This window comes from Arvicanthis niloticus, chromosome 1 (assembly GCF_011762505.2).
Source record: "Arvicanthis niloticus isolate mArvNil1 chromosome 1, mArvNil1.pat.X, whole genome shotgun sequence".
In the NCBI taxonomy this organism is placed as follows: domain Eukaryota; kingdom Metazoa; phylum Chordata; class Mammalia; order Rodentia; family Muridae; genus Arvicanthis; species Arvicanthis niloticus.
Genome location: NC_047658.1, coordinates 109,098,404 through 109,167,999, shown reverse-complemented (window position 1 = coordinate 109,167,999; position 69,596 = coordinate 109,098,404). Strand labels below are relative to the sequence as shown.

General features: G+C 49.8%; 3 protein-coding genes and 1 long non-coding RNA gene across 6 annotated transcripts in view; 2 read left to right on the top strand and 2 right to left on the bottom strand.

The window, feature by feature from the left end:
- Positions 1–5,562: 5,562 nt before the first annotated feature.
- Positions 5,563–6,628, top strand: Ins (insulin). Its single transcript, XM_076922063.1, has 3 exons — positions 5,563–5,646; positions 5,757–5,957; positions 6,431–6,628. The coding sequence occupies exons 2-3, from the start codon at positions 5,771–5,773 to the stop codon at positions 6,574–6,576; spliced, it is 333 nt and encodes a 110-aa protein (XP_076778178.1). The 5' UTR covers positions 5,563–5,646; positions 5,757–5,770; the 3' UTR covers positions 6,577–6,628.
- A 10,008-nt stretch (positions 6,629–16,636) lies between these two features.
- Positions 16,637–26,264, bottom strand: LOC143441406 (uncharacterized). The gene is made up of 5 exons (XM_076929624.1): positions 25,755–26,264; positions 24,449–24,805; positions 19,868–19,926; positions 18,987–19,237; positions 16,637–18,267 (listed from the first exon to the last, which is right to left on the bottom strand). Exons 1-5 carry the CDS (start codon positions 26,262–26,264, stop codon positions 18,221–18,223), a joined length of 1,224 nt encoding a protein of 407 aa, XP_076785739.1. The 3' UTR covers positions 16,637–18,220.
- Positions 24,385–32,542, top strand: Igf2 (insulin like growth factor 2). Of its 3 annotated transcripts, none has more exons than XM_076913809.1 (4): positions 24,385–24,534; positions 29,667–29,829; positions 31,016–31,164; positions 31,394–32,542. In XM_076913809.1, exons 2-4 carry the CDS (start codon positions 29,673–29,675, stop codon positions 31,628–31,630), a joined length of 543 nt encoding a protein of 180 aa, XP_076769924.1. In that variant the 5' UTR covers positions 24,385–24,534; positions 29,667–29,672; the 3' UTR covers positions 31,631–32,542. The 3 variants fall into 3 exon arrangements, with proteins under 3 accessions (XP_076769924.1, XP_034367664.1, XP_034367675.1); XM_034511773.2 differs by lacking the exon at positions 24,385–24,534 and adding an exon at positions 26,365–27,069; XM_034511784.2 differs by lacking the exon at positions 24,385–24,534 and adding an exon at positions 27,934–28,047.
- A 32,139-nt stretch (positions 32,543–64,681) lies between these two features.
- LOC143437079 (uncharacterized) overlaps positions 64,682–69,596 on the bottom strand; it is a 12,868-nt gene continuing 7,953 nt past the window's right edge. The window contains exons 3-5 of the long non-coding RNA XR_013106763.1: positions 65,551–65,663; positions 65,108–65,225; positions 64,682–64,864 (exon numbers count right to left, since the gene is read on the bottom strand). This is a non-coding gene — a long non-coding RNA (uncharacterized LOC143437079). The remainder of the gene's footprint in view (positions 64,865–65,107; positions 65,226–65,550; positions 65,664–69,596) is intronic.

Genomic DNA, 69,596 nt, shown 5'->3' with positions numbered 1-69,596 from the left:
TAAGTGTGGGGCCCCAAGACTTGGTTGCTCCCAGGTTATTTTCCATTGCTAAATAAAAATGCTGACGCCAATTGCTGGGCAGGAGAGACATAAGCGGGATTTAGTTTTCCCAGGCTTGGGTTTAGAGGAGAACCATAATAGGCTGAGGAACAGGAGAAATAAGTTGCCAAGAGTTAGGAGTCAAGAACACATGGCCCTGAGGACTGCCTAATTGGAGTTAAGAGCAACCCAGATGAAACTGGGTTATCAGTAGGTAGAAACCCTGGGTTGTGTTCCTGAAGCATGCCTTAGGCCTCAGTGAGAGCCTTGGCAAAGCTTTAAGACTCAGTAGGAACACAGGGAAGGCCTTAGATCCCAGTGAGAGCCTGTAGTATGTTTAGGGCTCCAGTCAGAACTTAAAGAAGCCCTTAAGCATGGATGTGAACCTGGTTACAGAGTGAGAACATTTGAAAGGCCTAGAGACCCAGTGAAAATAGTCAAAGGCCTGTGAAATTTTGGGAAAATTTTTAGACATCAGTGAGACCCTGGTTACACTTTAGGCCTCTTGAGATCCTGGGTAATGTTTCAGTGAGAATCTCTGGGCAAGGCTTTAAGACCCAGTGAGAAGATGACAAAGGCCTTACACCCCACTGACAACCTGGGGAGATTTTAGGTCCAAGTGTGAACCTGCAGAAGGTTTTAGGTCTCAGTGAGAACCTGGAAAAGACTGTATGTTTCATTGAGATGTTGATGAGTACTTAAAACCCAGTGAGAACCTGGGAAAGGCCTTAGGCCTTAGTGATAACCTGGGAAGTCCTTAGGTCCTGGAGAAAGCCCTAGACCCCAGCAAGTATCAGGAGAAGGCCTTCAGCCCCAGTGAGATTGGAGATTTTAGGTCCAGAGATTTTAGGTCTTAGGACTCACTGAAGACCTAGTGAAAGTGTTAGGCCCCAGTGGGGACGTAGTATAGCCATTAGGCCATAGTGAAAACCTGGGGATAGCCTTAGAGCACAGTAAGTACCAGCAGAAATTCTTGGGTTCCACTTAGAAACTAAGAAGACCTTAGGACCCACTGAGAATATAGCATAGACCTTAAGTACAATGATTCCTAACATAAGATCTTAGTCTTCTGTGACACCTTGGATAATTCCTCGATATCTATGAGATCCTGGAGAAATTCACAGCCTCCACTGTAAACTTTGAAGGGTTAGAGGCCCCTGTTAGACACTAAGGAAGGCCTGGGTCCCAGAGAGACACTGGGAAGACCTTAAGCCTTAAGATCTTAAGATCTTGAGTCCAGTGAGACCCTGGGAAATTCTTATTCTTGCCTGAAACCCTAGGAAGCTCTTAATCAAACCACAAGTAAGACCTTAGGTCCAAATAATATCATAGGGAAAGCATAAGGCAAGTTTAGCTGGAGACAGCTTTAGAACCCACTGTGACTTCAGGGAAGACCTGGGATCTCAATGAGAATCTGAGAAAGACTTCAAGTTCCTGTCAGTCCCTGAAAAAAAGCCTCAAGGCCCAATGATAAACTAGGAAAGGCAAACTCAGTAATAAACTAGCAAAAGCTTTACAACCCAATGAGAACCTGGGAAGACGTTAAGACTCAGTGACGTCATTACTTACTCTGACAGGCCTCAGACCAGAGAGAACCTGCAAAGGTCTTAGGCCCTAGTGAAAACTTGGGAAGACTTTGGGCCCTAGTACAAATCTGGGAAGGCCTTAGGCCCAGTAAGTACATGAGGAAGGCCCAATTAGAACCTGGCAAAAGCATTAACCCCCAGTGAAAACCTGAGGAAAGCCTGCTACCCCAGTAAATACCAGGATAGGGCCTTAGGTCCCAGTAGGAACCTGAGAACATCTTAGATAACCAGCAAGAATATGGGGAAAGCCTTAAATGGATTGATACCTGGTATAAGACCCTACTCCTCAGTGATAGTTTAGGTAAGTCCAAGGTCTCACAGAAATTCTCAGCCCCCATTATGACTCTTGTAGGACTGTAGGGTCCTGGGAGAACTTAGGTAAGGCCTGTGCCCCAGTGAGACATTGGGAAGGCCCTTTGCCATAGAGACCTTAAAGAAACCTTTGGTCTTAGTGAGACCCTGCTAAGACCTATTTAGACCTTGGTGATACCTATTGGCCACAGTGAGACCCTGAGGGAAGCCTTTGGCTACGGCAAGGCTTTAAGAAAAGCCATTGACTTCAATAAGTTCTTGGGGAAACCCTTAAGTCCCATGAGACCTTGCTAAGGCCTGGGCCCAGTAAGTTTCTGTGGAAGGTGGTAGGTTGAAACTTTGAAGATGTCCTTAGGCTCCCATTTAGTCCTTGAAAGAACTTAGGGCCTGGTAAGTCCATCTGTAGGATTCAGGCCCGTGTGAGACCCTTAGGAAAGTTTTAGGCTCTTAAGAAGTACTTCCATCTGTGCGTAGCATTATGTCTTAGCTTGTAATAGTGTCTGGTACTAAGCCTGATGATCTGTGCCTGCCTCTAGGTCTCATTTTATAGAAAGAGGGCCTCATGCCCTGTGGATTGCCATTTGACTTCCACATTTGGAAGGAAACAAACTAATCAATTAATTAAAAAATAGACATAAAAGAAGAAGAGCAGAGACTTCAGGCAAGTCTGTGAGCTTTCCTGAAGCCATGGGAACCTTAGGCTGTAAAATCTAGTGAGGTGATGGTGAAGGCTTCTAGTCCACAGATACTCTGGAGAAAGTCTTCTCCACTATAATGAGACATTTGTATAGTGTTTGGGCATTGCTAAGATTCTGGAAAATTCTCATGCTGCACTGAGACCTTAGAAAAGGTTGTGAAGCTATTGAAGACCCTGAAAGGGGTGGGTGCATCTTTAGGACAGTGTAGAAGGGCCTCAGACCTCAAAAACTCTTAGCAAATCCCTGAGCCCCACCAAGACCTGGAGGAGAGCCTGGGACCATTTTAAAATTTGAGTAAGGTCTTCAATCCCATATGATCCTGAGGAAGACTGGCCTTTCCTGAGACCCAAGGGAAGTTCTTAGCCCCACTGAAGTGCCAAGGCTTTAGGTCCTTTAGGGCTCAGGGGAAGTCTGTGAATCACAACAAGATACTGGTGAGAATTTGGAGAGAGCCATGAACCTACTGAGTGCCTAGAGAAAGCATGGGCATCATTAAGAATCTGGGACCCTGGGACAGAGAGTAAGACCATCTAAAAACCTAGAGAATACAGGGGACTGTGCTGAGACCCTTCTTGAAGCAGTACACTACACAGATACCTCTGGTTCTCTGTTCCTTTGAGACTTTGGGAGAAACTGTGAACCTCACAGCAACCATGAGGAAGGTTTTAGGTTCGCTGAGCCCTGTGGTATGATGGCTTAAGTGTGAGACTTCCTCCACAGGCTTGTATGTTTGAACACTTGGTCTCCAGCATGTAGTGCTATTCTGGGAGATTATGAAACCTTTCCGACATGGAGCCTAGCTGGTTGATACATAAAGAGCCACAGAGTGAGTGTTAAGGTTACAGGCCAGCCAGCCCTGCTTCCGATCTGACTCTGCTTCCTGGCCAGCACCTCTGCAAGCTTCTGCTGCTTCAGTCAGACCAACTTCAGCCACCATGACTTCCATTCCATGATGAGCCATGTGCTGAAATAAAACCTCTCCTTCTCAAAGTTGCTTCTTTGGGGGGATTCGTTCACAGGAATATAAAAGGCACTAACTTAGGCAGAAAGAGTTAAGTCCTTTTAAGATCTTGGGAAATCAGTGAGGCCCACTGAGGTCCTATAGCCCTAAGCTCCCTTGGGATCCTCGGGAATGCCATGACATTGGATGAAAGCCAGGGAGGCAGTGTGAGCCCTGCTGAGTTCCCAAGCAGACTGGGTTTCACTAACATCTGGAGAAAACCTAAGTCCCTTTAGCACCCTGGGGGAAACTGTAAGAATTTGAAATAATGCAGGTCCATGATGCATACTGAGACTCTGAGGAAGACTGTAAGTTCCAAAAATGCATAGAGAAAGTCTTAACCCCACTGAGAAACTGGAGCTGTCTCTGGGTGCCCTTGCTTTTAAGTGTACTCTAAAACCTCCAGGAGACTCTGGGGAATGCATTTGTTCAGCTGAGACTCTAGGGAGAGCCCGGAGCCACAATGAAATTCTCATGGGGGAGAAAAATAAGGGTTGGGGTTGCTGCTGAGCCATGTGAAGCCTCAAGGAAGGCCTTGAGCTACAGGGAGACCCCGAAATAGACTGTGGGCCCTGCTGCAACCTTGGGGTGGGGTAAGCCGGTTGCAGAGTTGGCATATCCATGAACTCCTTTAAGAGACAAGCTATGTGTCATTCCTCACAGAAACCCTGGAGAGTCTTGAGCTCCCATGATGATCCTGTGGAGTTTTGCTCAGGTTTGTCCCTGTGTGTCACTGAGACCTCAGAAAGAATTTAAATATCACAGAAAAAAAAAAAAAAAAAAAAAACGAAGACCTTAGGCCTTTTTAAGGTTTCAACGACAGTCAGAAGTGGTGGTATATAGCTGAACTTGGGAGACTGAGGCAAAAAGACTGAGTTTAAGACCAACCTAGCTACACTACAAGGCTTCTTTCTCAAAAGAAAAAACTCCTAACAAGGTTAGAGCCCCAGTGAGACCCTAAGCAAAGCCCTCTGGTCCTAAGGACACCCCTCCACACTTGCCCTGAGTTCCTGCCTGAGTTCCTTACCTGCTCTTCTCTTGCATTCATGTATCTTCTACTACAATGGGTCCACTATAGCGTCCCAGGTACCCAGAGTGTGAATGGCTGCAGCACTTTCTGGAGATAAGGAGCAGGGAGCAAAGGGCCCACAGTTCGAGTATAGTGGCTGTAAGCCCTGCATAGCGTAGAGTTCTAGCTCATGCAATGACACCAAGGGGTTTTGCTGGTTGTCTGGGGAACAGGGCAGTACCAAATAAGAACAAAAAGAGTCAAGGACCCTCCCCCCCCCCCCAACCATTCAAAGTGGAGGCTGGAAAAAGTTTTTTAGCTGGGGTAGAGCATGCACTAAGAGATGGAGACAGCCGGTTCTGAGCTCTGAAGCAAGTACCACTTGTGGGGACTTGGTGGCCTTCAGGTGCATATCATACTTTACTGGATACTGCCCAGCTGACCCCTGAGTGGGCTATGGGTTTGTGGAAAGAACCATTAAGTGCCTTGATGACTGAGTTCTGCTTTTCTTGTACCTCTGAGGGTGAGCTGGGGTCTCAGCTGAGGTAAGGACCCAGCTATCAATGGAACTGTGAAACAGTCTAGGGGACAAAGATACTAGGTCCCCAACAACTGCAGCTTCCTGGGGAATGAGGTGGAAAACTGCCCAGCCAAGGACAAAGTAGGCCTTGCCCTCTTTGGGACAATGTCCCCTGCTGTGAACTGGTTCATCAGGCCATCCAGGCCCCTTGTTAAGACTCTAATTACCCTAGGGCTAGGTAGAGGTGCTGACGTCCACTGAGCGCTTTCTGCAGACCAAGCACCAGCCAAGTGTTTGGAAACTGCAGCTTTAGCCCCTCTGACCATCTGCCGACCCACCCCACCTGGAGCCCTTAATGGGCCCAACAGCAAACTCCAGGGGGCAGAGAGGAGGTGCTCTGGACTATAAAGCTAGTGGGGACTCAGTAACTCCCAGCTAAGTAACTAAGTAACCAGCTACAATCAGAGACCATCAACAAGCGGGTATGTACTCTCCTGGGTGGGCCTGGCTCCCCAGCCAAGGACTTGAGGGAAGATGTGGGCTCCTCTCTTACAAGGATCTTTTGCTAACTTCAACCCTGCCTATCTTCCAGGTCATTGTTCTAACATGGCCCTGTGGATGCGTTTCCTGCCCCTGCTGGCTCTGCTCTTCCTCTGGGAGCCCTACCCCACCCAGGCCTTTGTCAAACAGCACCTTTGTGGTTCTCACCTGGTGGAAGCTCTCTACCTGGTGTGTGGGGAGCGTGGGTTCTTCTACACACCCATGTCCCGCCGTGAAGTGGAAGACCCACAAGGTGAGCTCTGCCCCTGAATTCTGTTCCCAATGCTAACCACCCTGGTTTTCTTCACCCTTGAGACCTTGTAAATTGTGTCCCAGGTGTGGAGGGTCCCAGGGTGAACAGGGAGTGGGGACAGATTTCTGTGGGCAGCTAGGCATATGTAAACATGGCAGCTGCCAGGAATGAGTAAGAATCTTGCATTAAGGCTCCTAGGTGGCAGTAACTTGGGGCATGTGGCTAGACCCCAGGTTAGGTACCTATTTGGGGCCCCCATAGAGCACTGCCCTGACTGAGGATATGCAGGCTTTGGAGACCCATGTGTCCATCCATGACCAGTGACTTGTGTCATATGCATGCAACCCCTGCCACCTGTGCTGACTTAGGGGATAAGGTGGGGTTACTCAGCTACTCCTGACTAGATTGTCCTATGTGTCTTTGCTTCTGTGCTGCTGATGCTCTGGCCTGCTCTGACATGACCTCCCTGGCAGTGGCACAACTGGAGCTGGATGGAGGCCCGGGGACAAGTGACCTTCAGACCCTGGCACTGGAGGTGGCCCGGCAGAAGCGCGGCATTGTGGATCAGTGCTGCACCAGCATCTGCTCCCTCTACCAGTTGGAAAACTACTGCAATTAGGCCCACCACTACCCAGCCTACCCCTCTGCAGTGAATAAAACCTTTGAATGAGCACTACAAGTTGTGTGTATGTGCATGTGCATATGTGGGGAGGAGGAACATAAGTGGGGCTGGCTGGGGTGGCCACAGCTTATTCTATCTGCCTAACCACAGTAGCCTCTAAAGGGTCTACCCAAGACTTCTTTGGTGCTTTCTGCAACCCCAGTTTTCTCCTGACTCCCTGGGCACCTCCCACAAGTTATTCTCCTTCTATGGAACATAGACAGTTTCTTCCCAAAGGTAGCCAACACCTTCAGATAGCCTATAACCCCCACCCTGAGTTGTCTGGGAAGACCATGCCCCCCACCCCTGATGCTTCTAGCTGGATAGAGAAGAGCTAGAGGTCTTTCAAAGGCATGAGGATGGCATCTAGGAGCTGATAATTCATTGCTCTATAGCCCTGAATCCTCAAGGGCCCCAGAGAACTTTTATAAGAAAGAGGACCAACAATGGCTCCCACCTAGCCTTTCTGAATTTTTTTCCCAGAGCTATTTTAGGAGGAGTATCCCTGAATGTGTGAAAACTGGGCTTGAGACCTTGAACCAGAAGGCCATGGAAGGCATTCTCAAAGGGCTTATCCCATCTCTGGGAAGACAGAGAACAACCACAACAGCTCTCAGACTATCCAAGTGACCCTTAGTGCTCTGAACAGGACAGGCATTACACGTGGGTGGAATGACATACTGAAGGATTCCCATAAGCACTGGGCAGGAGCCAGAACTCCACTTCTCAGGAATGGCCAGTTGTGAGTTCCAAGCAATGTGGGCCATGAGAGAGGCCTAGGGCTGGGGTCTTCTATCACTTCTCAGCCACTCCTTCCAGCTAGGTAGGGTCTCTCATCAGATTTCTTGAACCTAACTGCTTGGTAGTCGCCTAGAAATAGTCTCAGTTTTAAGGAAAAGCCACATAACATCTAGATCTTTGGGGAATCTCAACAGAGTGTCTCTCTTCCGCACTCCGAGCCCAGGTTGTGTGCCACCTGTCTGGCAGATGAAAGCTTAGGAACCTAGGCTGATCCTGACCACCCCAAGGACTGACTGACCTGCCTGCCACCCAAGCCAAACCAATCAGTGTCTTCCTAAAAGGGTGTCAGGCTTCTGAACTAGGCATAGACCTTATTGCTGGTACTTGGTGGATGGGACACCTCATCCAGCAATGCTAGGAACCCCTTCCCAGTCACCCCTTCTCTGTGACAATACCACAGACCCACACAGAGATATGTCACAGGCCCTTAGCAAGCCCTGCCCCTGAAAAAGGAAGGCCAGAAGTGAGCATGAAGTTGGATGGATGGACACTGGACCCAAAAGGAGAAAGAAGGAGAATCCTGGGATCCTTTTATGGAACACCCCAGCAGTCAGTTAGCACAGCCTGAGGTGTGATGCCCTGCTGGGGTGGAGGTATGTGAATCTCTGCAGAGCAGGAGCAGAAGCGGGGGCTAGAAAGTGGGATGATGGGAGTCTGTTGAGCCTCCAGACAGCCACTGGCTGTGGCTGCCTGGGTCTTGGGTAGGTGAGCAGACAGGGCACCCCACTGTTCAAGTGCCACAAACTCTCTGGAGGGCATAAGAGTCATGGGTGGAGGGAACAAGAATCTTTGGGTTTGGGGGCCTTGTGAAGCAAGCCAAGTTTTTCAGGAAATGCAGTGGACCCATGCTATGGGGCTCTGGGAGCACAAAAGTCTGGTCCAGATATCCAGATTCCTATCTATGGCTTCACCCCTGCAGCCTTTGACTCAGGACTCAAGGGAGAGGCAAGTTGCCCTCAGGACCCTTAACCTGTCCAAGCTGAGGCACATCCCACATAGCTTCCTGAGGCCTCCTGCAAGTCTAGTTTAGGGCTCTCCTTCCTACTGGCCTTGAGGAGAGGAAGCAGAATACTAGAGACGGGCATGTGCTATCTCTCAATCCCTCCAAGAGTAGACAAGAAGCAGCCACTCAAACCAACCCAGTGCCCAAGGAGCAGAGGTCAAATCAGACTCAGTCTTTGATCAGCATCACCCTGGGTGCTAACCCCAGACATCCCAATCAGAGGACTTCAGATGTTCCTTTAAGCCCCAGGTTACCCCATGGAGGTCAGTCCTAGACCTGGCTCAGGTACTCTGGCTGGCCTTGCTGAGCCCTTCAGCACAGCCCTGCAACACAGGAGCTCCTTCCTGCCCTGGGAACCGGGGCTCCCATGTCCATGGGGCCTGCAGTGATAATCATGTTTATCCAGTTAGCTATGTTGTTGCTTTGGTATTTGAGCTAGGGCTGTGTTTTATGGGGACTTAATCCCTAACAACCCCCCAACCCTGCTGGGGCTCCTTGTTGCCTCTGCCTACCATCTGGAGGGCCAGGGTATTACTAAGGATAGCCAGTATACCTGTGTTGTATTCTTGCCTGGGTTGATGAGGCAGTTCAGGCAGTTCAGTGGGATGGAGAGACCCATACTAATACCACACATGGGGAGACTGAGGCCTGGAGCCAGGGCAGCCACTCTTCTGCTATGTTCAGTGCTATGCTATTCACAGTACAGGTTTCCAGACAGCTAATATGGTCTTTCAATGTAGCTGCCTTGAGGTTGGCTCCCCCAGATTGCATTGTCTCTGGATACAAATGAGCTGGCACCTCAGCCTAGCCCCAGGGACCGTATTTGTTTTCTCACATTATCAAAAATGTTTACTGCACTTATGTTCTCCTGGACTGAACAGGCCCTGAGTGATGTGAGAGGTGGAGTCAGGGATACTGAGGTCCATTTTTACCCTTTGAGATCTTTATATCCAGCAAGGTTCTGAACCAAGGAGTAGGACGCACTGCAGAACCAGGTAGCTCTTAAGTCAACCTACCCAGAAAAGCTGGCACTTGGCAGCATCGAGCACTAGTTTGTGGATCTCGAGCCTAGATGTGAATGAGGGAGATCCATGAGGAGCCTTCCCACAAACTCAGATTGGGTGACTCTGGGAACAGATAACTGTTTTGGAGTAAACATTTGAGAAACCTGGATAATATAGCCAGAAACGGCTAGTCATAGAAGTGTCCAGCAGAGGGCACCAAAACCTTGCTTTTGAAGTACTCCAAGTCTGAAGGGCCTACCATAGGTCCCTCTAGGGGCTGCACAGTGTCTCCCTCTGCTCCCCTGCAGTCACAGGAACAAAGAGTCATCTCAAGAAGCTGGATGCCCTAAATTATGGAGAGAACGAGGTTTGGGAAGGAGAGGCTGGATGTGCACCTTTGGGGTTTAGACGCCCACGAAGGAGGACGAACAAATAAATGTGCAGGTGTCTGCATTATTCCTTGAATGTCTCAGGTTAGAGTCATCTTCTACCTGTCTAGAATTACAGCTGCTTAGACGATAGTGTAGGATCCAGTCCATGTGACACCCCACACTATGGCTAAGCAAACAGGCCAGGGGGAGCAGACTGCCTGTTTCCAGCTGGGACCTTTGTGGTTCCCAGAGTCTTAGCAGACATAGAGACTGGGAGCCAGAGGAGCCAGTAATCCCTCTCTTTGCTTGGAGTTTTCTTAGGCACACAGGCTGGAAGACAAAACTCTCATTTTCACATGAAGTCGGGGCTACAGGGACCCCAGGGTGCAGGATGCTTCACACAGAGCCCATCTGGGACAGGGTCAGCCCTCTCCCATGTCTACCTTCCGCTCAGCGCTGAGAAGGGAAGGTCAGTTTTGAAAAGAATGCTGGGGGTGGTGTGGCCAGGGGTAGGAGAGCTGAGGAACAGCCTAGATACCGTGTCTCTTTTCTCTTCCCTCCTCCAACTATTGTTTCTGGCTGGGCCACAGAACAGCAAGGCAGATTCCTTCGAAAGTGAATCTGTGGAGGTGGCCCTGTGTGGTCCAGTCACGCTGTGCTGGCGCCAAGTTACCCAGTGGCTTTGAGCCAGTCCCCTTGGAGTCATTGGCTCACTGCCTGACCCCCAGGTAGCCTACCCACCACCACCACCACCACCTTGGTACAAATACCTCACCTATAACACCCTTCTGCTGCAGGTGGTCAGCAGAGCCCTGAGGCAGACCCCTGAATCTGGGCCTAGGCCAAGCTATAGGTTTACCAGCATGCCTCTCTCTCCAAGGAGGGCCTAAGTCAGGGCTCCTCAGACTGAAAGTTGTCATGGTGATGCATCACCCACTCAGTACTTCATCCATATGCTCAAAGTGACTAGATCCAGTTATCTAACCTCTGGGCTAAGGCCACTAACTCTGGTTGGCTGTGCCAGCCAAGTCCCAAAGGCCAAGTATGGCTCCCACCTGTAGACTAATGATGGATTCTTTACCATTTTGCCAACAACAGAAGTATGTCTTAAAGCTGCCAAACCTGGAGGTCCACAGACCCTCATGCTTCCCTGAGGCCTCATCCCTTGCAGTCCTGCGAAGCCTTTAGAAGCCTGCTGCTAACAACGAGCCACATTCCACCAGGACCTCCCTCTGGCTTTCCCAGCCCATCTGTGTTTGTGGACAACAGAGTGGAGTCCCTCAGCCCTGCCAGCTTGCGGCTGTTCACGCTGAGGCCCTGGCACTCCCCCTCTTCTCTTCAAAGGCTACCCTGGCTTAGAACTGAGTCTTGCTCCAGATGAGTCTCTGCTCTCCTGTCCAATCCCTAAGACCCACTGTGACCCCAACTGTGGAGGACCTGGAAGACTCCTCCTAGCTTCTATGGGCTCAGGTCCTGAGCATGGGTCAGCAACACCTGGTGACCCAGCAGTAGTCAGAATGGGCCTGAGGACCAGAGGTAAACTGAGGCACCCAAATCTGTGCCCTGGCAAATGCTGCCTGATCTTCCCCAGGCCTGACTTTTGAGCTCCAGTTGGCAGGACTAGGGAACTAGTAAAAGGTGAAGTGGAGCCGTGGTGCATGCCTTTAATCCCAGCACTTGGGAGGAAGGCAGAGGCAGGCGGATTTCTGACTTCGAGGCCAGCCTGGTCTACAGAGTGGAGTTCCAGGACAGCCAGGGCTACACAGAGAAACCCTGTCTCAAAAAAAAAAAACAAAAACAAAAAACAAAAAAAAACAAAAAACAAAAAAAAAACAGACAAACAAACAAAGGTGAAGTGCCTCAACCTGGGCCCAAATATTGAAAAGGAGATGGGAGGAGCTGGCTGAGTGGGAAAAAAGCCGACAGAGAAATAGGAAAGGAAGGATCCCCCATATCCCAGCTCTAGCTGCACAGTCAGACCTTAAAAGCAAGAAGGAAGTGAGTGGGGAGGCTTCCTGAAGTAGTGTTCATACTCTATAGTTTGTAGCCTTGAGGCAGGTTTATTATGGCCTCCTCATATGGCCAGGCACTGCTCTGGGCCTTGATTGGACTCATACTGAGTTCTTCACTAAGGCCTGGCATATGGGCTGACCATGGCATAAATAAGGGGTGGCTACAGCTACAAATTATACAAAAGACGTGTACTGAGAACTTAAGAAGTACCCTCAGCCTTCTTGAGTCAGTGAGCCTAAAGATTGAAAGCTAGTGAGTCGGGCTGGTAGAGGCTAATGTCTTGGTGAGAGTCTCTGGCTTTCATCTTCTGGAGATAGTCCTGGCTCTCACGTGCATATTGTGGAGAAGAGAAAATGGACACACTTCCTGTCTATGTCCCAACATAGCCATGGGTATATGAGTGGCACCATATTCTAAGGGACAGGATCCCCCAGAGATGGAGAATTGAGGCATCCACTCATTTTGAAGTGAATCGGGAAGAAAGGGTTTAGTCAAAAGTAAGCTCTTGAGAGAGACCAGCTATGCCATGTTTCAGTTGAGGATCCTTCTGGTCCTGAAGTTCATTGTGTATGTTGGGGCAAGAAGGTCTTTGCAGTTCTTTGAAGTCCTAGCTCAGTACTCAAGGCCCTCAGTACCCAGTACCCTAGCCAGAGTTCCACCCCAAATCCCAGAATCCCCTCTGGAATATAGTTTTGTTTGAACAGGCAGAAGAGTCTTTATGGACAGGTGGCCCACAACTATAAGTTTTTGGACTGTTCCAAATTCATTTCCACATGATTCCAGAAAGAATCTATGGGGTCAGATGGGAAAATGGAGGTTCGAGGTAGATTGACTGCCCAATGTAATGAGCAGAATAGGTATCTGAACCCAGGCAGTCACCAGCCCCCTGTACTCACTCTATTCCCATGTGATGCCCAATGGGTAGAAGTATATAGAGTGGACCCCTTATCTCTAAGCTTGAGGTTTCTTGTGTTCTCGGCTGTGGAGCTGTAGCTTTTGAGAGGGTTGACTCGGCCTTGACAGTTAGCCAAGGGGAAGAAATCAATGTGCAAGGGTTAGGGGCAAGTTATATAAGGTAGGATGAAGAGGGTTTTGGTTTTTCCTGTGCTATGGATTAAATCAGAGCCTCATACTTGTAAAATTCTCTACCACTGAACAGTATCCCCAGCCCCAACACCTTCCTTCCTCTTCTCTCCACTCCCAAGGTTTGGTAAAGCACCTCATAGTTATGATCTTAAGGAGAGGCATGTTCTGAAGAGTCAATGCAATTTCTTAAATGACCACCAGATGTCAAGCTCGAGCCGGGTTTGTAAATTCCCTTTTCAGGTGCAGGATGGTGGGGAAGCCAATGGGAAATAAGAAGTGTTTAATCCACCCTAGCTCATCCCAGGGACCCCACCTCTTATCTAGAATCCTAGGATTATACCTAGAAATTATCCATAATAAATTTATTTTAATATAAATCAGACAAAGTTTTCTTAAAACTAAATGGCTAGTTCAAGGTTTTTGGGGCTCCGGGGTCTTAGGACAGGAAGATATGCAAAGAATGCCTGATAAGATAGGGGAGGAGGAGCCTCAGTCCCAAGTACAAAGCTACGGAACTCACTTATACTATGATGCTGTAGAAGGTCTCCTCTCTGAAGGGAGAAAAATTACAGCTTTGCCTCTTCCCTGAGTACCCATGGATCTCTACAGTAAGAACTTTAGATTGTGTGTTGTAATTAAAGATATACCTATCAGATGTCAGCATGAGGCCACTTTAGCAGTCCAGGAAGGAAAACTGGATGCTGGGAATTTCTAGAGGTGCTTCAGCTTTGTTTTCCATAAATGAGAATTCAGGCAGATCCCCTGAATTAGATGACTGTCCTCTCCCCAAGCCTCAAGTAAGTAGTTTTTTTTCTGTGCTATGTTTTCATAGTTACACCTCAATATGTGGTTTTTTTTTTTTTATGGTCCCTTCCTCCTTCCTCCTGTGCCCCCTAGACTGTGTTCATGGAACATCCACTCTAACTCACTGATACCTTGTGCTCCATTCTTGCCTCAGTGGCACCATGGTTTAGTTGTTCCTCCATGAGCACTCATTGCCTGCATTCTTCTCTTCCTTAAACATTCAGTGTTCAGAATAGAATAGAATAGAATAGAATAGAGTAGAGTAGAGTAGAATAGAGTAGAGTAGAATAGAATAGAATAGAATAGAATAGAATAGAATAGAATAGAATAGAATAGAATAGAATAGAAAATAGCTCTGGGCTTATTCCAAGGAGAATTCAAGAGGACAACAGAGTTTGGATTCATTTGGGGAAGAGTAAAGTTCTTCTTCTCTGGCTGTGACCTCTGGGATGTAGCCATTTTTTTTTTCCTTATAGCCTCTTATTCTTCTACCTTCTCAGAGGAACCTTTTTTTGTGAAGCTTCCATGGAATATCTTCATGGGCTTGGAGAAAGCCTTCACTTTCCTCATGTCAACCTCTGGCTTAGTAAATCCCAGCCAAATGTTCTCAGAAGGACTTAGTGGTAGCAGCTTGCTACATTCAGGCATGTTGCAGTGGACAATAGAGGGCAGCATTTGTCACATGCATCTAGTCACAGGGCCCAAAGTAGATCTAGAATCTTCACAAGGAAAAGACTGCCTCACTATGATAAGTGTAAAATGTCCTCTGTTATGTATCCCCTATATGATTTGGGGTCATCCACGAGCATAGTGAGAAATCCCACTTGCCCTTCTCCCATAAAATAGGATATCTGTATCATGCTGAGCTACCGCTATCAGATATGAATTGCCATAAAGTTTATCTTCCCCTACAGAAAGTCTCATTCTCCCTAAATATGCCAATCTCTACCACCAAGTAAGTGAGTTCAGGTGGAACTTGGACAACAAATAGAGAGGGGATAATTAAGTCTTAGCTTGGGTTGATAAGCCAAGTAAGATAAAAAGATTAGTTGGAATGATGCAAAAGTACAAAGGGTAGAGACTAGTGGGTTTCTGTGAAGTGCGCTTTTTTTTTTTTTTTTGAGCCTTTGTTCTGCTCTCTGTTCTCCCTCAAAGCCAGAAACAAAGGCTTCAGAGTTTAAATGAGACTTCAGGCAATACTTGTATCTGATCCCCATCCCAGCTGCTATCCATGCCTTAAAGGGTATTTGAGTCTGTACCTTAACCAGCATTTGAGTCTGTGCCTTAAGGGCGTTTGAGTCCGTGCCTTAAACAGCGTTGCAGCTAGGCTAAAAAGGGGGAGAGAACCCACCCAATCAACAGCCACAAATGGGTGAACAAGTGTCACTATACATGCCATTTGTACCAGTATGTTTAGTGCTTGGCACCATTCATAAAGGGCAGGGGGCCAGGTCAGATGACTGATGACAGAGATCTAAATTGAGTATCCATGAAACATGAGACGACAAGATGGCGCTGTGCCACAAGGATACACCACACCCGGAAGACCTTAGAATGCAATTTTAATATTTATTTTGAATCCAGTCCTAATTTGCATAAGCCACGCCCCCTTTTTACCTGTGCCACGCCCACACATTCCAGGGTGTCAAGTGACTGTCAGGTGTCAATCTAGTGAAGCCCCACCCACTCCCCACCCCTGCACATAGTCCCTACCCCCTAGCTAACAGGAAGTGCTTCTAGATTAGTTCAAACCCACATAGACGCCTTCCTGTCTGTCAGGCAGGGGCCAAAGCCCCACCCACTAATGCCCCCATACCCTAGTGTGAGAAAGCGCCATAGTCAGCTGCCCCAGAAGTCTTTGCAGTACTTTGCTGGCATATCATTTCCCAAATTTGGAGGGGGCTGGAAATGGGCGTGGAAGGGCCGAGGTGAGGGATAAAACCGTAGTGTCATTTGAGCAGGTGCCTTGTTCGGTGGTGGAGAGCAGAAGCCACTTCTACGGGCTCTGTTATCATGCATGCTCTAAAAGTCACTGTCTCTTCAGACTCAGCCTCGGCCCCTTCTAGCCCCGCCGCAACATCGTCACCCCGGCTGGAGGGTCTGGGCACCACAACCGGAGCACCCCCTGCTTTGGAGGAGGCTGCTAATACTGTCCCAGCCAGTGGATCATCGTCCAGGCAGTTTCGGGAGAGAATCTTGGGCACCAGTGACTCCCCGGTCCTCTTTATCCACCGTCCAGGAACTTCGGGAACTACGCAGCGACTAGAGTACAGGTAACTAACTGATTTTCCCCTGATCCTGCCTTTTGTGTATGAATGAAAGTGCAATTTAAATATCCTGGTGTGGGTAGGTAGGCTGGGGACTTGGGAGAGTTACGATCCTTCAGTTAGTCTCTGAAGAGAGGAAGGTTGCCACTAAGATGGATGTTCTAAAAGTGACTTCAACTTCTGAGGGGACAGAAAGGACAAGTGGGACCGGGACTTACAGGGCTGCACAAAGCTACAAGGAAAGCCGGTTTCCTTTACTAATCTACCATGCAAAGGGGAGGGGCAGCCCTCTTACTCTTCTCAGCAGGAGTACACAGCTGTTTTTTGCAAATGTGAAAGTTTTTCTGTGTGAAAAATTTCCCCTTGGTGCATGCCCCTCCCGCTCCTGACACCCCCCCCCAAACTGCGCAGGGGGGCCAGAGATTCTGGAGCAGTGCGAGGGATATATATATATATATATATATATATATATATATATATATATATATTCATTCCTGTTTTTATATCCTGTACCTCCTAACTACCACCTGGATACTGGAGGGTAGGTAGAAGGACCATGAAAGGATGACTATTGCCTTGCTATTCTCTAGTAGGGTTTAAAGTACAAAAGCTGCTTTTCTCCTGGCCGTGCCTGTCTTTAAGCACCCTCCCCCCCCCCCCAGTGTTCCCTGTGCACAGTCAGGAATTTGGAGCAGCAGCAGCACTCCCAGGTGCACATTCATTTGTGCACAAAGCTTTTCTTCCCGGAGACTGGGATCCCAGATTCCTTAATCTAGTGTTTATGAGGAGAAGCCCTGCCACCCCTTCTAGAGGTTGCCTTCTAAAGCAGAGCTACGTGCTCTTTGGTTTTTGCTCCCATCCACGCTGGAAGTATAAGGAGAGGAATGGGAGACATTCACATTTTTAGCTGTGTCCTCTCAAAAAAAGCCTTTTGTGTGCAGCAGCAGCCTTACCCATGCAGAGCAGAACCCACACCCACCCCCAACCAGGCAGGAGCCAGTTTGTCCTTCCCAAAGAAGGGTCTCCTGCCTCTCCCTGAACAGTTGTCAAACTTGGCAAAGTGACTTCTCACCAACTGCTTCCTCCCTTCTACTGAGAAGGGGGGTGGGGAGAATAGGCAGCTGAAGAGACAGGGTAGGGGGGAGTGCTCCAACCATGACAAGGTGACCCTTGAGCTTCCCTATCCAGCAGCAAGGGGAGGGGAAGGGGCTAGACTCAGCTGGAGACTTGTTTTTGAGATAATCTCAAGGATTTTTGCTTCTCCTCCTCAGGGGCCGAGTAGTAGTTACCACCCCACTCACTGTGCAGGAGGAGGAGGAGGAGGAAGAGGACGACGACTACGACGACTGCAGACCCCTAACACAGGGTCCTGCATCTCCTCAGGCTAAACTTCTTGCCCAGCCAGAGTCGCAGAAGCCTAAGTCAAGGCCTGTGCCAAAGCCTGAGCCAAGGCCTCTACCACCGAGGCCTGAGCCGAGGCCTGAGCCACCAAAGCCTGAGCCGAGGCCTGTGCCACCAAAGCCTGAGCCAAGGCCTGTGCCACCAAAGCCTGAGCCAAGGCCTGTGCCACCAAAGCCTGAGCCGAGGCCTGTGCCACCCAGGCCTGAGCCGAGGCCTCTGCCACCGAGGCCTGAGCCGAGGCCTCTGCCACCGAGGCCTGAGCCGAGGCCTCTTCCACCCAGGCCTGAGCCGAGGCCTCTTCCACCCAGGCCTGAGTCGAGGCCTCTGCCACCCAGGCCTGACCCAAGGCCTCTGCCACCGAGGCCTGAGCCCGAGCCTGAGCCTGAGCTGAAGCCTGAGCCTGAGCCTGAGGCAAAACCAGAGAAGAAACAGGCTAGAGCATCCCGAGAATCCAGCCCCAGCCCGGTGCCCAAGTGCTGTGGCCTGTGGCCCAGGAGATCCTCACGCTCCCAGAACTGAATGAAACCTCCGAAACCTCCCACCCGCCCCAGTCCTTCTTCAGAGGTGAGTGTCTTTCAGGCATACAGCAGAGCAGGGGTATCTCTAACACAGGAGCATCAGGGCTCCTGCAAATACAGAACTCAACCAAGTGCCCTGCAGCCAAGGAACCAGCCAAGGCTAGAAAGTCTAGTCAGTCACAGTATCTGGGATTCAGGTGGGCTCTAGGTGCCTCTCCTTGGGTACAAGGGGTTTGGCCAAGCAGATATGCAGCAGCAGTCTCTGTAAACTGTTGGTCCTTGAAGCTCTGCTCCCAGGAGTCCAGAGGCAAAGGTAGCAAGTGCTGGCGGGAGGTCAGACACCTCCAGAGGGAAAGACAGGGTTCCAGATGAGGAAAGAATCTGAGGAAAGAAAAAAGAAAAACAAACTGTTAGCTAAAAAGAATCAGGAGGCCGAGGAAAGCTGGGTGTGAGAGGTCCTGTTCCCCCTTCTCCTGGCTATGCAGTTATAGCTCTGGTGCCCCTGCACCAGTGGCTTGACCTCTCTGTGTCTATCCCCATTTGTCAAAGTGTGTGACAGTCTCAGGCTTCCTGGCTGAACTGTGAACAGCAAATGACATAATAACCAAAGAGACATTCTGAGAGCCGTGAAGGGCCTTAGGAGAGCGTGTGTCCTAATTCTATTGTGTTCTGAAGGCCATGGGTTTCCTGTGTGTGAATGGGGATGGGAAGCAGCTAGAAAGGGCATGAGGCCAGAAGCGCTGTGGACTCTGCTGAGGAAGCTCTGCTGTTTGGTGGCCCTGCAGTTCACTGGTCAGGTACTGGGTGGGGATCAGGGAGGCAGAGGCTGTGTTTGGTGGAATACTGGAGATTGAGGGGCAGCATACAGGTCTGTTTCTTTGTGCCTAAGCCTCAAGTGGCACAGGCCTCCCAGCGGGTGAACTCCCATTCACCCTAATTTCAGGCTATCAAGCCCATGCAAAAGTCAAGAATCTTCTTTTAAATGTTGGTTCAGACACTAAAGCAATAACATAGTGCTATGGCCTCAATCTATCCCTACCTAGCAGAGCAGCCTTCCTGGCTGCCCCCTCTCCAGTGCCCCCACAGCAACCTTTACTTACTTTTGGTGTGGGTTGTGTTGATCAGTTTGGTGGTGCGATCCTCATGTTGGTGGTTCAGGTAGTGACTTCCCAGGCTTGCAGACACAGAAGCATTGCTTGGATCTTCCTGGTGTGGAGTCCCTGTGTGGTGTCCAAGTCCACAGCCCAGTTGAGCGTGTCCTCTGCAGCAGGCATCCAGTGCGGGGGCTTGAGGGAGAGCATATTGGGAACCCTCAGAGAGAAGTTGGGTGTGTAAAATCCTTGGCTTGTTCCTGAAGAGAGGGAGAGCAGTTAGCTCCGTGACTACAACAGAGCTAGGAAAAGTCACACGGGGGGATAAGGAAGACCCACTGCCTGGAGGGAGAGCGGGGAGACAGGCAGAGGCCTTGCTAAGGGTGCCAGCCAGGCTTAGTGGATAAGTCTGAATCTTAAAGGGTATTTAGTTTCTTCAGAATTTGAGCTTTTAAGCCCAGAAAGGAGACCTAGGCTTCCACAGTGGTGGGGCAGGGCAGCGGAGGGCAGGGACTGGGAACAGCACGGGGCTAAAGTCTAGTCTGCCTAGAAGAAAACAATAGACCCCATGACATGCAAGGTAGGTCCCTATCTACCTTGTGGGGGAGGCAAAAATAAGGGAAAGGGGAGAGCCTTAGAGAAAAAAAAAATCTGTCGCTGATCCTGGCTTGGGGGGTAGGCTGAGAGCTTTTGAGCCCTAGATTGACCCGGAACTGTACCAGCCTCTTCCCTGACCCTTGAGCCACACTTTGACTAAATAAGGTCAGGTGAAGGCTCTGCGGGCAACATAGAGGAAGAACACATGCATACCCGGGCCCCCACCCTACCCCGCCCGCACGCCCTGGTGGCTCTTCAGTGGGCACCTCAAGGTGACCTCAGCGTTTTCCTACCTGGCAAAGTCCAGGAGTGCATCTCCAGGGTGTGATTCTGCGGCTTCTCCAGAGCACCTCTGCAGGGCAGAAAGCAGGGATTAGGCTCTGAAACAGACCACTGGTGTGATTGCTGCCCTCCCAGATGGCCCTTAGGAAAAGGAAAGCAGGACTCCAGAATCGGGGCTCTGTTTCCAGAACTTTGTTCATCTCCAGCCTGTGCCCCTTCTTGGGGAAAGGTAGAGAACTCCTCAGCTGGCCCTTGGGAACCATCTTGCCATTTTTTTTTTTTCCATAAAGGAGACCCTCAGCAGAGGGCTTGTAGCCTGCTCTGGCCTCACAAGGAATCGGGGTGTTCACAGACACCTTTTAATGTCCCTTACTCCCAACAAATTTACAAGTCTCCCCGGAATGAGGAACATCACCATACCCCAGTCTTCCTAGCTGGAAGCTTCCTCAAATCTATAGGCACACACTCAGAGGGACAGAAAAGCCAGGGATAGAGGCTGGTGGAAGGGGGAAGGGGGGCAGCATGGGTGTGTGTGGGGGGAGACAGGCCAGATGTTCTGGGAATGGGACACGGGGGTGACTGATGCGGACTGGAATTTGAAAGGGGAACATTCCCCACGTGCTTCATGCTCCGGGTGGAAAATGGGTGGGGTGGGGGCTCTCTCAGTCCTGCCAAGATAATATGGAGATGCCTCGCCCTGTCTAGGTCCCAACACCTGTCCACTGACTTTAACTCCTGCCTTCCCAGAGTGTCAGGCTTTGAGAGTCCTCCCTGCATACCATCCTCTATGGATGATTACAGCGACAAGCCATGCTTACAGTCATGGCCCCAGGGTTTTCCTCATTCTCCTGCTCTCCAGCTGCTCCCCTATCTAACACCCCACCCCCCACCCCCAGGTCCTGCTAGAATTATGGCCCTTCACCTCCAGGATTGCCCAACTTTGAGGGGGTGGCCTTGTTCCCAGCAACAGTACGGTGAGCCTGTGTGTATGTGTGGGTTTAATATTTGCCTTTAAGGAGCTGGACTTTCCCCAGCCAGGATTGGGAGGCTAGTAGCAGAACTTTTCTGAGAAAACGAAATGAGGGTCCTAGCATCCGGCCACGGCCATCACTGTGTCATTCTGCGACCCTCTTTCCCCCCACTTTCTCCTCTGCTCCCCCATTTTCTACCCACTTTCCACACTGCCCAAACAAAACTGTTTCCTACACTGTTAATCGTTAGGGAACGGACAAGGCCGGATAGGCGTGTGCTGAGCGCAGGGGCGATCAGGGGTAGCCACTGGGGGTGCTCCGGGCCCCCAAACAGAGCCAGGGACGAGTCTGCCCCCGGCGGCCGCCCGGCCCCGACTTCGCCTAGGCTCGCAGCGCCTGAGCGCGTGGGGCGCAGGGGCGGCGGGGAGCCGAGCGGGGCGCCGAAGCCCGTTGAGTCTCGGGGAGCAGCGCGCTGCTGCTCGACGTTCCCCCTCCCTCTCCGACGCCCGTCCCGCTCGGCCTCCGCTACCCAAACCCTCTCGTTGGCTAGAAGGCTAAAGAACGAAACATTCAGCTGGCTCGGGCGCGCGCTCCGTCTGTGCTCCCAGTCTGTGTCGCCTGTGCCCCTTTCCCGCACCCGCGTTCCCCCGTGAGGGCGCCCCTGCTCCGTGTGAGTTCCTTGGCACCGCGGATCCTAGCGCCCCGTCCTTCCCGGCCCAGGAGCTCAGTTTCTCAAATTCAGCTCTAGTTCTCTGTGGTCCTCTTACAGCCAGAGCAGCTTGCCGGCTTTTCTGCACCTCAGGCGTTAGTTTCACTGAGATCCTTGAAGTTTAAGTTATTGCTTTCCGGGGGGGCCCTCAAAAAAATCGGTCAGCATTTGTTCTGTTCACAGGGGAAAGGGTTTTTGTTGTTGTTGGTTGTTGTTTGTTTTGTTTTGTTTTTTGATACTTGATTTCCAAATATTTTAAAAGGTGGGAATTTCGCCTCTGCTGACTCCTCAAAATTAGATTATTTGGCTTGGGCACCCAAGTTTTTGGCTCCTAACCGTTTTAAATGCAAGCTCCTACAGACAGATGTAAAAACACCATTCTCAGTTCCCTAAAATTTAAAGTAAACCGGGGTCCTTAGTCCTTTTGACAAAATTTTCTTACTTGGGAGAGTGGACGTTCTGACAGCATTTAGACACTGTCTCCAGGGGATGAGGTAGCAGGGTGTTTTCCCCATGTCCCTATCATTTTATATCTGCACTAATGTTCCTACTGATTCTTCACCCCCCACCACCACCACTACCCGTCCTCTAGTTTTATTAACGTGGAACATAATACACTAGATTCTGTAGTCTATTGCCCCAATCCCGAATTTTACAAGTTGAATCCCACCCAGATCTTTTTAACAATTTTCCTGGAATCCTCAAAATTCCAACCTTTCTTTCTATGTTCTCCCCTAAATGTAGGCACCTCAAGTAGCCTACACTCTCGGATTCCAGAAAATCGAGGGAGTGCATTCACCAATCACACCTAAAATTCATTCAACAACACCCCCCCCAAATTCCACCCTCGCACACATACACACACACACACACACACACACACACACACACACACACACACACACACACAGGTCACAGGGCTCTGGGGTTTTCTAGAGCTCCTGAAAGCTGTCTGGCCACGGTTAGGGTTCTTTAAAATTATAAACACTCTCACTAAAGCCCCCAACGCAGGCTGAGCGATTATCTAAGGCATGTGCTTATATGTGGTGGAGGGCTTTCCATGCCTGTTCATGTCTTTCTGGATTACAGAAGGCACAAAATTAACTCTTGGCCACTGCCTTAAAAAAAAAAAAAAATAGTACTAGAATGTTGAATGTCCCCAGTCCTTGAACACTGAGCATTTTTTTCTGCACCAAATATTAAGAGTCCCTGGGTCCCTTTAATTTACCAATTAAAAAAAAAAAGCAAAAAACAGTTTTTAACTCAAACAGCAATTGCAAAATCCAGTACCATCCTGTATCTTTCTCATCCCCCAACCCCGTGATGGCTCATGCCTAGTGTCCTCAAACATTAGGCAATATTTTTCCAGGCCCCCTAAACACTTAGTGTTAGCCTTGGGTCACAAAAAGGTTCTGATTTCTCCCACTGCAATATCAGCTATACACCCACTCAGTCCCCTACATTTCAACTCCCCCCCCCATCATCCTGCACAATCTCTGCAGATTACACGTTTGGGGGATTGGTTCTCAGGCCCTGTGATTTAGGAACTTTAATCTCTATTCCTTGTAATGTAGGAATTGGCCCTGAAGTGCTCCAAGGACTGGGAAACTTTAGATTCAGAAATTATTTTCCTAGGGCCCCCAAATTCAGGTACACCAAAACAAATTGAGATTTTTTCTTTCAAGAGTTGGGTTTTTATTAAACTTTAATGAACTTTGTTGAATTTATGACTTCTACCGCAGTCTCCCTATATTTGAATAATATTTTACGGTCCCCAAAGCACACTGACAAAAAGTCCCAGATCCCCCAAATCCTAGGTTTTAAAGGTCTGTGTCTTACAAATTTCCTAGCTACTAATTCTATTCCCTGCAATTTAGATTTCAACATCTATTGGGTAATTTTTATTGATCCCCAAAACAGGGAGTATGTTTCTCCAAGAACAAACATTGTCCAAGAAAACATGCAAACTCCCCCCTTGTTCAACAAAAAGATCAATAGGAATCTGTTTAAGAAATTAAAATATTAAAAGACATTGATTTTTCTGGCTTTCTCAAATGGACTGCTTGCACTACTAATTTCCCCACATTTAGACAGCATTTCCCCATTCTCTAGAGGACTTCTCTGAAGCCACAGAAATTAGAGGTGATTTTCCCCGGGTGCTGTAGGGCCCACTGGCTCCAGGGTGAACCCTAGTCTCCACTCCCACCCCCAAAAAGAATTGACCTGAATTCCCTAAAATCCATCGGTTGTTTTTCATCTCTCATTTTTAAGCAATTAAAATTAAGCTCCCCCAAATTTTATGTTGGGGATTTTCTTAAACTCAACAGCAACAACAAGCCACCTAACTTCTACAAATTAGTCTAGGATTTTGTGGGTTCCCCAAGCTTCCTAACCAAGACGTTGGGTTCCCCATGTTAGGCCTGGATCAAGATGCCCCCCATTTTTGCATAGAATAATTTCCCTCATTCCCCAACTTGAGTTCTAATTTTTCTGGGATCTCAAATTTAGTCATTCGCCATTTATGGAGTCTCTTTCGAGTTCCCCTACTTTGGGCCGCTCATTCCCAGAGCCGCAAATCAGACAAGGGTCTGATTTGGGATCCCCGAAATTTGATCATTGTTTCCGGGGGCCACTTTCGGCAGCTTCCCGTCCTGCGCATAACACTGGTATCGGCCTCTTCACTTCTCCTACGGTGTCCCAGAGGCAGCTCAGATTTTGGAAAAGTGTGTGTGCCCCAAACACGCACCGGACACTACGCGGCGGCCAGGACGTGGGCAGTGCTGCTCCCGTGTCCAGGAAAACGACTGGGCATTCCCCCCAGTTTCCCCCAAATTTGGGCATTGTCCCCGGGTCTTCCAACGGACTGGGCGTTGCCCCGGGACACTGGGGACTGCCCTTGGGGTCTCGCTCACCTTCCACTTCGGCTGCTCCCACTTCAGCTCTCCCGCCCTTCTCCTCCGATCTTCCTGCGCCAGCAGACCCGACCTTCGGCCTTGCGGTGAGCTCCCCGTGGCGCGCTCCCTCGTGCTCCAGCTCTTCCGCGGCTGGGCACCCGCTACCTCGCAGTTTGTCCTCAGGGCTGCTGCGGAATAGCGCGGGAGCGGGCTGCTGGCTTCTCTCTCGGCGGCGGCCGGGCTCCTTTGGGCTAGGCGCTCCGAAACACGCGCTACTTTGTATGCACTCTGCAAACAACGCGGTGGTAGGGAAAGCGCCTGGGCGGCCAGGAAGCGGGAAGGGCAGAGCGCTCCGGCGGCTTGGAGCCTCCAACCCTACAGGTCGAGGGCTTAGGGAAGCGAGCTGAGGGCGCGGGCGCGGTGATTGATGGTCGGGCTGGGAGGTTAGCCCTGGGTGCACGGGTTTCCGCCAGTAGTGGCCCCTTAGAGGCCTAGAGGTTCGGAGGTCGGGAGAGGGAAACAAGGTGCACGGTTTAGGAGTGATTTTGATTTGGTAAAACTCACAATGGCTTCTTATATCTACCCAGAGATAGTTTCTTAATAGCCCCAAATTATCGTGTTGGCCCCTGGGGCCGAACCTGCAACTAAGCAAATTTAAAGTGCTGAGGACAGGGAACTGTTATCTGGACATTCTGGGTGGGTCCCAAAGGCGCGCCGCTTAGAAGCTTTTCCGTGAGCTCTGGCTTACAGGTCTAGTTTGAGCTACGTTTCCCGCCCTGCTTCTTTTTCTGAAGGGCGCAGACATTGTGCGGGGCTCCACGGGGGGCCCAGATCTGGCGTGGCCAAGCCAGCCTTCCCTTCATGGTGCACCTGGTGCCCCCCCCCCCACGGCTGCTAGGAGATCCCGCACAAAGCACGAGGCTAGGGGCGCTTAGGCTGCTATGAGGTGCATCACAGCCCGCACTGCCTGCTCAGACAGGTGGAGGCTGCGCGCTCTGCCTAGTCGATTCAGGGGACTGTCCCCTGCTTGGCAGGTAGGTCCCTGTGAGGACCCTGGATCCAGCTACCAAATGCCTAAACTGTCTGTCGGGATGCGCCTACCGTGTAACCCTCTAACTGGGTACAGGTTCCCTCACTACCACCGAGGCCTAGGGTGCCACGCACGTTGGTTCACACCACGCGCCCATGTTGCACAAGCACAAGACACCCCGGAAACATGACTTGAGGCCTCGATTTTTTGAGATGGACACCCAGGACTTGGTGGGACTGCTGGGGCGCATAGCCCACCCCCATCTTTGCTACCAGGGACCCCACTCCCCCCCACAGGCAACCCCCGTGCCCAGGGCCCCCGACCCGCATTCCCCCCGTGGCTCGAGTTGCGGGGGCGGTCCCGGGGCGGGGCGAGGGCCCTGCGGACGCCCATTGGCGCGGGCGTAAGGCCAGCGGGGCCCGAGCGGGCGCCGAGCCGCGGGGTGGCGCGGCTATAAGAACCGGGCGTTGGCGCCCGGAGTTCGCCTGCTCTCCGGCGGAGCTGCGTGAGGCCAGGCCGGCCCCCGGCCCCCCCTTCCGGCCGCCCCCGCCTCCTGGCCCACGCCCGCCCGCGCTCGGCCCGCCAGCGCCTCCATCCGGGCTGGCGGCCCCGCGTCGACGCCGTCCGCCACCTCGCTGCTGCTAACTCCCGTGCAGGGCGCCGTCGGCGGGGCCGCGCTCCGTCGGGCCTGCGGATCTCCCCACCGCCTCCTCCTCTATCTACCTCAACACCCCATTCCTGCTTCGCCTGAGGAGGCGGTCCCCACCGCAGGCAGTCCGGCTTGCAGGTCGCCGGCGTTGTCATCCCCCGCGCTCCCCCTCCCAGCCCTCCCCGGCGCGCAGCCCGGCCGCTCCTCTCTTTTCGCTGCAGTCCCGAGCAGCCGCGGCGCCGCCACGCCTGCCCCCCCCCCCCACAAGAAGCCCGGGCTTACGACGGCTGAGGGCTCCGTCGGCCCTAACCGAGCTGGGTGCCCGTGGCCGGGGTGACGCCTCCATTCCTCCCCCCTCAACACCGTCCTCGGTCCTTCGAAGTTGCATCCTCTCCTCTGCTTAGAGTGCGCCCCCCCTCGCGCACTCGCTTACTCGCCACCTTTCCTAAGCTCCCCTCCTGCCCCCTCCCCGCTCCTCGCCTCAGACTCCCTCCCCCTCACGTCCGCCCTCTGCCTTCGCCTACCCAAGTGGATTAATTATACGCTTTCTGTTTCTCTCCGTGCTGTCCTCTCCCGCTGTGAGCCTACCCGCCTCTCGCTGTCCTCTCTCCCTCTCTCCCTCTCTGTGGTCCCCCCCTTTCACGTTCACTCTGTCTCTCTCACTATCTCTGCCCCCCAACTATCCTTTATACAACAGCTGACCTCATTTCCCGATACCTTTCCCCCCCGAAAGTACAATATCTGGCCCGCCCCAGCCCTAAGATACCCTAAAGAAGCAGAAGAGACGCCCCCCATCCCCACCAAAAAAGCCATCTCCCCGTTCTGTCCCGTCGCACATTCGGCTCTGCGACTCGGCCAGAGCGGCGCTGGCAGAGGAGTGCCCGGCAGAAGGGCCTTCGCCCGCTGTTCGGTTTGCATACCCGCAGCAGGGAGATGGGCGGCAGCGTCGCCGGCTTCCAGGTAAGGGCTCTCAGGGGCCCTGGGGGTGGGGGGTACGCAGGGCCTGGCTTAGGCATGGAGGGACTGGTGTGGTGGTGGGGGGCTGGGGGCTCGTTCCCTAAGCAAACTCTTGTCCCCCCCTTGCGCCAAGGAGTGGGGGAAGGGGCGGGGGTATGGGGACTGTTGGGGAGGGGGTGCGTAAGTTGAACTCACAGGAGACTTCCTGGTGCTTTGCTGTGTGTTGGGGAAGGGGGAATGAACAGCTTAAAACGTAGGATTCGTGATGCCGCAGGCCCTGTAACCCTCCACCCCCAGGGTGCTGGGTGATGAGGAGGGGGGCAGAATCTCTGAAGCCCACCGTGGTATGTTGACTTTGTGCCAATGAGACAGGAAGGAAAACTGGGTGGGCGGGGCCAGGAGCCCCCCCAAAATTGGCAAAAGAATCAGGCCAGACCCCACAGCTAGCTGCTTCCCCCCCCCACCCACACACCCCAACTCGGTCCCCAGCATTCCCAACCTGGAATGTTGGGGGGAGAGGGCACGGTTTCGGGCTCAAAAGGGCAGAAAAGTTACAGTTCAGAGAGAAATAACTGCCCCTGCCTTTTACTGGGTGGAACTTTCCATAGGAGGATGTGGGAAGGAGCCCCCCTCCCGCCCCCATTGGTCTGTGCAGAAAGGGCTGGGGGCGCACGATGAGGCCCCCCTCCCACTGGTGGTGCTTTGCTAAGGAATGGTCCAAGGCTAGCTCTTGGGGGTGCAGGAGAAAAGGGACTGGCTAGAAGGAGGGAGGGGGCGGGTGCAAAGGGGGCGGGGGGAGTGGTCAGCAGGGAGGGGGTGGGGGTAGGGTGGAGCCGGGACTGGGAGGAGCCGACTCAGACATAAAAAGCGAAGGCACTGACCAGTTCGCAAACTGGACATTAGCTTCTCCTGTGAGAGCCTTCCAGCCTTTTCCTGTCTTCATCCTCTTCCAGCCCCAGCGGCCTCCTTATCCAACTTCAGGTAACCAGGGCCTTGGAGCCAGGACCCTGCTGCCATACCCGCTCTGGCCTGCCCAGTGGGGTGGTCAGGGCATCGGGTAGCCTGGGGCCTCTGCCCTAGCAGCCAGGCCTGCTACCTCTACCAAGCCTTCGTCCTTCCTCGGCCTCTGCCCTGTGCTCCCACTAGCCCCCAGGCTTCCTCACCTGCCCTGTCCTCTACTTTTCTTTCCCCTCCCCACTCCCAACAAATTCGGGCCTTCCCTGGGCCCTCAGCTATCCCTTACCTCCTGGTCAGTCTCCTGCTTGCTTCTCCTGGACACCTGGGCTGGACCAGCCAGTGTGATCTGGCTTTGGGAAGGGACTTCGAGGTCAGCTCCGTCTGCCTGCCTCCCCCACCCCACCCCAGGACTAACTGCTGTAGCTATAACCTGCTGATGGAAAGTGTTTGGTGGCACAGAGGGCATTGGGAGGGTCGGTCTGGGTCTTGTTGAGGAGGAGGTGGGCAAAGATGACTTTTAGTTACCCGAGGGAGCGTAAACGAATTGTTCTGCACTGGTCTCTCACATGTTTCTTTGCAGCAAGAAATCCCCTGGGCCTATGGAACAGGCTGGGGCTGCGGCCTGGAGGGCTCTTCTTACTACAGGGTCAAGGGTGTCTTACTGTGGGTCATCGTGGCCTCCCACCACTAAAAAGCTAGCTAACCAGTGTCCCTGCCTGTTGCCACACAGCCTGTGAAGGGGGTGTGTCTCTCCAAAATGGGGTGTTCAGCCTCCCAGGGACCCAAACTGCCGCCTCTAGTACCATGGGTAGATTTAGCTCTTAGCAGAAAGGTGATCCTATGGGCCATAGAGGGGCTCTCTGGGGTCCCTGACCATGAATGGTAAGGGTTAAGGCCTGATATAGAAAAAGAGCTTTAGGCTCTTTTTCGAGCTCTAAGGTGCCCAGGAAAATCTATACTTGGAGGACTGGGTGACCCTGGAGAGCAAGGCTCACACGAGCACTGGCTGGCTCATTGCGCTAACCATTGGATTCTTGACCTGCTCACCATGGCCTGGGAGGTGGGGTGGATGGGTGGGGCTGGCTCTGCTGCTTAGGGAAGGTTGGCCAGCGGGGGGGGGGGGAGGGGGCGCGGGGGGGGCGGCTGGCGACTGGTCCCTTTGGATGCACATGTTCCACGGTGGGTGGGGTGGAGCTATCTGCCATCTTGGCCAGTGCTTGGAAGCCAGAGTAGGAGTGGCAATGGTGATGTGCCCTTGGGCCGGCCCCACCCCCATGATGTCATAGCATGGAAACCAGGTCCAGTGTCCAGCACTGGCCCCTGCTGCTGTGGGTGTGGTTAAGCAGCAATTGCGCCCATGGATGGGTGGTCCTGGAGGGTTTCTTACAGTTCTAAGCCACCTCGGGGTGCCTTCCTGGGCTCCATTGAATTTCTCCATACTTAAAGTGGTTTTTGACCTCAGCAATTCAAGTTCTCCTGTTTTCCCAGGTTAAATAAATAATGAGACGAGCCGTCTTTCAAATTCCAATTACATTTTTAATTAAGAGATGATAGGTGTCTTTGATGGCTGGGAGAAGCCAGCCTCTTGGGATTAGGGGTGTGGCTTGGGGCCTCTAGCTCATAGCCTGCATTTTTTTCTCCAGGTACCAATGGGGATCCCAGTGGGGAAGTCGATGTTGGTGCTTCTCATCTCTTTGGCCTTCGCCTTGTGCTGCATCGCTGCTTACCGCCCCAGAGAGACTCTGTGCGGAGGGGAGCTTGTTGACACGCTTCAGTTTGTCTGTTCGGACCGCGGCTTCTACTTCAGTAAGTAACTCCCGAGAGATGGGAGGGGGGGAGCAAGCCTCCCTGGATGGGGTGACAGTTAGTACACTGGTCTGGCCTTACGCTTAAGCTACCCCTCCCCCCTGGGCAGGGCCGTAATCTCATATTCACAAGTCTGATAGTTTTAAAAGTTTTTAAAGTTAATAAAAGCAAAGCCATATGTGGTTGTCAGGTCCCTGCCAGGTTGAGAGTGTACATGTAGTTTGGGGGTACAAGCAGAGAGCAGGACCTTGGCCATCCAAATTCAGGGGTTCCCAGACTTACAACATGGGGTGCTTCCCTGCTTTCAATGTTCATGCTTCTCTTGATTTCCCAGTTGGGGGAGGGGCTGGGCATGGGCTCACTGCTCACAGAAGACAGTGATGGGGGACGCATGGGTGGGGCATGTCTGGGAGGGGCAGGGGCACCAGAATGGATGACTATCCTTGCTGGCATGGGCCACTCTATCTTCCTCGCCTGGTCCTGGACACGCAGCCTCCTCCTCTTCACTTCTGCCTACCTGCCTGTGAACTGCTCAAACCTCTGGAAACTACTCCTGCTCGTGGGTACTGCAGGACCAGTCCTTGCTCAGGAGCCACTCCTGCACGGAGGGGCTTCACAGATAGGAGGGCCCCAAGCCCAACCTCGGACTGTGGGGGAGAGGGGGAAGACGGGAGAAGAGAAGGGAGTGGTTTTTGGGTGCCTCACTCCTCCCCTCCCGTCTTGTTCTCTCCTACCCTATCTTCCCTTCCTGTCACAGTTAAGCAATGGGGGTTGGGGGTGGGCCCCAAGTCCAGAGATCACACCTGTGTCCACCATGGCCCCCTCGAGGGGCTCACCCCCTCCTCCTCCCTGTTTTCCAAACCACTCCAATGTGGCCTCTGGTCTCCATGGAGTCTGTGGGACAGAGAGACTGTGCTGTGTTAGTTGCCAGGCAGGAGGCATCAGATGCCAGGGGCTGGTCCTGCAGCATGCACCTTTATTTTTCCTTTCTGGGCATCTTGGCCTGTCTGGCTCACACTTCTACCACATCCCTGCAGGGTGACGGCCAGGTCCTAGTGGAAGGGCAGGGGTAGTTCCTTTCTTCTTCAGCCTACCCTGGGAGGGGGGGTAATCTGGGGAGGCTACCCCAATGGGTGCTGACCCCAGTGAACACTAACTGAAGCTGTCTGTCCTGTGGAACTTCCAGGCAGGCCTTCAAGCCGTGCCAACCGTCGCAGCCGTGGCATCGTGGAAGAGTGCTGCTTCCGCAGCTGCGACCTGGCCCTTCTGGAGACTTACTGTGCCACCCCCGCCAAGTCCGAGAGGGACGTGTCTACCTCTCAGGCCGTACTTCCGGTAGGTAGTGGGGTGGGGTTGAAGGAATTGTGGGGTGAAACAAAAAGACCACTCGCTTCTTGATTTGGGGTGCCACGAAGTCCACCCACATTTTACTGTTGGCCTCTGCCCATTAACATAGATGTTGCCATGAGCTGGTGTGATTCTAGTGGGGGTAGGGGTGACACCTGGATGGGAGATCAGGCTAACATGATACCCCGAAACCTGCTGACTAGCACCTCCTCTCCAGGACGACTTCCCCAGATACCCCGTGGGCAAGTTCTTCCAATATGACACCTGGAGACAGTCCGCGGGACGCCTGCGCAGAGGCCTGCCTGCCCTCCTGCGTGCCCGCCGGGGTCGCATGCTTGCCAAAGAGCTCGAAGCGTTCAGAGAGGCCAAACGTCACCGTCCCCTGATCGTGTTACCACCCAGAGACCCCGCCCACGGGGGAGCCTCTTCGGAGATGTCCAGCAACCATCAGTGAACCAAATTATGTGGTAATTCTGCAATGTAGTACCATCAATCTGTGACCTCCTCTTGAGCAGGGACAGTTCCATCACGTCCCACACTAAGATCTCTCTGCTCCACTTCCCGCCCCAGGTTTCTCCCTACCCACCCCCATGCCCCGCCTCCCCACATCAGGCTGCTCCCCTTGCCCCACACCATCGGGCAAGGGGATCTCAGCAACTCTTCAAAACAAATTTGATTGGCTCTAAACAACTCAATTGACACCCTCCAAATTATATATGCACATTTAAAAAAAACCCTTTAAAACATACAGTCTACAGTCCCTTTAAAACAAATTGGCTTTTAAGAAACTCCATAAATGATTTAAAAATTAAATAACTAAAAAAATAATTGGCTTAAAACATTCTAAAAATCAATTGGCTTAAAAACAATTGGCAAAATCAAATGATTCGGCGCCCCCCCCCCCTTCATCTTCTTCCCATTTGGATCTTTAGTCAAATTGGCTTAGACTTGGATCTCAGAACCCAAGAAGAAAGGAAGGGGACCCAAAATTTTGTAGGTGGCATGTCATCGCTTCAGTGCCCTCTTCTTGTCACCAGGCGCTTTTTAGCGTAAGCTGGCTGTGAACAACGGTAGCCGCCCAAACTCTTTCTTCACTGGTCATTCCATCACAAATGTCCCCCATGTCACCAAGGAGGGGGCTGGGTGAAGGAACCCAAGGAAAGGAACACAACATGAGAACTGGAAATAGATCTTAATTGGCACCAGCCCCCGTCCCCCAAATCTCACTTTTCTATACCTGCTCTAAAAAGCACATGTTTATACTCACACACAGACATGCACACACACACACACACACACACACACACACACACACACACACACACACACACACAATTGGATGAGAACACTGAATTGGCTCAGCAACTTCAATTCGAACCCCACTGACCAAACCAAGGCCCACTCCAAATTCCCCGAGCAGTTCACATAGTTTGAGTTCTCCTCCCGATCCATCTAGTTTCTGCTGCTGCTTGTCCTGTGTGACCCGGCTGTTAGTTCTGTCTTTCTCGGTGAGGGAGGCATTCTAGCACGGCTCGCTTCCATCTGAGCACCTGTCCACAGGGACTTCTACAGCATGAGCCCCGGTACTCCTCAGCCCCCATGAGGACCAGTGTTTATCCAGTGTAGAATAAGTTTGGCCAGATAAGGAGATGGCACTGCCAAGTGATACATGCTGCCCAAGTAGCCTGACCCCTAGGTGTGTTCCTGGGAAGAAAGATCTGGGGGACAACCCCTCCCCCAAGCACACCTATGGGCCATCTCTGTCAGTCTCCTGGGGAGCCCCCACTTTTTAGGGGCTCCCCAGGAGACTCACACTGATGATGGGGAGTGTGGGAAGTCTGGCGGTTGGAGGGGTGGGTGGGGGGCAGTGGGGGCTGGGTGGGGGGAGCTATGGGTAGGAAGTGGTCCCAGAGAGGTTTTAGTGGAAGAATCAGGAGGAGGCACAGGTCAACTTGCAGAATTACTGAAGAATCAGGACCCCAAATTTTATGACAATTAGTCTATTCCCCTCTTTTATTTTCTGGGGCCGGTTTTTTCCCTTTTTTTTTTTTTTGTTTTTTTTTATCCCTCCTTAGCTTTTTATGCGCTCATAATCAAATTGTACCCATTCCCTACATAACGGGAGCAGTGATCAAGTAATGAATGTAATGAGCCAACAACACCGGCTAGAGCCAGCAACACCGGCTACCACCATGTCCTGCTCTCCGCCATTTATCAACCTTGATTTGATTTTTGTTTTTTTTTTTTTATCTCTTTCTCTATCGCTTGGCCTGAGTTGGGAGTGGAGTCTCTGTGGGGTGCTGGCCACGCACCCACAGAGAAATAAAAGGAATTGAGAAGGCCGCTACCTGGCCTGACTTCTGGGGACAGTGGCTGGTCCCCAGAAGTTCTGAGGAGTGGAGGGGTCGTGGGGCAGTGTCCCCTCAGGTGTTAGGAAGGTGCTCGGAGGCCACAAAGATGGGGCCCCCAGCTGGCTACTGCCAGTTGGGGGGGAAGGGGTTATAGATGTGAGAGTAGAGGGGTTCCATCAGGCGGGAGCAAGTGGCTGCCTTCTGAGCACTTGGGGGAAGTCCACCCCCGTCCCTCAGCGTCATCTTACCCACTCCTCAGCACCCCACCTTGCCCACAGGAGGTCTGGAGCTCTACAGACCTCCTAGGGGCAAGGTGGGGTGAGGCCTGGAGTTGGGGAGGCGAGGAGGCTTAAAGCCTTCAGAGCTAGGAGAACTGTGTACATGGGGTTGTCTGGGCCCTGGGGCCCGAGGGTCTGGTGAGCCGTAGCAGCCACTCCACGGTGCCTAGGACTGCGGTGGGGAACAGGACGGCTGGAGGTTTACCTCACCCCCACTTCTGCTTCCAGTGCAGTCCCCCTGCCCAACAGTCCAACTAGCAATCTAGAGGCCTGAGGCTTCTGGGCCCAGGTGACAGGACTGGCACCACCCTGGGGGCGGTGTGTGTCAGCCAAGCATGGCACAGAGGGTCTCTCAGCAAGTGCCTAAAGAATGGGCCATTTGGAACATTGGACAGAAACTCAAAAAGTAAATTCTTATAATTGGAGAATGTGAATTGGCTTGGTCCCCAAAATAACTCGAGGCACCCTAAATTACCTACCCATTTGACTGGACACCTACCCAGTGTTAATATGCCTCGTGGGATGGGTGCTTTCAGGGGCATTTGCTGACCACCCTCTGTGTCCCCAGATTTGCAGTTCTCCTCATCATAGGTCACCCTGATGTAGGCACCTCCCTGGCCTCCCATGCCTAGTGTGGCCCTCCATCTTGTCTCTTCCTCACTGTCTTCGGTGGGATCCCCTCTTGGGTCCCTCCCTTTGTCATCATGTGAAGACTTCCCACGTGTCGAACGCCATATGTCACCTGTGCCACTGTCCATGTCATCCAGCAGTGGCCCCAGGTGTTTGCCCCAACTCAGTCCCTTTAACATGCATTTTCTGGCAAAATCCAAAGCTTGGGTTTTGTTTTTAACCTGTTAACGCTCGCAAACCTAATAAAGCATTTAAAATTCTATTTACTGAGTTCTTTGATCTTTTATTTGAAGGAGGGGGCAAAGGGAAGGAAGGCTGGGAGGGAGGGGGGAGGGAGGAAGGGAGGGAGGGAAGAAAGGGTGCCTGATGCCTGAGGACTCATGGGAGGTAGTGGATGTAAAGGAAAAACCTTCGAAGTATGAGAAGAAGTGGGTCTCAATAAGCTACTCTCCAAGGAACTCAGAGGGTGGAGGACATTTTCCCTAAGTCCTCAAAGATAGGGTGCTGTGGGGCTAAAGGGATCCCATGTTTTCAAATGAGCCATGCACCATGAATACCCACCCCAGGAAACATTAGCTTTGGGGGTTGGGGAGAAGGATGGGTGAGCAATCATGGTTGGTGATGGACATGGGGACTCAGTGAAAAACACCTAGGATGGTTTCCCTGCACATGCAGTCACCCCTACTGTTCCCTCTTTAAAGGCTAGGATGGAGCCTGTCCCCAGTCGTCACTAGACTCACCTGGTCTTTGGGATCCCTGACCCTGGGAGTAAAGTGAGGCAGACCTCTAGAAGCTTGAAGGCTGGCCTGGGTATCTTTTTTTCTGCACCTTTACTACTAGTCCTTAGTCCCCACTTTTCTTAGTGCTGATGGGCATGTGCCCTTCCCCCATGTGGGAAGAACCCAGGCTGGGGCAGCTGCTGAGGTCCTGTGCCTGGGACTCTGTTCCTTTTCCCCAATTATTGCTACACACTAGCATTTCTTTTTATTGTGTTTGGCTAGATTTTTTTTTGTTGTTTTGTTTTGTTTTTTGTTTTTTGTTTTTTGTTTTTGTTTTTGTTTTTGTTTTTTTTGTTTTTTTTTTTTTTTTTTTTTTTTTTGATACAGTCTCACACTCTAACCCAGGCAAGCTTGGAACTGCAAGTGGATGTATGTCCATGCTGGCCTGGAACTCATGGCAATCTCAGCTCTTCTGCCTCAGCCACCCGGGTACTGAAATTACAGGTGCCAAGCCAGCACACCGGTTAGCATTCGCTTTTAGTTTTGTTTGCAGTCTAGAGTCTCTTCTGGGCATGCTAAAGGGGGTCTTTGGGGCAGCCTACAATCTAAGGGCTGCTTTTAAACTCAGGGTACACAGTGGTCATGGGGAACTGCTTAGAAGACACAAGTTTATCCTTGAAGAGGAAGACTGGATACCAGTAAGGTGAAAATAAATGGCACTGGCCAGCCTCTGGCTTGACAGAGTTGAGGCTAGGATGAGTGAGGCCTGAATCTGGGCAGACCACCTTTCCACCCAGTGCGTCTTTCTTCTGAGATGCTTCAGTGTCTTGTATGTGGGTGGAGGAAGGCCCAGAGCTTCCCACTCCTGTGAGGACTATTCAGTCCCATTGTCTCCTAAAAGCCCACTGTGAGCCTTTCCGCCCTCTGTCAACTCCACAGTTGGCTAGGACCCTCTGGAGCTGGCCTGGGGGTGTCCAGGCTCCAGACTCTTAACCCTTTTCCCAAGCCAATCACCTAAACCTGGAGTCCTTGACACCTACTGATAAAGCCACCGGTCCCCGAGGAACCCCTAGAGCTCCAGGGTGCCCTCCTCACTCCACTGACATTGACCTCTACTCTCATAGCAGTGGGCACCTGCCTTCTCCAGGTCCTCCTCTGGCCCCAATCCTGAGTAAAACAAATCACTTTGCTCAGCCTTTTTGAGTTAGTCCTCACCTCTCAGAAATCCTCTCCGGGCTGCCTTAACACTCCCTAACCCCCACCTGGGTGCTCCAGGATTCTCTGTCCTCTCCTTTTCTTCTTGGAAAATTCGATTTGTCAAAATTCTTCCCTCCACAGACCCAGTTATTTGTCTAGTTATCTGTCTGCCAACTTTTATGACTCTCATCCATCCATCCTTTCGCTTACTCATCCTTCAAACAATCATCCACCCATGTCTTTCCCCCTCATCTATTCCACACATATATCTACCCAAACATCCACCCATCTACCTACTCATACATTTAACCATTTATCCATCCATCCATCCATCCCTTTATCCACTGATCCATTTATCCATCCACCTACATACGTCTGCTGCTTCACTAACTGATGCACACTTATTCCAGTCACTTATCTGTCTACTCATCCACCCATCCATCGCCTTATTCACCCCATATCCATACATACACCCACCTATTCTTGCTCATTTACCCATTCACCACCTGTGCACACACTCAACCACTTATCTATCCCCCATCCACTAATGCACACTCATCTACCAATCAATTTATCCACCTACCCACCCATAGTATCCATCTGTCCACTATATACCCATTCATCAAGCCACCTTCCTATCTGCCCATTCATCTGCAACCCACCTACCCATCTATCCACCTACTCATTCATCCACCTACCCATCTACCAATTCATCCACACCCATTCATTTATTTATCCACCACCCACCTATCCATCTACCCGCCACTCAACCATCCATCCACCCATCCACCATGACTTGTTCATTTATCTACTCTCTGACTCATTAAGCCACCCACCAACCATCCATCTATCTACCCATTACCTACCCACTACCCAGTCATCAATCATTTACTCCGTCCACACATATGGGTGGGCACCTATAATGTTCAGGATGCCTCAGCAGGGTCTGGGTGAGTGGAATGGGAGTGCTGAATGGGCCTCACAAAGAAGAAGACACTCAGACTGGACTGTAGCAAGTGTAGAGAAGAACACGTAAAGGGTTCGATGCACAGGCCTCGGCCTAGAGCATCACTTGGAATGGGGTAGGGTTCCAGCAGTAGGAGGGACAAATGTAAGTGAGGAGGTCAGAGCTGGAACAAGGTCAGGTCACATGGGCCACATAAGCCATTGCTATTCACTCAACAAACACTTATGGACATCTCTTCACTGGGTTGAATGATGTCTTCCAGATAGACATATTTATCTCTTGACACTGGGACCTATGAGTGTGACCTTATTTAAAGAAAGGAAGAGTCTTTGAAATTTGAGAAGGACTGTGCAATGACATTATTTTGAATTTAGGGTAAGCCTAACTCAAATGACAGTTATCCTCAGAAGACATGAGACAGAAAAGGTTACATAAGGAATAAGGTTATATACAAAGACAGAGGCAGGGACTGAAGTGATGCAATCACAAGCCAGAGGATGCCTGGGGGGTCCTTGGAAGCTAGAAGAGAGAGGAAGGACCACCATCTGGAGTCTTGGGAAGGAGCATGGCCTTGGTACACTATGATATTAGGCTCCTGGTGTCTAGCGAAATGTGTTACCACTGTAGAAGTTTCCAGTTTGTGGTTGTTTAGAAAAGGGATTGCACTAGAGTGCCCTCCTTCTGTTACAGCACAGCCCAGGTCTGGATATGGAAGGTCCCACAGCAAGTAACTTCAAGGCGAGCTTTTATTTAGTGGTCTGACCCTGCCAGGCCACATCTCCATTGCCCTACCTGCCCAACTTCCCTCCCTGCAACAGCACCCAAGTGGTAGTACATGAAACACTAGACACCATTCCACTTCTGTTTGAAACATGCCAGATGCTTCTAGATAAGCCAACCAACTCGTGGTGACCAGAAGCCGCCTTGACATACCAAGTCAACCACTACTATCTCTAACAATTGTCCCAGCCACAGGAGCCTGATATCTGGAGACCTTTGACCCTCTGCAAGGGATGCCCTATCTGGATCACTTCCCCTGAGAGATTTGCTCCAAGTACCCTTCCTTGGCTGGGCCATTCCTCACAAGGCCTATTCTGAGTACCCAGTACACAATAGCATTTCACAAGCATGTGGTCCACAAAGGCTCTCAGAATAAAGAGAGCAGGCTTCAAAATGGTCCCACCTAAGCCCATTTGTTCCCCCCAGGACATCCTAAAGACCTTTCTACCCATTATCTCCAGGCCCATAACCTACAAGACAAACTCACTACTGCCCCCAGTCATATTCTTCACGAGACCAAAGTGATAAGTCCAGACCTTGCCACTTAGAATCCTCTATGGCTCTCATGGACTGTTGAGTGAAACTCAGAGCCTGGCTATTCTTTGGGCTCCTCAGCATATGAGGAATCCCCAAACTCCCCATATATCAGTTTTATCATACTAACTCCTTCATCCCTTGGGTTCCCTCACTCAGCGTCCCCATACCCAGTCCTGTAAGGTGGCTACCCTCTCTCCCAGACCCTTTAGCATCTGTCATCATCCTGGTGGCCTTGGCATGCCTTCTGCTATCCTGGGCAGTTCTTTTCTGAACCCCCAAATGTCTGATCTCCTTTAGATAGCAGTTAGGCTCCTTTCCCTGTTCCCCAGAGATGCAGAGATGTGCAAGATGTCTGCTGTCAGATTCTCCCAGAATTTGTCTGGATTTCTCTGTAGCCTTCACTGCCAAGCTGGCCAGAGAAATGGTGCCTCTGGGGACCCCAGGACAACCTCAATGGAGACCTAGGTTTATCCATGCCCATCTTCTTCAAGGATGAGTCCTAGTCTTCCTTGGCCTCTTACTCTTGGACTGAGTCCCTGGAGCAGGTCATCCGACTCATCTTTAAACACTTGTTTCCACCTGCCTTGGTGTCCTGACACCCAGGGTTCTCAGATCTCCCCAGTCACTGAGGCCTAGCTCCCAGCTGGAGCTCTTGCCTAGGCATAGACAGGTTGGGGTTAGGGGTAGTGCCACGCTGACAGTACCCTCCAAGCCTGGCCTCTCTACCTGCTCTGCTGAACCCTACCCCTGCCCAGCCCCCTTCTGGCTGCTGGGCTGAGGCCTGAGGCCTCATTAGCGCAGCCTGCAGCCTCTCCCGCTCCCAGCCCCAGCCAACCCAGGCCTCTGCCGGCCAGAAACCAAAGAGAAAATTCCTGTTTATGCCAGTTATGCCGAAAGCAAAACAGTTTGTGGTTTGTGACCCAAATTTTTTGCCTTTTTTTTTTTTCAGAACATAACAAAGCCCAAGACAACTCCCTCCCTGCCCCCACCCTCCCCCCAGGCAGACAGAACTGATCTGTTTACACTGACTGCTATGCACCCCCACTGGCCTAGGCTTTGGCCATGCCCTCATCCTGGGTACTAGGCGCCCCCCAGAAAGGGGTTGCAGGCCTGGTGAAGTGGCAAGGAAAGTGAAGGAGGCAGAGGAAGCTCTGTCTCCCCTGGGGCAATGGAAGGATACATTTGGAGTCTACCAGAATTGGAGCTCAGTCAGACTGGATCCATCCTGGATAGAGGAGGAAGGTGGGGAAAGCACTGTGTGGTTGATCCCCAGGTCTGCTCTGAAGTGCCAAGAGCCTACCTCCATTTCATGAGTCTGGTGCCTAGACCAGTGGGCCCCTAGACCACCTGTTCACTGGCCTCCTACCTGTATCTCCTCATCCCTCAAGGTCCATGGTGCCCTGAACCCACAGAGCAGGAATGTCCTCTGTCACTGTGACCTGGGTCAGGGGGTCAACAGATGCACAGCCAGGTATTTTCTGGCGGCCATTGTGAAAGTATAAATTACCCCTGGGGAGCTGCCTGGGATTGGTGCCTTCAACACTGTGGAAGTCCTGTGGTCAGGGCTCTGGCCATACAGAAAGGACAAGGTCTCTGCTTGCTCTTGCTCTCTTAGGAGACAGGAAGCTTAGTCAGTCCTTTCCTTTGAGCCTTACCATAGCCCCCAGGCTCTACATCCTCTCACTCCTCCTGTGAAATCCTAGTCTTCACTTGTTCTTATTCTCCTGTGTCTGTACCAGTCTGGGTCATAGAAGAAGGGGCTGCTCCGAGTTAAGGGGACCCTAAGATAAGTTCCACAAACTCACCAGAGGAAGCAGAAGAATGGTACCTGGGCCTGAAAAAGACATCACTCTCCCATGAGCAATCTTCTACCCTCCCATCTGAAGAGGACCGAGCAGGAGGAACTGTACATGGAGGGCTGGAAGGGAAAATCAGGAACTCAACGTGTCCCAGGCTTGAGTCCAGGCTCTGAACCTTAGTTCAACCTGCCAAGGCCTTGAGTGCCAACAGAGAGTTTTTAGGGAAAGACCAGGCACCCAGATTACGTTTAGGAAAGATGGTGTACATGTAGGATGCACTGGAGCTGGAGAAGGTTTGTGGGGTAATGATAGTTGGAGCACAAGGGGCAGGATTGGGTGAGGAGCAGGGGCAGTGCTCCAGTTGGGAGGAGCACAGTATGAGGAGCACCGACACCATTGCACTAACTAGGGTTGGGTGTTCTTCCCACCTCTCCCAGCCTCATAGAGAGTAGGCCTGAGCTCATCTGCTGGTGGGGTTGAGGGGTAAACAAAGAGTACTGCCTCCTGCCCATTGGGGGCTGCCCTTGGCCAGGCTGGCAGGCTCTTCTTACTGGCCTAGAGGATTGCTTTTGGGAAGGTCTGGGCAGTACCTCTACTTCCCCCTCCCTTGCCTGCCATCCCTGGCCTCCCCTCAATCAGGACCAGATGTGCCTTGGAGCAGGAATTCTAGCTATTTGGTTAGCCAGCCGCTTGCCGGACTTTCTGATAAGGCAAATTGGTTCTCTACAGAGTTGGGCGTGGAAGAGGAAGAGGAGGAGGAGGAGGAGGAGGAGGAGGAGGAGGAGGAGGAGGAGGAGGAGGAGGAGGAGGAAGAAGAGGAGGAAGAGGAGGGAGAACAATATGCCCACCCTCTCATTTTCTTGTGCCAGCAACACCCCAGTCAGGTTCCTGGCCTAGCTCCAGAAGCTTCTTTCTGACACATACTGGGGTGATAAAAGGTATGCTAGTGTCCAGGAGATGAGAGTGGACTAAAGCTTGAGGAGCCTCCCTACAAAGCCTGGTAAGAAGGAAAGAAATGCAGAGCAGAGCTCCTACAGTGATGCAGTAGCTGCTGCCATGCTTGAACTAGTCCTTCAATGGTTTTGCACCCTCAGATCTAACACAGCACAGGGATCCTCTGTGATATCTGGGACTGAGAACTCACTGCTTCCCATATGTGAGACCCACCTAACTTCCTCCTCTCCTCTCCTCTCCTCTCCTCTCCTCTCCTCTCCTCTCCTCTCCTTTTCTAGTTAGTTAAAATTCCTCTCAGGATTCAGAGGGCCACCCTAGAACCATGAGGATGGACAGAGTTCCATTCTTGTCAAAATTTCATTCTGGTCCTCAAGATGATCACAGGAAACAGAACACAGTACATCTTCATAAGCCTGATGGATAGCCAGGCTGAGAAGATAGCCAGGGTCACATTTTACAAAGCTTTGTCCTGTTCTTTCCCAAGGTCCTCTTTGAATCTTTCCCAGGTAGAAACCTTGTGGCTTTCCTGTTGGAGCTGGAGGGCCACTTATTCTGTGCCCTTAGATCTCCACTTTGGGTTCCTGAATTCCACAAAAGCATGCTGTTTCTATTCTGTCAATGACATTATCTTGCTAGGACAGTTTTGAATTGGATCTTCCTTCTTTCTCAAATTGATCTTCCAGTCCTTGGCTCATATCTTCCAGCACCAAACTTTCGATGTCTAGAATAGTACATACTGGAGAGCAGAAACTCAGTGTGAGCTGCATAAATGGTGTGGGAGTTGGGTAGAGGAGTGTAGGGATGAATAGATAGAAGAATGAATTGATAGTAGGATAGATGGATGGACACGTGCATGATCCTGTGGATGGATGGATGGATGAAAAGATGCAAGGATGGAGTGAATAGAGTCGGGTGCGTGTATATATGTATAGATGAGTAGATGGATTAACTGATGTATAGGCTCATAAATAGATGAAAGGGTAGATAAATGGATGGATGATATACGCATTAATATGTAGATGACTGGCAGATGGATAGATACATGAATGTGTGACTAGACTGATGGTTTGATCGGTGGGTGGGTGAATAGACACATGATGTGTAGGTGGTTAGATGGATGGATAGAAGTTAGGTTGAAGATGGATAGATCTGTGAATTTTGAAAGGTTGGATGGATGGATGGATAGATACATGCATGAACGTGTAAATGGGTTGACAGGTTTAGAAAGGCGAATGGATAGATATGTGACTATAAGAATGCATGAAAGGATAACTGAAGAGAAAAATGACTGGGAAGGCTGCTGGGTGTGTCAACTGTACACCTACAAGCATCTACCTGAGCTCTCATCTGAGATGGTCTTAGTAGAGAATGAATGAGTAAGACACTGTAATTGAGAATGAAGAGTAAGGACACTATAATTTATGGAGTGCCTGTTCCCATACTGTGTGAGCTCATTCTGGTTTACTATATCCTCCTTCTATAGTCTGTCCAAGAGTAGTGCAATATATTTATTAATTATATCTTATTTTTTATTTATTATGATATAATACTCTATACTATATATTATATGATGTATGTCATATATAATATATAATGCATGATATATAATATATCATATACTTTATATATAATATGATATACAATAATACAACATATAAAATAATTTATTATTAAATATGGTCATATAACATGATATATCAATCATAAATATAATATATCTGTAATATAATTTATTATTACTTATATCTTATTTGTTTATTATATCTTATATCTTATTATTAATTCAAACATAAGGTAATTATCTAGCTTTTTCTGGAGAGCCTAGAAAATCTAAAATGTCAACAACCAGGCATCTACCTGAAAGTTATAAAATCTCCCAGAGAAAGTGTGATAGTTTTATGGGCAGGTTTCTAAATTCTAAGATCATCACTATACCTTACAAAGCACAGAAGATAGTTATCATAAAACCCTGATACCAAACCTAATCATGGTAGCACAAAAAGGAAAACCCACAGTTTAAAGTCACATGTGAAGAAAGATACAAAAATTACCCATCGAGAAATTAGCAAACTGAGTCTGGCACTCTACTGAGTTAAAGTAATAATATGATATGACCAAGTAGCATCCAGGAAGGCAAGTATGACTCACCAGTGAAAAATCCATTTAATATCATCATGTAAATAGGCCAAGGGAAGACCAAACGTATACTATTGAAATGTCCCAGAAACATATTTAATAAAATCTGAAATGCATTTCCAGTATTCTCAGTTAAATAGTACATGCTCAAGAGGCTAGGGCTCACCTGGCTTTGGTGACACATACCTTCAATCCCAGCACTCAGGAAGCAGAAGCAGGCAAATCTCTGAGTTTGAGGCCAGCTTGGTCTACAGAGTGAGTTCCAGGCAAGCCAGTGCTACACAGAGAAACCCTGTCTCGAAACCATCAACAACAGAGAAACAAACCCCAAAGAGGCGAGGGCTCAAAATAACTTCCCTGAACCTAAGAGGAGACCTTTGTTCCTGAGTCTTCCTGCAGCCCATCACCCGCCACCTGTGTCTCAGTTACTCTTCTGTTCCTGTGATAAAACACCATGACCAAAAGCAACTGACAGAAGAAAAAGTTTATTTTGGCTTATGGCTCAGAGGGTAAGAGTCCATCACAAAGTAGAAGCATGGCAGCAACCAGCAGACATGACGGCCATAGAGGGGAAGCTGAGAGTTCACAGAGCATGAAGCACAGACAGCAAACTGGAAGTAGCCCCAGCTTTTAATCTCAATTATTCATCAGCAAGACTATACCACCTAAACCTCTTCGAACAGAGCCACCAGCTAGGGGCTGAGTTTTCAAATGCCTATGAGGTAAATGACTATGGGGGCATTTCTCACTCAAAGCACTACAACCCGAGTCTCATATCCCGTCACGCCATCACCCATGTCTCTTTACATTACATCACTTCATCAGATGAGCTGCCTGGTCTCCCATCTCACCACCCACCATGTTCATCAAGGTCACTCCCAAGCATCTTTTCAAAATGAGTTTTAATAATTTATGTGTCTGAGTGTTAGCCTGCATGTATGTCTGCGTACCACATGTATGCCTGGTGCCCAGGGAGGCCAGGACAGGGCATTAAATCCCCTATAGCTGGAATTACAGACAGCTATTAGCTGTCATGGGGGTTGTGGGAATCAAACCATGGTCTTCTGGGGAAAAAAAGAAAAAAAAAAAAACAGCAATATTTTTAAGCTCTGAGCCATCTGTCCACCCTGACTCCCAAATTTCTTACAGCCAAATATAATGGTTGTTTCTGTACCAGACTTGCCAGCTCAGCTGCACCGTGGCAGCTAAAGTCCCATTCCATCCTGAAATTATCTGTGTTCTACGTCCAGCATGAACTATAGAAGTCCTAACACAGCAGCACTCTTGTAGAGAGGAACTATTAACTCTGAGCTGCAGAAAACAACAACAACAAAAAGACCTGGGTTCTCCAGATAATGAGCCAAAGCAGGTAAGAATCTGAATGGAGAGTTAAGGTGCGATGTGGTCGTCAAAATCAGAATAGCAAGTCAGCTGTCTTTCTGATTGGAGAATGCTCCTATGGTGATAAAAACTCATTAAAGAGTGAGAAAATAATTCTAAAAAGTGCTCAGAAAAAAGTAGACTAGTTACTTTTGTTGTTGTTGTCACCAAATGCCTGACAAGAAGCAACGTAGGGGAAGGAAGGTTTGTTGGGCTTAGATTTAAGGGAGTGTAGTCAATCACAGTGGGGGCAGCCATAGTAGCAAAAGCAGCTCACAGCGGCCTCCATGGAAGCTTGATCTGGATGGGTCAAGAATCAGAGAGATCAGAAGTAGTGCTGGGGGATGCTTGGATACCCACTGTTGGATATGCATCGCCCTATCGAACAAGCACCTTTGGATTCAGGGACAGGTGTGCTGGGTAGACTACAAAGAACACTTCTAGCCTGGAAGAGGAGGACAAGAACATCTTCAGAGAAGGAGATGGGAAAAAGTATCCAGTGGGGGCTCTGCAGCAGAAAAATTCATACCTCGATGGGGGAAAACTGGAGAACATGATAGAGAACAGAAAGTGGATCAAGGGATTGCTAGGACCAGTGTGAAGTGCAGGACAGGCCTGTGGTGGTAGTGGTGGTGGTGGTGGTGGTGGTGAGGCTGAGACACACTCCCAACCAAGGCCCTCCAGCAAGGGCAGTGTGGCTGCGGGTGAAGCAAAGGAGCTAGCCTGGTGACCTCTGGGAATATAGGATCTGTTTTGAGAAGTAACCTCCAGGCACAGGCTACTGACAGCTAGCTGAGGAATGATCTTGATGGACATGAAATCTCAGTCATGGAGGATGTCTTTTCAATATTCAATAGGTACAGCTTTATCTTAATGAAAGATCTTTTGGGGCTCCTACATAATTTCTAGGAATGTAAAGTTCTGAGGTCAGAATGTTTGAGAAATAAGGTCAAAGGGCGCAGGGCTCAGGAGTTACCAGATCTGCCTATCATTTGTTAAAGAGTGTTTAGAAAACACTCTTTCTAAATCTTGATGTGTTGTCCAGCTTCTATGCGCCTCAGTTTCCCCTTGTGTCAAAAAGTGACTTCATGAGGGTGAGCCTCATACAGGATGAGCCATGTAAACAGCCTAATCTTTGTCTTTTCCTCATGAAGGGAAGCTGGTGGCTTCAGAATCGAATATATAGGCAATTATTTAACATAATAAGGACTCATTAGTCCCAGGCTAGAAAGATGGCTCAGTGGTTACAGAGAACTTGAGTGTTGCAGTTAATATTTAAAATGGCATCACCAGACCTGGCTTGTGATTCTAGGACCCGTCATCTTCCTGACTAGGCAAGGCCTGAGGCCATGAGCAACCATGTGTTCTCACTGCTGCTAGGCTCAGGCCACCAGCTCAGGTGAGCCAGAAGCACTGGCACTGCCACCCAAGAGACACCAGCATGGGCCAATCTCCCACGCTGTCTCCACAAGGCTGGACTGAGCCCAGAGCATTCCACCATCCACACGGTACCTGGTAGAAATGGTCTAATGCTTAAAGATCACACAAAGGCTTTATAAGTTTGGTAATACTCAAATTAACAAGATGCCCACACAATTGGAAGTGTTAACCAATTAACTAACCTAGATACAAATTGTTACCTGGGACTACTCTCAATACATGTGTGGTTCTCCATAGCTCCTACATCTCCTTTCTAGCTCCTCCTCTTCCTCTCCTCTTCCTCTCCTCACTCCTCCCACATTAGCCCCTCCCAACTTGCGGGGGGGGGGGGGGAAATGTCCCGCTACACTTGAGTTTGTTTCCAGAACATGGCAGCTCACATGTAACTCCAGTTCCAGGAGATCCAATGTCTACTTATGACTTCTGTGGGCACCAGGCACACATGTGATTTACATACATGCAAGGAAAATGCACACATAAAAATAAATATTAAAACCCTCATTGGGCCTATAGAGTTGTACAGAGGGTTGGGCCTATGGCTCAACTGTGGTGGACTCATCCAGCATGTGGAAGCCTAAGTTCAATGCCCACTATGGTATAAACAGTGTGGCAGGAGCCATCTGCTATCTCAATATTCACAGTGTGAAGGTGGGAGCAACAGAAGTTCAAGTTCAATGTCAAGGTCTGCTGGGTCTCAAGTTCAAGACCAACCTGGAAACAACAAGAAGAACCCAACTTGTACTGTCATTAATAGCTTCCACTGGTATGGGACTCTGGTTTCAACTGGTCAATCTTTATCAACACACACTATTAACTAAAGTACATACTTACATGAGGTCACTTTTGAACTCATACATTTTCGTAGAAGAAACAAATGTGTAATGTCACATGTACATCTTTACAGTGTTAAACATTCACCATCTTGAACATCCCCTGGGCTCCACCCATCCCTATCCCTGCCCTGGGTCCTGACAGCCACTGACTTTTTGATAGGTTGATTTTGCCTTTTATAGAATGTTTCAGCATGGTGGGGTCTTTCCAGCCTGGCTTCTAGTCCCCATGTGTCTTGGTCCCATGACTGATGACTGACTTCTTTTTAGCATGAAGTAGCAGCCCTTGGCATGGACCAACTCTTGTTGTTTACTCCTTACCACTGAGGGACATCTAGGAAATTAGGACCAAAGCTGCTCTAAGCATTTGGATGCGGGTTCTGTGATAGTGAGCCATCTCAAGATGATTTGAAAGGTCATTTTTCTTAACTCCTGGGAAGAACTTTTTTTTTTGAGGTGGGGGGCCATACATATGTATGCATTCTGCCCACACAGAGAGAGGCCAAGGGTCAATGTCTAGTGTCTTCTTCAGATTAATTTTTGAGGCAGAGTCTCTGGGATTACATGGCAAGGCACGCTTATCCTTTTATGTAGGGACAGGCCCCAGAACCCAGACCCAGTGCATTTCCCTCTCTTTAGGGATGTGAGCCTCTCCTGGGACTGCATTTATGTTTCCTTCAAATCAGAACGGGTTGAGACCTCTCTGCTAGGTTGGGTACCCATTCCTGCTCCTCCAGGCTTCCTTCGGAGCCCCTTTGCCTCCCTTGACCCATCCCCAGGGTTCAACATCAGCACTGCTTCAAGACAGGTTCACTGACACAGCCCTCTCCACCAGAGGCTAAGCAGAGTAGATAGCCATTTTTTTCCTTGCTCTCGAAATCAAGTCAACAGTGGGGCTATGGGCAAGAGGGGAAACTGCTGGGGAGGGGCAGGCCCCAGAACCTTGATTCAAATACCATTCCCTACTCTTCTACTGTGAGGGTTTAACTTTTATCTACTGGTCTTTCTGTGCACCCCTTCAAGGCCCCATTAGAAAACAACTGGTGGTAGTCCATTCAGAGCAACTGACCCCAAAGTGTGTGTGTGTGTGTGTGTGTGTGTGTGTGTGTGTGTGTGTGTGTGTGTGTTCATGCATGCACGTCTTAGTAAGCCACTCTTCCTGGCCTCACCTGGCCAGTCAGGAAGCTCAGGGATCCCCAGGGTCCTGTCTGGACATGTACTTAGTGCCTGGGAAGCCCCTCAGCCATCTGAATGCTTGGCAGAGCACCACCATCCAGACAGTGGGTGTCCCAGAGACCCCAGCCATCCCCTCACATTTAGAGAAAAACAGCTGCTTCCTGTTTGTATCCAGATTTCAGTTGTTTTCCTGCGCTGAGGGTCTAAGCAACTGTGAGTTGGTTGTCCCGACTCTGCATGGCCCGCTGCTCTGAGGAGAAACTTAATCACTTTGTTTTCTTGGTTTAGGTTTTGCTTTTTAATAAAAAAAAATGACCCTGCTCTGCTCCAGCCCTGGGGCCTGCAACGTTCCTTGCATAATAGGCGTCAATTTAAATGCTCTGCCCCAGCTGGCAAAGCTGGGCCATAGGCTCCCAGGGGAGGGTAGTGGGCCTCCGGGACTGGACTTGCCCAGACTAGAGCATTTGGGAAACAAGGAACAGGCCAGAAGGAGCTCCTCATCCCTATCCTGGGCAGCAGAGCCCTGACCTCTCCCAGCCATGGGTCAGTGCTGAGGAAAAGGACTCTCAGTGTCCGGTCAGGTCTGGGCCCCACAGGGAAAGATGGTAGATGACCTCTGGGGCCTCTGCCTTCCCTCTAACCCTGCAGGAGTCTCCTCCCATCATCTCCCTTTCCTTCTCCCCCTTTCTTCTCCCTCATTCAAGGAAGGTAAGGTAGAGACAGCCCGTGCTCTCTCCAGTTCTCTTTTCTCAGAGGTGTAGGAAGGCCTGGGTCCAATGGTACTGGCTTTCTGCACAGGGCTCCAAAGTGTGCTCCAGGAATCTATTATGCACCCCCACAAAGCACTCCATTTTCCCTTTCTTGAGGTTGATGTATCTGCCAAATTGTAGGGCCAAGAGCAAGGTACAGTAATGAGTAGCCCTTCTACATGCCAGCATTTTGGGGGCTCAGGGCTCAAAAGCTCCCTCTCAGAATACATACATACCCTGTTCTTAACACTGGTATTCAGAATCACCTCAGGAGGGAAGGGTAGGGAGATGAGAGGCAGGAAATGAAGGTAATAGTGGGGTGGTAGCCAGTGGTGCTGAGGAACTGAGCAGTAGAGAGATGTGGAGTGGTACACCCTAAAAGGGCAAGAAGAGACCAAAGATGGCAACAGACAGAAACCAAGGCCCTGAACAGTGATGGGGCTGAGGAAGGGCAGGTGAATAGGAAGGAAAGTGGGGAGAAGGACTCCAGGAGAGGGGAAGGGAGTGGCCTGAGGTAGCGGGTGGGCAAAGGTTTTGGCATGAGAGGAGGATGACAGAAGCCATCTTAACTTGCTTCTCTCATTCTAAGCTAAGTTGTAGAAGAAGCCTCTGATCATGAGAGTCTCCTTCCAAGATGGCCCCAGGGAGTTTGACCTCTGGCTTTCTGCCCCTCTCTGCTATCCTGATGCTATAGCCAGGGACCCTGGCACTTTAAAACGGAGGTAGGGGTCTCCAAACAACCATACAAAATAGAGATGGGCCCTCCTGTCTATCTTGTTTCTTTCTATGTCTGGGCTCACAGGTCTTGTGCTGAGGTCTTCATGAAAGGAATGGATCTCACACTGATAGCCTGACACCTTGTGAGGCATGGTTCCATTTCAGCAGAGCTTTTCTGGCTCAGGAATGGACTGCAAACTTCCCAGGAGGCAGAATTCTGAAAAGGGAAACCTAGGTCAGTATGGTGGCTCAAGCCCAGGTTCTCCTCATATCTGTATCTCCGACTGTTACCCAAAAGGGGTGGAGGCTCAGGCCCGCCTAGGAGGGAGCCTCCCGCCAGGTTTCTATAGCACCGGTGACTGGGACACTCCAGGCTCTGGAAAGTTGGTGGGCTAATCTGGGCACTAATCCTAGCAACGGACTGGGCCTGCAGCTGTGAGAGGGCCAGAGGGGACACCAACATGAGATCGTCCTGTCCAGGGCTGGCTTCCCACAGCTGGGCTGTTATTTGCATCTTCTCATTGGATTAAATTGGCCCCAGAAGCAAGACTTGCCTTTGACCATTTCTGGGCCACTTATGAGCTACCGAGGACCTCATGATAGCTCTCACCTAGAGGTTGCCAGGGATCAAAGGAGATTAGCAGGTGAGGGAAGGCTGTGTGCAGTATGACTCCCTGTTGTGAGATGGCAGGAGCCTAGTGACCTTCGAGGCAGGCTCAGGGACCCTGGCACATTCACTAGGGGGTTCTAAACTGGGGCAGGGCAGCAAAAGAGGGTTTTCTGGGCTGCTGGGGCCCTGAAGAAGGACAGAACTTGGACTCTTAGACTAAGGTGGTCTTTATGATGTGTGTGTGTGTGTATGTATGTATGTGTGTGTGTGTGTGTGTGTGTGTGTGTGTGTGTGTGTGCTGTGTTCTACATGTTCATACACACACACATACACACACACATGAGAAGAACAGGATGTATCTCTATACCTTCATTTCTCAGTCAACTTTGGGTCTTCCTGTGTGCATGCTTCTGTGACATTCTATTCATCTAACAATAATCAGGAAGGTGCTGGCTCTGCCTGATGGGACCCAGGCTATTTTACTGGCTTCAGCTTTGTCCACCTGTGTGACATCAGCAGGTTGAAGGGATGCAAGGCCAATTCTGTGCAGCTTACCATGTGCTTCTCCAGAACCCTCTAGGCAGGTGGACAACAGCATGGCCAGCTTCCACTACTGATGGCTGGAGCTTTGGGTTTTGGACTGGAGCTGCTGGCTCTCCCTCAGCCTAGGGAGACTGAGAAAAGCAGTTCCCTACTCAAGACATGACAGCACACAGTTGCAACTGTCTTATGCTATGGTGAGATAGTGAGACTCATCACCGTGTCTGGCCATGGAGGAGGCATGAGAAAGGAATGCCACAGAGGTAGCAAGTCATAAGTCATTGCCTTCAAACAGCCAGAGACAAGCCAGGCTAAAGCAGGAAGGCAGCAAGGCCCTCTTGGATTCCTTTACACTGGTTCTCTCATGTTCTTCTCCCAGGAGGTCCCTGTCCCCCTGCTCCACAGCTTTCCTCCCCTGGGGTCTATATGTAGGGATGGATCGAATGTCCTGGGAGCTCCTGGAGCCATCCCTGAGTTCCCAGAAGCCACCAAAAGACAGAATCTCTGGTTCTGGGAGTAACACAGCTTCCCTCCAAAGACCTGGCTTCCTTGGTTTCCCCATGTTGTCCTCAGGGGTTGCACACCTAGGGGCAGAAGCTGGAAACCAGCCCTGACCTGAGTTTCAACAGGAGGTCAAGAGCTGAGATGCCGCCAGCAGGAAGGACTGGATCCAAAACCTCTGCCTTCCTTTCCAGGGTCAACTAGGCTCAGTGACCTGGGAGACAGATGGGTTAAGGAGGGGGACAAGGGTAGGGAAGGGAGGAGCTGAGGCAGGATGATTGTAGAGAATGAGGGGCCTCCAGCAAGGAACTTGATGAAAAGGTGAACTAAGGAACCAGAGTCCCTCCTTGATGAGGGGGTGGGGAGACAGAGCATCACCTTGCATTCTCCTTTCTCCCCAGAAGACCTGGTGGCCTCAGCAGTCCTAACCCCAGGGGAGGGATCTTCTCACCTGAAGGCCTCTGACAAAACCTCTTGGTCTTTCCTGATTTCCTGCTCCCACCCCCAGCTCCCTGCACCCCATTCTTAGGGCCCCAGAACCTCAGCAGATGAGGAGGGAGCTTGGGTGGAGCAGGGTGGAGGTGCGGCAAGACCAAGCCAGGCCCATTGTTTAGAAAAGGAGGAACTGACTTCAGCTCCGGGAGCAGGGCCTCCCACCCCTCCCAGGCTTCCTGCGCCCTGGCTGGCCAGAGTGGGCTTTGTCCACCTTATTTGGGGATTAAGAAGCCACATTACTATGTGGCCTGGGAATCAAGGCATGAAAGCACAAAAGTATGTGTAGAGGGGTATCTTTAAAGCCATTCTCTGTGCTCAGAGCTTAGCCAAAGAAAGTACTATTAGAGGATCCATTTAACACTCTATCTAGCTGTCTACAGCTCCCTGTGTGCGCCCTACCCATCCTTCCAACCTATTCTTCTTCCATTCACTCACATCTTTAATCGTATCCAAACACCTATACCTAACACAAGTCCATTCATCCATCTCATTATATCCCTCACTATCTATCCAACAATTTACACATCTACTCATTTATGCACCCATATATCCACCCGCCACCATTCATCTACTTCTATCTCTCTATCTGTTCACTTATCTGTTCGTCTATATATCAGCCCATCCATCCATCCACTCATCCATCCACCCATCCACCCATCAATCCATCTACCCATCCATCCATCCATTCACCCATCATCCATCTACTCATCCATCCATCCACCCACCCATCCATCCATCCATCCACCCATCCACCCATCCATCTACCCATCCATCCACCCATCCATCCACCCATCCATCCACCCATCTACCCATCCACCCATCATCCATCTACTCATCCATCCATCCACCCATCATCCATCTACTCATCCATCCATCCATCCACCCATCCATCCAACCATCCATCTACCCATCCATCCACCCATCCATCCACCCACCCATCCATCCACCCACCCACCCACTCATCCACTATCCATTTATCCATCCATCCAACCATCCATCCATCTATCCATCCATCCACCCATCCATTTATCCATCTACACATCAGTCCATCCATACACTCACTACCTATCATATCCATTTATAAGTTCGTGTTTGTCCACTCATCTGCCTATAATTTATCATCCATTTATCCCCCAATACTCCATCCATCCATCCTTTGCCCATCTATCTCCATATTAGTCCATACACCTTTGTAGTGGTTTTAATGAGAATGGTTCCCATAGGCTCATGTGTTTGAATGCTTGATGTCTAGTTGATAGAGAATTGTCTAATTGAGTTTAGGAGGCATGGTTTTGATGGAGGAAGTGTGCCACTGGGAATAGGCTTTGTGATTTCAAAAGCCTATGCCAGTCCCAGTCTCTCCCCCACCTCTCTGTCTACATCTCTCTCTGTCTTTGTTTCTTTCTCTCTTTGTTTGCTTGATCTCTCTGACTTGGGTCCGAGGATCAGATATAAGCACTCAGCAATTGCTCCAACATCATGCCTGCTGCTCCAACATCATGCCTGCTGCCACACACCCCACCATGATGGTCATGGACTCACCTTCTGAAACTGTAAGCAAGCCCCCAATTAAATGCTCTCTTTTATAAGCTGTCTTGGTCATGGTGTCTCTTCACAGGATAGAACAGTAACTAAGGCAAACTCCCAAGACCATTTCTAATTTTTGTGGCCTCTTGATTTAACATGGTAACTGGAAGTCCATTGCTAAGAAAATTTCTTCAATAATTTTTTTTTTGGTTCGGTTGGTTTTGTTTTTACCTTTTAAATGTAATGTTGCCTCCATGTTGATGACGTGAAGGTTGGAGCCTTTGCAGTGATGCCTGACACCATGTCCAGGATATGAGACTGTCTCATTATACAGATGGAGATGGTGTCATACAAAGGCACTAAGCAAGCTGGAGTTCTCAAGGCTGCCAGTGTGGGGAAGGGTCCCTCTGAGCTCTGTTAGACTGTCTTTCTCCCCTGCTTTGGTCCTCTCTGTAAAGGGGGTACACAGACTGCATTGTTGTGAGGGTTGGCAGGAGGAGAGTCTGCTGGCCACCTTCGAAACATTGCCTGGAGGTGAAGGCCACTCCTATGTTTGAACCTGCTCTAAAGTCCCTTGGGGCTGAGACTAAACTTTGAGCCCCAAACAGAATCCCAGAAATGATTTAGTGAGTTTGTCATGGGGAAGACTCAAGTGAGAAAAAAATGGTGCCTCCAGCAAAGACCAGTTGCCTTGCTAAGATATCTGGGCCTGAGGCTACTTCTCTGGTGCCATGTGTGGAAAGCCTCATGAGTTTTCAGCTTTAACATGTGGTGCCTCTGAGCATGGAACCCTGGGTCTGGTTTGGGCCATCGTTAGGAGCCCAGTCTTTCTGCCTTCCAGGTCATCCTGATCCTCCCTCCCAACCCTCTTGAGTTTTCAAGGCTGGCTCTCTCAATCTTTTCCTCCTGCCTAGCTTCCATCTACCTAAACAGCCTGTATGCTGAGACAGTCTCTCTTTGTAGGCTCTTACGTGTCTTCTCATCTTCTCAACAGTGGCCAGCAGGTATCCAGATGTAAAGGAACCCACATAATGATTCCCTGACCCCTGTCCTAAGGCCAACTGTCCTCCGAATTGAGGCTAAGGGAGATTAGGAAACTAGAAGGGACAAGTAAGACATTTGTCCACCAGGCCTTGAACTTGAAAAGGAATGCAAGGTTGTGAGGAATGGAAAGCAGGCCTAGGCTGGCCTGGGAGAACCAGAATGGTAGCAGAGGGTCCTAGTACATTAGACTCAGAGGGAACCTCCTGCACTGAGCAGGTTTCCTGCCTGGCCCAGGGAAGTGACCCCCCTACCCCTACACACTCCCCACTACAGACAGTGACGTCAGTGTCTGAGATAACAAGGCGCTGTCCTGGTACACCCCCAACCCCACCCCTGGCATAGTCTCACTGTAATCTGGGCTGTCTGGGACAAAGAGGCCACCTCAGTTAGGGAAAAGCCACCATTGGGATGGGCTTCTTGTTAGGGCACTGTGACAGATTTGCAGGTCCCACCTGGAGAGGACTGGATACCATTCTGCCCTTGTTACCTTTGCTGTATATTAGAACCTAGCTGTCTTTTGCTGGAGGCACATGGGACCTAGAGCAAAGCTAGATATGCAATATATATTCAATTAATGTATGGATAGGTGGGTGTGGTCTTAATGTACTTAGCAAAAGGGATGGAGGCCATATTTGGGCCTGTTTGGGAACATTTTGCCCAGGGTAGCCTTGTAGGTCTTGCTCTTCCGTGCGCAAGCACCACAGTGGACACATGGGGGCTTAAACACTACTGATTTGGACCTGTGGTGCTATTGGAGGGCCTGACCATAGGCCACCCCTTCCTGTAGCCCACTTGTGCTACCCAAGGGAAGTATAGCCCCCCGAGATCTCCTCCCGAGACAGGCTGAGTATGACATGGAACTCCTCTTCTCATCGAACTGTGGCAAACAGTGTTGCCAGCAAATGAATGGGCAGAACAGTATCCCGGGGGCACACAGGCTCAGTTTTCTGGCACTAGGCAGTCTCTTTGGCATCCAAAAGCCACACCTCACTGAGATGTCCTGTGCCAGCTGGCAGGGCCTACCTGGGGATGTTTAATTGTGTTTTGCAATAAAAAACCATGGGCAAAGAAGCTATTCCTAGAATGCTAAGGCTTAGATAGGACCACATGCGCCAGACTGGTGAGGACCAGCGATTGCTGCAGACCCAAGTGACCCCAGGTGGGAGGGGCCAGACAGTCTCAATCAGAGAGTGCTACACAGGGAGTGATAGGAGCCAACTGGGGCTCTAGCAGATAGACTTCAGAAGATAGAGGCTGAACCAGTGTACAGGACACAGAGCTTACCAGGACGGGTAACAGCAGTGAGGTGGAGGCAGCTACATACCACCTCAGCCTCTCAGGGTCACTGGGGGAAGTGGGAAGGAATGCCTGAAGTTGGATGCTGATGACTGGGGAAGGTATTGAGCAGGCACTGAGAGCCTGGTGAAGGGGCTATGGTATGGCTCTTGGCAGAAATGGTAATGCTGGCTGTGAGGTGGGGACTGGCTAGAAGGGTTGAGGAGTATCTGCTGCAAATTAGAGCTTGGTGCAGGCAGATTAATAAGGAGGCGATGTGGCTGAGGAGGATACTGGTCAAGGTGAGACAGAGGCCTGGGAGATGACCAACAGTGGTCACTCTATCGAGATAAAGACCCAAGTATTCACCTGAGCTTGTTTGGGGCACACGGTGCAGGCTGGGCTTGGGGTGCATATGTTTTCTAGGATAATGATGCAGCTTCTTTTCTCCAAGAAATGATTCTCCAAGAATCCCAATGTTTCATGGACTCTCTAGGCTTGCCTGGGCCTATTCCAGGCCTGTTGGCACAATGAGGCAGCCAACAGGGTCATGGCTTGGGGCTGGGAACTTGGCATATGTTTGATATCCTAGGTGCTTTTTGAAATGTGCTGACAGACAAGTGAGGTATAGGAAGGAAGGGTGTATCTGGAAAGAGCTTATGCCTAAGGTCCACCTGGTGTACCTAGCTGTCGCTGTCAGCTTGGGTCCTCAGCTTATACCTGTCCCAGTGTGCCAGCTCTCTTGGCCCAGCTCTGCTTGCTGTTTGGCAGGCAGCTCGGTAGTTTCTATTCAAGGGTGAAGGCAGAGAGTGAACACAGGTGATGTAACCCTATTAATGGCCCAGCCATGCCCGCCTGTTGAACAACAGAGTTAGTGCTGCTCTGTCCCAGCTATTATCCCAGCTCCTTGACCAATTACCTCCAGCCCAGCATCAATGAAAAGGAAACCAGCCCCACATTCCCAAAGCCAACACAAAATTGGCAGTACCCCTGTACCCTGGCCTGGTTATGTGAGAGGATACAAGAGGCAGGCTTTGCAGACATGGTCATCCTGCAGGGTCGGCATGAGCTGATTCCATGGAAGAAGAGAGCCTGGCTTCAAACACCAAGCTAGGCTGGAGCTTAAGATAGAGACTGTCCATGAGGGACACAGGAGGCCTCCTGCTGGGTCTCCCACCCAAAGCATAGTGACTCATCTGACTTCAGAGATTGTTGACAATCTGTCCTGATCCAGGTATCCTGAGAGTTTTGCTGGTAGCTCGGGTTCTGCACTGTCCCTGGTCTTAAGGGACATGAGCCCCATACCTGTTTCCTCTAGCCAAAATGCCTCTTACATTCAGTTCTTCACTCCGTGGCTTCTTGAAATGACTATGGCTTGGCAGGTGGACAGAGGAAAGGCCAACTAGATGGCCTTTCACATCTCCTATAGTCACCAGGGACCTCCCTGCCCCCATATTGCTTTGAGAACAACTGGATCCCTCCTTAAAGCTGTCTCCAGGTTCCATGCTCCCAGAACTCCTGCATACTGCTTGGGAACCATGTAGCCTCCCGGACCATGGGACAAAGTATTCAGGACAGCAATGTTTACAGAGCCAGTTGAGGCTGGGCAGGCTCTGGGTATCATAGGCATCCATTGCCTTATGAATGCACAGAGGTCTTCGAGTCCTGCAGGTCAGATACTGTGGCAGGTGTGCACCAAGTAGGGGCTCAAAAGTTCCATGAATCCTGAAACAGGGACCTTGACTTTGTAAGAGATTTAGAGGTGGCTCAGGTCTCAGGGTGGATGAGGCAAAAGGATTGGGCTGGGTCTGGAAGTCTTGGGAGGCTGAAGTAATTGGCCAGGGGGTGATGGATCAACTCCCTTCCTCTGAAGTGTCCTGCGGTGCATAACTAAGCAGTGGTTTTGCTAGCCAGTGGAGAATCAGCCCTACCTAGGTGAACAGGGGCAGGACACAGCAGGTCCTTGGCTGCCAGAACTTCGTGAGACAATTGTCTCTCTCACTCCCCTACTTCATATAGGTGTACTTTTTAGAGCTGCTGTGGACATGTGAAGAGTGAGTTCCATGGGCACTGGGGACTCTGGCTACAGAAAGAAGAGGTGGTAGGCAGGGTACCCAGGTACTGATGTGTTAGCCTAGTGACTATAGAGATAACAGGGAAGCAAAGATGAGGACCAGGACTTTCCTCGGGAGCTCCAGGCAGCCATGGTTAGTGGTGTGAGATGGTTCTATGACAGAGGCTGAGGCCTTTTCTTGTTGCGGGGGTTGGGGGGGGGACAAACAACCAGGATGAGAAATTGAGCTTATGACTCCAGTGGCTGCCTCTGCCAGCTGCCAAAAGGGAGAGAGGTGCATATGGTATGAGCACCTTGTTAGCACTACACTCTGTACTCAAGTCCCTCTCTCAAACTCCAGACCCCATCATCATCATCATCATCTGGGTTTCAGCCTAATCCAGACTGACCAGGACATCATACCAGGAGGTTGACCTCCAGATCCCTAGTCTAAACTAGCCCAGGTTTCTAAAAGGCCCAATGGCCAGGGATGCCAGGCCTTCCCCATCCCATCAGACAGCCTCAGGTCATCACAGAGCCAGCATAAGTCTCTATCTTCCTAGTCCTGGTAACGTACATTGCTGAGGACTGAGGGTGAGTTTTGCTGGGTACCTGCCTCCTCAGTAGGGCAAAACCCAATAATAAAAGCTTTACTGATGTCAGTGACGTGATGGCCCAGAACACTGTGGGTGGTAGCCTGTGCCAGGGTGGGGAGGGTTGAGCCAGAGACAGAGAACCTTCCTGATTCATCTTGACCTGCCTTCCTTCTTTTGTGGTGGGGAGCCTCAGGTTGATCCACATTTGCCTTGAGTAACGGTGTGTGTTTATTTTCACTATTGAAACCTGTGAACAGTGAATCAATTTCCTGTTATAGTAACCATTTGAGTCTATATGCCAACCAAGAGGCTATATGACAGCAAATTCCCAGAGGCTCGAATTATATTTTGTGAATGCCTGGAGGAAAGTGAAATTCCAGGGGCTCTGAGGGTCCACTTGTACCCTAAAGTACAAGTTCTCCTGCATGGGAACCAGCTCCTGGGGGGGTCCCATTGGGCTCCATGTTTGCCTCTTGAGTTGGCAACGCATCCCTCCATGAGGCTAGGCTGTTGGCTTGTAGCTACACCATCAGACTGATCTGGGCCTTGGGCCTGTGCAACAGCCATATTCTGGGCTTTGGGGCAAAGCATCGTTGGTTCTTGGGGTGGGTTCTTGATTACTTAAAGCTAAATGTTCTCTGGCTAAGGAATGCCATAACTCTAGGTGAACCCCTCAGGCATCAAAACTGGCCTCTGCCAGAATCAACTGGCCAGGGAGCTTCTGTAAGAAAAGAGAAATTCTAGAGAGGTGACAAAGTTCCTTGGAGGTGGAGCCTGGAGAATGAAACTTGGAAGCCCTTCTCAGTGTTACTTCTAATCTCCACTGACCATTCCAGGTATTTCAGTCCCAACTGCCTATGGGAAGGTGTCCTCAATGTTCTAAGAGTGGATGCTTGATCAGAGCAGGATTCCAAAAGCCTAATGCCCATTCATTTTTCCTGTAGTTGCCTCAGGATTCCCAGCTGCAAGGGTGTCCTGGGGGTATACAGGGTTGTGTCTCCCACCACTTGGCTGTGCTGGCTGACACACAGAGCTTACCAATTGGTTCCACTGGATTTCCTAAAGGAATATGGGAGATATAAGGGAAAGGATGAGGAAACAGGCAAAGAGAGGCCAAGTGGCTGTTGGGATACCCAGTTGGCAACCCAGTAGCCTGTCTTCATCCCTCTACTTCTTCACTAGGATTAGGAACGGCTGGTATACGTATGTGTACACCCGTATGCATGTTATGTGTTATACCTGTGCACACACACCTGTATATAGAGCACATACAAGTGTGTTTGCTGATGTGTGTGGCATGCATATATCTGCAGAAGTGTGTGTGTGCCATGGCCACAGAAACGTTATCTGCCCCTCACCCAGCAATGTCTACATCGCCGTGTATCTTCTTACTTGTGTTTGACATTTTTGAAGCTGAGTTGGGGGGCTGTGGTCGCAGGGGCAGGCTGGGTAGTGGGGGAGGGGCTGTTTATGCCAGACATCTACCCAGGCTACACATTCTTGTGGTCATCTCTTTAACTTGGTAAAAATTTGGGAAATTTCTAAATAAAACAAAGCAAACATTTTCAAAGGGATTTCAAAATCAATGCTGCTGTGTCTCCCAGGAATTGAATCACATGGGAAGGGGGGAGGGGAGTACTTCCTGCCCTCTATTACCTTCCAGAGGGCCGAACTGTAAGGCTCCTTCTCATCAGGAGAGCATCAGATTTTGGCAAATGCTGGGTAATGGGCTCTGAGACTCATCACTCTCCCCCTCTGTGACAGGCATCCAGTGTCAGGATCTGAAGAAGTCTCAAAGTCTTTGGGTTCTGAATACCAGGTAGCAGGGGCTGCTCCTGACCCTCTCTGAGATTGTGTAAAGCAGTGAGGTAGAAAAGAGAGGCCAGCTGGGAGTTTGGTTGCAGATGGGGACTTGGGCAGCTGAAAGGGAAGCCTCCAGGTAAGAGAGAAAGAGAAAACAGTGATGGGTGATGGGTGGGTGGGGCCAAAGGCCAGCTGCTTGTTCAGTGGCACATGTCCAGGGTAACCTCAATACCCGGGGAAGTCTGGACTAGACAACATGAGTGTCATGGTCTGGTCCAATGAGCCCTTTGTGGTTCAGGAGGCCAACATGGCCTCATGGCCCTCTGTGGTTCAGGGTGATATGGGGTCAGGGCCAGGGCCAGGGCATAGGAGTGCAGGGCCTGGAAGAATGTGCCTTCTAGAAGCCACTCTGGTTCAGTATCCCTATTTGACAGCACACAATGTCATGTATGGTGACTTCTGGCTTCCCCTGCAAGCAACAAGTGATTGTTTAGTGAGGTGCTTCATGGGGTCTGAAAGATGGGATGAGCCTTCCTGGTATGAGCACACCAGGAATGTATTACTTCTCATTGCTGTAGCCAAATACCTGACAAAAACAACTTAAAGGAGGATTTGGGTTTTTTTTTCCTCCCACAGGCTAGGGGATATAGGGCATCTTGGTGGGAAGGCATGGGTGTAGGCAGCCCCATGATGGAGCCTGAACTGTGTGTCTTCACTTCAGCAGACCAGGGAGCAGAGTGGGGAATGCTCGTGTTTAGCTTGCTTTCTCTCCTTTCCTTTTCTTCCATCAGGAATTATAGCCCATGGATGGAGCCACCAACACCCAAGCCTTTCCACCACCCACCTCCAGTTAATTGTCTCTGGAAATGCTTGCACAGACCGCTCATGAATGTCCCAGGTGTCTCACTCCAATCAGGTTGATAGTCATAGTTAAAGAGCTACCAGAAAAGTAAGTCCTTATGAGCGGAATCCTGGAGGTTTTGAGCTGCTCTCCATAAACTATGACTCCCACCTTCAAAGATGGCAGGTTGTGGCATCTCTGTGGCAATCCCACAGACAGCAGCCTCAGGCAACCGACTCTGGCAGCCACGTGCTATCAAATCCACCGCTCTTCTTATTCTGTCTCCAGCCAGATCGCTAGTGTGCCTGGTTCACATAGTTCCACATAGGACACCAATGTGTGTCTGTGTTTACACTTGGGGCACAGGACACAGTTGGGAGGGCTCTTCACTACCTATGGTTATGAGCCACACAACTGAACCCAGGTCTTCTGCAAGAGCAACAACACACTTAACCACCAAGCCATCTCTCCAGCCCCTGGTGAATTGTTCTTTATGGGGGTAGGGGTTGAAGTCATCATACTTCAGAGGCTGGTTGTCAAAGGGAGAACACAGGGCAAAGCCTTAGGGGGGGTCCCGGTGTTCTGCTTTTAACAGTTGCCCCTCTGGTCAGTCCTGTTTGCACTACTATTATAAAACATCAGTCAAGAGAGGAGGCTACTGCAAGCCTCAGGAAAAGAGCAGGTGGCAGAAGAATGGATTCAAAGTCTCCACTTGAATCCTCCTTGAAAAGAAGAAAAGGAAAGCTCTAGGTCCTGTGGTGTGAGCTCTGTGAGAATTCTCAGCTTGGGGTGTGATGTGGGAGAAGCCAGTGACTCCTTCTTTGAGGTTTCAAGTTGTTCTGGTTGTAATTAAAGGCAAGGCATGCCACAGTCTCTCTGGAGTCTAGTGGATCTGCTTTGGAATTAGACAAGAATGGGATGGGAAGCAAGGGAGCAGTGACAGCTGGTGTAGCATGCAGGAAGTTCTTCCTCCACTGTATAACTGCTCCAGTTTGAAAATTCCCACGGAGCCTTTGGGCGGCATTTTCAATATTCAAGGGTCTTCTCCAGGTCTGAGCAGCCTTATGAGGAGCAAGAGTGGGTGGTGTTGGCTCCCACAACAGGATATAAGTGAATTTCATGATACCAGGTGTCTAACACACATAGAGGGCCAAGGACTGTCCTGGCTCCAGTGCCATAGACAGTGGTGGCTCTGGTCCCCATCATTCCCTGAGTTCCTTCCTTCATAGCCTACCTTGTTCCACCCATCCCAACCTTGGGGAACCTACTACCTTTTCTTCTAGAACATTCCTGAGAACACTGGGCAGGTTCATGAAGCTTCTGATGATAGTCAAACTCATGGGGACAAAATGTGACTTACCATCATCTGTCCATCTGAGGGGCTGAGGGTAGTGAGCCCTTCAGCTGTGCAGAGACCAGAGAACTGGCCCCACATCACTTGCCTAATTCTTCCTGCTCCAGGGAATGGCAGGTACCCAAGGCTATGTCTGGGGTCTCCAGGTCTGCTAGCTGCCCCTGAGGTGCTGCAGAGAACTCTAAACTCTGGGACAAGTATCTGGTGACTGACTTCAATACTTCAATAGCCAGTTCTAAGGTTAGTAAGAGCAGTTTCTCCAGTTGGACCTGGTCCAATAATAGGACCCAGTTCCTCTGCTGGGTGTGCCCTCTGTCCCAGCCTTTGGCAGGAGAGTCCCTCACATGGGCACCTGCACTGCTTCACCACTGCTCATGGCGGATGGACAGCCCTAGACATAAAGCAGAGACAGATGTGAGGTGCAGGTGCTGGGCCCCCAAGAGGCTGTCTAGCTACCCTACTTTCCTCTGTGGAGGCTGGCTGGCAGCCACTGTCAATGCAACAGCTCCCAAAACACACACACAAAAACACAAACGCACAAGGCACGTTCCAGAACCACTTTAGGACAATATTTGCTCTGAACCAGAACTCTGTGGCCACAGCTGGCTTCATCTCCTGCCACCATGCGTGCGTGGGCGGTGGGACATTCTTAGAGAACTGTCTTCCTGCTCTGTACACACAGTCCTACTTCTGGCCCAGTGGCACAGGCACCACAGTGGACAGGACTCTGTACTCCAAACCTCTGTATGTGAGGCAGAAAGTGGCCCTGCAAGGCTCTTAAGACCTGGGATCATTTGTTACTTAGAGAGATACAGAGTAGATCCTTATGACCCTGGCCTCGTTTCAATGTTTCTGTCCCTGGGAGGTCTCACGTGAGAGAAGGCTGTTATGGTGCAACAGTGTCCCTATGTGCTCCCAGTGTCTCCATGTCACGCTGTATGTCAGGAGGATGGAGCCTGACATCCAGCTCTGGGACTAAGCCAAATCCTTGAGCGCTCAAGAAGCCCCGGCCCCTTCAGTTTCCCCATCTGTAAAAGGAGGAAACATTGTTACCACCTGACACCTACTGAGGCTTTTCGGGTACCATGAAGGAAAGAGACTGGTGACTATGGCAGGATGGAAACATTGTAATCACCTGCCAAATCGCACCATGAAGAGAAGAGACAGGTGGATGTGGTAGGCTATGGAAGTGTGTGTGTGTGTGTGTGTGTGTGTGTGTGCGTGTGTACCTGTGTTTGGTTAATGATGTGTCAGTGTGTGTGTTTGAGGGTAGATATGAGCAAATGTAGTGTCTGTGACTCTGTGTGCCTGGTAGGTGTGTTTGTACTCCAGTGTGAATCCATCTTGTACTTGTGTGTTTCAGTGAATGTTTTTATGTTCGAGTGTATGATATTAGTGTGTGTGAGCATATGAGTGTGGGTCAACATGTATGAGGGGTTGTAGAGCACAGGACTGCTCAACTTCAGGGACTCTCTTCTAAGTAGTCCCACGGGCCCTTCCCAGCTGTGTGGCTTGTGCCCTCTGAATGGGCTCCTGTCCTGCTTCCAGCTCTGTAGTGCACCATGTCCCAGGCCTCCTCTCCTTAAGGCCCCTGGTCCCTTTCAGCCTCCCCTGTACTGCAGACTCTGCAAGGCTCTATTCTAACGCTCAGCTCACAGTTTACAACTTCCTTGGCATACTCCTGTTTCTTACCTGGGGGTGGCTGGGTGTTGGGATTCCCTTACCAAGAAATACAGCAGGTCTCAATACCAAAAGTCTGCCAGTGGGAGCTCATGGGACAAATCATAAAGGAAAACTTGAATGACAAGATTACTTCTAAGATAAACTGTCATTCTAGAAAAGAACAGATTCATAGGGGATGAGACATCCCATCCACCTCAAATGCTAAAATTCATTATTAGGAGCCAAACATCAGTAGGCAGGAAGAGGCAAGAGAATAAGCTCCATAGCAAAGGTCACCAGTGAGACCGGCAGAGGCTGACGCTTGTGCTCCATTATCACAAGTGACATGTAACCAGTCTCATAGCCGTCTCCATGTCTCCTGAGGGCTAGACCCTTGGAAAATGAGTGTTAAGCCAGAACTTTGTTAATTTTTCTACTTTCTGCTCCATTTCACCCAAGAAAACTTTACATGACCTCAAGCTTATAGGAATATAAGATGAAGTGTAAACCAAGCATTGAGTCATCATCAATCATAAATCAATTTATTTCAAAACAATTCCTTGATGTACATATAATTTTCCCATTCATTAACGATGAAAGAAAGCCGTATGCTAATGACACGGGTACGTTTACTTCTTACGTAAAGGATGAAATGTTGGCCGAGCATTTGATACCACAGGCTGGCATCTTCAATATTTTTTATAGTTGTCCGACATTTTGATCTTCTGGCTGTTAGTGCTGGGAATGCTGATTTGAATAAAAACATAGTATGGAGTATCAGAAGAAAGCTCAAATCCATTTCAGAAGCGCTTAGAAATTCTGTCCCAATCCTAAACTTGCCACTGCCTCACTTGGCATGATAGACTATACTTTCAAACCATGAGCCAAAATAAACCTTCCATGTCATAAGTCATTTTCATCATGTATTTTGTCACAGCAGCAGAAAGGGAGATAATACCAAGCTAGAAGGGGAAAAAAAAATCAACTCACCTATGCAGGCAGAAATGTCAGAACACCATCAGATCTGTCAGCAAGCTTCAAAGCAAGGGACACATAGAACAATGTGTTTCAAGCTCTGAAATCAAATAAATGTCCAACCAAGAGAGCTCTGTGGAAGAAATCCATGTTGTAAAGTTGGTGGTGGAAAAGGACATTTCAAAATGAGCAGAAAACTAAGTTCATGACTTAGTTTCCTAAGGCAACGCTGTACTGAGAGGAACACCACATCCACGAGAGGGGGGGCAGTCTCAGTCACAGAGCACAGGAGAGAATGGATGTCATGAGAGAAATGGCTGAACAAAGGAAAGATAAGTGGGAATCCTGGCATCCCACATACCAAACTAGCAAGCACCTAATGCTAACGGGAAAGTAAAGAACTAACAAAATTACAGAAATTAGCAAAGATCTCAATAATAACAATGGCCCTAACTTACCAATAAAGAGACATGGACTGGCTGGCGGGCTTAAAAATCCTGGCTCCAATCATCTGTTGTCTCCAAGAAAACTGGTAACCACACAGCCTGAGGACCAAGTGATGGAAGACCATCTATGAAGCATAAAAAAGCTTCAAACAAGCTGCCAGAGTTAAAATACCTGACAAAGGAGACTTCAAAAGAAAATTAATTAGAGAGATAAACAAGGCCATTGCATACTGAGAAAGGGAACAATTCATCAAGGAGGTATAACAACTTTACGCATACAAACCAACACTATGGGATTAGAATGTGGAAAATGAGTATAGAGAAGAAGGGAATATGAAGAATAGAGTATGGTATGGAGAACAGAGAGGAAACATGAAGAATGGGTTTGGAATGTGAAACATAGACAATGGTTTATAAGAAATGACATGGATGGTAATGAGAATGAGGTTGGAATATGAATATTGTCATGTGAAAAATAGCAAAAAGTGGTTAAATCATGATAGGTGGCATATTAACAATGGAGACTAAGTATGGGCTTGAGGTGCCAAGAATGGTGTAGGAAGAATGCGGTACACTATGCATGCACAGAGAGTTGTGTAAGAAGAGTACAGAATGGTAGCAAGAACTTAGTGACTGCAGTGTGTGCTGTGGAGAACCGACTATGCACAGTAAAGCAAGGAGCACGGAGTCAAGAGAATGGGACACACAAAGGAACTAACATGGTGGATGGCGCTTGGGATTTAGAGTTAGAGTGTGAGAAATGAGGTATGAAAGATGAGAACCACATAAAAAGAGAGGGGAATGGAGAGTGGGAGAGCGGGAACATGATAAATACAATGTTATATAGAGAGAAAGGATTATATAACAGTTGTTTGGAGTATGGGAACAGTATGGGGAGAGAGAGGATGGAGAGTGAAAAAAAAACATGGTGAACTGAATGGAAGGTGTGGGGGAAAACTGGATTGAAGAAAGTGTGGAGCTGAGTTGAGTGAGGAGATGGTGGATGCAGCCCAGCAGAGCACATTTCGAATAGAGCATGAGCTGTGCAGAGTAGAGCAGGCAGAAGGAAGCATCGGAAGAGATAACGGCATGAAGAGAGCAAAATCATGGATGACATGCTGAACAGAGTATGGCTGCACATAATGAAGTGTGGAATGTGGGAACATGCTGTGGCAAGAAGAAAATAAATGACAGAAAGGACCAGCTTTTGAATGCAGCATGAGGTGTGGGGTATCAAGTGTGTACAATAAAATATGCACTAAAGTGAGGAGAGTGGAAAACAGAAACGCTAGCATGCTGGCACGGCACAGAATGTGGGGAACTGCATATGTAAGGTGAAATCTGGAGTGTGAGGACAGAGCATGGAGAGGGAACAATGAGAAGAAAATGGTGATTAGAGCAGGAGGCGTGGAGAAACCTGTGCTGTGACATATAGAGTATGGGAACAGAGGATGGTGTGAGGAGGGAAACACAGTGAGGTTCATGATGAATGGAGTATAGAGTGAAGGTAGAGAGAAAAGGAATTTATAATATGTTAAGTATAGCATAGGATATACAGAATAGACCATATATCTAGTCGAGTATAGTGTGTTCAAGTATGAGAGAGGAGAATGAAGAACAAAGGAAATATCCCTGTGGACAGAACAGGAAGTATGGAGAATAGCGTATGTAAATGAGGTCTTCAGTGTGGTGACAGGGTGCTATGTGAGAAGAGTAGAGAATGTTCAGGAGAACATAGTGAATGCAGAATGAAATCAGGGAATAGATTAGATACTACAGGAAATGGAGTGTGGAGAATGGAAGCTGTTGGAGATAGCACTGTGAATTCAGCATGGATACAGAGACTAGTGTGTGTAGGACAAAACAGCATAGGAGACCTGAGCACAGATCGAGGAGTATGGAGAACGTGAGGGAGAGCACCGTGAAGCATGACACATGTAGTGTTGGGTATGCATCTGAAGTATGCGACACAGCGTTAGGAGAATTGGAAAGGGGATGCATGATAGCGGGAATATAGTATGCAGTATGGAGAAGAGTCTAAGAACAATGAATGGCGACATGAGGAGCAGTATGGAGAGAGTAGAACAGATCTTATAGAAGGTTTTCACGTGACTGTAACATGAGGTTCCTGATAACCATGTAAGTGGAACGAAGCACGCGTGTGACAACAGTGCACTGTATGACAAGAGTACAGAAGGCGGGGAGAATGTAGTCAGTAGAGTGTAAGTATGGAGAAGACACTATGCAATCAAGTATGGCTTATGGAGGGAGGAGGATGGACAGCAGAGATGTGATAGAGAGGAGAGAAGAGAACAACGTATGCACGCTGAGGTGCACAGCCTGAAGCAGGAAATGTGGCGTGAAGGGGTTGGTGTACTGAGTTGTGTGTGATGACGGAGATTCGGAAGTGTGGGATGGAAGGAGGAGCGTGGGAACAATGAGAAAATGAAGAAAGGAGGAGACAGTGGCATGGACGCAGTGTGACGTGTGGAGGATAAAAACAGGATTGTTCGTGGACTGTGGGAACAAAGATTTGAATGAGAGAAATGGAGAGGAGACCATGGTCAACAGAGTATGACATACCGAAAGTAATGTAAGTGGAAAGAAGTGTGTGAACAAACTGTAGAGTCAGAATAATGGAGAGGAGATATCAGACACTGGAGAGTGAAGTATAGAGATTCGACTTCGGAGAATGGAATATAGAGTACAGAGGAAGGAGAATGGGAGGGAAGACCCTGGCAAGCGAAGTATGATGCACTTATATAATAAGTATATAATATAAGAATAAGATAAGTATAAGAATAAAGCAGTACTGGTAAGACTAGAGAACAGAGATGGGGACTTGATTAGTCGGAGTGGGGAGGAATGAAGATTTGATGATGTAGAATGAAATACGGAGTGTGGACTGAGCGGAGTAAAGGAGAGGCAATAGCAAATAGAGCCTGATGTATGTACAGAGAGGAAAATGTATACAAAGAAGTATGTGAACAGAATATAGACTCAGAGATTAGGGACAGGGGCAGGAGAACATGGTGGTTGGCAAGAATAGAGTATGAAGAACGGCCTATGGCACGGGAGACCAGCTACAGAGTGAAGAGAATGGACAAGATATGTAAAAACTTGATCAAGAAAGACTGAGCTGCAGAGATGAGATTACCCAGAACAAAGTGCATTATTTGGAGACAAGAGGATGGAGAGAAAACGTAGCTAGTGGCGCATGAAGCACAGATGCAAGTGTGTATCATGCTGTGTAAGTATAGCAACGGAGATGAGAATGGGGAGGAGAGCATGAGACATGAAGCGTTAGGGATACAGTACAGAGTATGTAGAAGGGAGCTTGGGAACAGAACACGGGCGAACAAGGATGGAATGCAGAGGTGATGACATGGTTGATGACATGGAGAATAGTGTATAGAATGAACTGTGGTCACTGAGAGAAGAACATGTAGAATGGAAAATAGAAGGGAGAGAAGGGTGAATGGGGAATAAGATACTGAGAAAACACTATGTAAATGAGGCATAGAGCGTGGGTACAGAATAGGATAAAGAGTGGGCAAGGGGGTGAATAATGTGGTGAATATAGTCTGTGATATGAAGAACACTCTGTAAAATGAGGTGTGGCACATGGGAACAGCATGGAAAGAGAATGGATAGGGTACATTCTGTGAAACGAGAATTAGGTACTGAGAATAGAATGTTGGGAAAGAATTATGCAATGTGTGACTAGTGTACTGCATGGGAAGAGTAGAGAACGTGGTGACCAGAGTGTGAGTTATGCGGAAAAGACTATGCACAGTGGGGTGCATAGAGGGGGGAGCAAACAGACAGGCCAAAACACTGACTAGAGCATGAGGCAATCAGTGGAGAGCAAACAGTATCAAGGGTAGAGTATAGGACAAACTGAGAGATCTAAAGGAGAATGAAGTAAGCAGAGTGTGAGGTGTGTATGATTAGAATTACAGGATGAGGTACAGAGAAAACGAGGGGAATGGGAAACTGAGGGAAGAACACTGGAAATGGACTATGGGGTAAGGAGGATAGAATATGGAGATGTAGCT

What these genes read in the sequence shown, in the direction of transcription:
- LOC143441406 (XM_076929624.1), bottom strand. Translation starts at nt 26,264, where the DNA reads ATGACAACGCCGGCGACCTGCAAGCCGGACTGCCTGCGGTGGGGACCG. An exon ending in GGGAGCAGCCGAAGTGGAAG is followed by an intron (nt 19,927 to 24,448) that starts GTGAGCGAGACC and finishes TCTGCCCTGCAG; the next exon opens with AGGTGCTCTGGAGAAGCCGC. An exon ending in CAACACAACCCACACCAAAA is followed by an intron (nt 18,268 to 18,986) that starts GTAAGTAAAGGT and finishes TTCTTTCCTCAG; the next exon opens with ATTCTTTCCTCATCTGGAAC.
- Igf2 (XM_034511773.2), top strand. Translation starts at nt 27,043, where the DNA reads ATGGGCGGCAGCGTCGCCGGCTTCCAG. An exon ending in GCAGCGTCGCCGGCTTCCAG is followed by an intron (nt 27,070 to 29,666) that starts GTAAGGGCTCTC and finishes TTTTTTCTCCAG; the next exon opens with GTACCAATGGGGATCCCAGT. An exon ending in GGACCGCGGCTTCTACTTCA is followed by an intron (nt 29,830 to 31,015) that starts GTAAGTAACTCC and finishes TGGAACTTCCAG; the next exon opens with GCAGGCCTTCAAGCCGTGCC.
- Ins (XM_076922063.1), top strand. Translation starts at nt 5,771, where the DNA reads ATGGCCCTGTGGATGCGTTTCCTGCCCCTGCTGGCTCTGCTCTTCCTC. An exon ending in TGAAGTGGAAGACCCACAAG is followed by an intron (nt 5,958 to 6,430) that starts GTGAGCTCTGCC and finishes CCTCCCTGGCAG; the next exon opens with TGGCACAACTGGAGCTGGAT.